Source organism: Hypanus sabinus, unplaced genomic scaffold, assembly GCF_030144855.1.
Source record: "Hypanus sabinus isolate sHypSab1 unplaced genomic scaffold, sHypSab1.hap1 scaffold_62, whole genome shotgun sequence".
Classification (NCBI taxonomy): domain Eukaryota; kingdom Metazoa; phylum Chordata; class Chondrichthyes; order Myliobatiformes; family Dasyatidae; genus Hypanus; species Hypanus sabinus.
The window spans coordinates 148,925-200,247 of record NW_026781476.1 but is presented as its reverse complement, the minus strand read 5'-3'; the positions used below and the strand labels follow the sequence as shown (position 1 = coordinate 200,247).

The window sequence follows — 51,323 nt, the reverse complement described above, 5'->3', positions numbered from 1 at the left end:
CAGTTAACTGTCGGCTAACTATTACTTGGATTGCACTACCTGTATGTATAATCTATATTTTCATTTATATTTATCATTATTATTGTTATGAGCAGAGAGGCAACATCTGCTGGAAGTAAATTCCTTGTATGTGTACAGGTACTTGGCGATTAAAGTCCGATTCTGATTCTGAGGTTGCCCTCACAGAAAAGATGAAGGATAATCCTCAGGGATTCTACTGATAGATTAAGAGCAAAAGTATTGCAAGGGAGAAAGTTGGTCCTCTGGAAGACCAACGTGGCAATCCATGTTTGGAAACAAAGCAGAGAGGGAGATCCTCATTTTCTTTCATCTCTGTTTCCTCAGCAAATGGGATACAAAGTCAATGGAAGTGTGGAAAAGCAGCATTAACATCGTGGACCCCGTACACACTAAAGCAGAGGAGGTGGTTCCCATCCTGAGGCAGATTAGGGTGGATAAATCTCCAGGGTATGGCCAGGTGCTCCCTCAGACCCTGTGGGAGGCAAGAGCAGAAATTGTAGGGGCCCCAGCAGAGATAATTAAGTCATCTTTAGTGATGGGGGTGGTAATAGAGGATCGGCGAATAACCAAAGTTGCTTTGCTCCTTCACATAGGACAGAGATATCTAGAGCACATTACAGGCTCTTTGGCCCACAGTCCTGTGCCGACCATTTAACCTACACTAGAAACTGCCTAGAATTTCCCTAGTGCACAGCCCTCTATTTTTCTATGCTCCATGTACCTATCCAAGAGGTTGTTAAAAGACCCCATTGTATCTGCTTTGTCAACCACTGCTGGCTTACATTCCACGCACCGACCACTATCTGTGTAAAAAAAAAAACCTTACCCCTGACATTGCCTCGGTATCTATTTCCAAGCACCTTAAAACTATGCCCCCCTCGTGTTAACCATTTCAGCCCTGGGAAAAAAAACCTCTGGTTATCCACACGATCAATGCCCCTCATCATCATATGCACCTAAAAAAGGCTCCAAACATACACAAAGAAATTAAACATTGGACGGACGACTTGTTAGAAGTATAGAATACCATGAGAGTATAGATAGGGCAAATGCAAGCAAGAGCTGAGTGATCAATATATCCCAAAGAAGTGAAAACATTGAGGACACAACAGTGGCTGGAATGAGAAGCCAGAGCCAACATAAAAGTCAAACAGAGGGCAAACAAAAGAGCAAAAACTATTCAGAAGCTTTTAGAACCTAACAGAAGATGACAACAAAAAAGTCAGATGAGCTCAGTGTGTGGAATTGTGATTTGTAGTCATTAATGGATCTCAGTAGCACCCAACAGTCTGAGGCTTTTAGAGGAACAAAATATCCGGGGCTTCAATTTCTCTTGAAAATCAAGGTTCCCTGGACCAGTTACCTTTCAACTTTTACTTTGGCAGGCACATGCAAGCTCTATATCCTCAAAATTTCACTTCTGAAGGCCTCCCACTTGCAAATACTCCGTTGCCAGGAAACAGCCTGTCCCAAACCACACTTGTCAGATCCTTTCTGATACCATCAAAATTGACCGTTCTCCAATTTAGAATCTCAACCCGTGGTCCAGACCTCTCTTTTTCCATCTTTACTTTGAATCTCATGGTATGATGTTTACTAAATTCTGTCAGCAGCCCTGGATCATTTCCTAACAGCTTATTGCACACTTCTACGTCGGGAATTCTACGTACTAAGGGCACATTTGACAAACTTTACTTCATCTAGTCCTTTTACAGTATGGGAGTCCCAGTCAATATATGGAAAGTTAAAATCACTTACTGAATTATCCTTTGTTCCTTGGCATGGTCTGTGATCTCTCTACAAATTTGTTCCTCTAAATTCCTCAGACAGTTGGGTGTAAACAAGTCCCAATAATGGCTACAATATCACAATTCCCTGTCCTGAGCTCATCTGGCTTTCCTACGAGGCTTCTTGCATTGTGACATACACAGCTCAGCACATTCATCGCACCATGCTCAACCATTTGATTGCTGACTCTGCCAGCAATTATTCTGACTGGTGTCAAGAAAACAAACTCTCCCGCACTGTCACCAAAACAAAGGAGCTGATTGTGGACGACAGGAGGAATGGAGACAGGCTGATATCATTGGATCTGCGGTTGATACTGACTTCATTGGATCTGGGGTTGAGAAGGTGAACAGCTTTAATTTCGTCGGCATAAACGTCAGCAGGCATCTCAGATTGTCTGTACCTACCGGCTGTGTTGTGAAAAGAGCACAGCAGCACCTCTTCCACCTCAGATGGCTGAAGAAGTTCGGGATGGGGCGAAATCCTAGGAATTTTCTACAGGGAAACAATTGAGAGCACCCTGACTGGCTGCATCACTGCCTGGTATGGGAACTGTACTTCCCTTAATCACAGGAACCTGCAGAGAGTGGTGTGGACAGCCCAGCGCATCCGTAGTTCTGAACTTTCTGCCATTCAATACATTTACACAGACATGTGTGTAAAAAGGGCCCAAAGGATATTGGGAGCCAAATTCACCACAACCACAAACTGTTCATGCTGCTACCATCCAGGAAACGGTACCACAGCAAAAGGACCAACAGGCCCTGGGACGTCATCTTCCACCAGGTCATCAAACTGATTAATTCATGCAGATACAATTGCATTTCGATGTTATCTTGACTGTCCTATGTACAAACTATCTATTATAAATTACTATAAATTACACATTGCAGATTTAGAATGAGATGTAATGTAGTTTTCTCCCTCTCATGTTTATGAAGTATTTATGTAATAAAGTCAATTCAATTCGATTCACCCTCTCCACTATCTTTTCTGTCATTCTGGCTCTCATTCCCCCTACAACTTATTTTAATCATATCGCCCCCCCCCCACACCACGCTACATCTAGCAAGCCTAAGATATTAGTCGCCTTTTGTTCTGTCCCCCTAACTAACGAATCCCCTATCACCCCTTTGATTTTCCTCTGCCAGTTAATTCTCCCCACAACACTTTCTAAAGTGGTCTACCTGTTGTGGTGGGGGATGGCCACAAGATTATTCAATGATGACCATTTAACCGCATTCCCCTTCCTGACTCTCACACAGTTTCCTGTGCCCTGCACCTTAGGTGCAACTCACCTCACTTCATGTCACATCCATCACCACATCCAACTGCCGGATGATGTGGAATTCATCTACCTCAAGTTCCAACACCTTAAAGTGCAGGGTTACAAGCTGCAGCTGGATGCACATCTTGTCAGTGAAGGCATCAGGGACACTGGATGTCTCCCCTCCTTCCCTCTAATATCTCCTCTAATTTGGAATAACCAGTGTGCACATAAATCTTGTACTGTGCATTTTGTTGCCAGTGACAATATGTGCACAGTGAGTTTTATACAGAGAGGTGTTCATCTTATGAGCTAGCAAATCACTGTCAATAGGAACTTTGATCTCCTCTGGGTTCAGTCCAGTTCATCTGCACTCTCACACAACCTATGTAGCAGGCTTGTAACCGGAAATGAAGGATTTTCTCAACAAAGCTTTTGCATACTGTCCATATGTGGTTTGCTTGCTAAATTATGTTTGAAAAGTCAGATTTCCAAATATAACTCCACTTCTTCCAACTTGCAAATTCTGCAGCAATTTTTCATCACCAACAATGCACACAGGTATCACCAGTTTCTGTATTCTACATAAATATTTTCCCTGAAGTCTCCCCCAATTGACTTACAGTGATGGTAAAGCCAATGAATATGAAGGGAAGGGCAGTAGTCTGTCTCATTGGAGTCCGGCACATTTGTGATGTGAAAGTTACTTGTTGCCCAGGACAAAGTTGTTTGATATCATTATGTACCCAAAGAGAATGGGACAAAACATATTCTCACCGGTAGAAAAGTCCAGAACAAGAACACACACAAAATGCTGGAGGAACTCAGCAGGCCGGGCAGCATCTATGTTAAAGTGTACTAAAGCTGAGTTCATCCAGCAATTTATGTTGCCAGCAATCCAGATGCAATCCAGCATCTGCAGATGTTCCCTTGTTTGTGATTGAGGAAAGAACAAAGGTGATTTTCTCAACTGGTGATGTAAAAGATTTTGTTCCCTTTCTCCGAGATCCTGATCCTTGCATTTAGATAGCTGGAGCTCAGCTCTGTCTGAGAGATCCATCGGTTCCCATTCCCTCATCAGCCGGTAGCTCCCCGGGGCCCGTGTACGGATCGTGGTGCTGAGAGAGAGGGGAGAGAGCAGGACAGTCCCGGGATTGCGGGTAACGGTGTCCGGATTTCACAGGAATCGTCCCTCAGTCGCTGTTTAAGATAAAAACGTAGAGGATCGCTCTTACCTGCACCTGGTATTTGCAAGGCCTTCTGTGCACTGTGCGCATGCGTGATACTTGGGGACGTCATCAACCCTGACGCTTGCGCATTTGTTCGGTGCTTCAGAGTAAGCGAAATATTAAATGCACTGCCATGTGGGTAATCACACTGCCATTAACGATTTCTGCAGGGACTGTTTCAATATACATACCTCATTTTTTTCGTGTGTGTATAGAAAATTCTGCAGCTGTTTTAACGCAGAAAGCGGCTCCCATAAACAATATACTCAATATCAACGTGTATCATATGCCAAAGTAAAATGCAGTTATAAAACACAGGAGATTCTGCAGTTGCTGGGAATACAGCGACGCACACACACACAATGCTGGAGGAATTCTGTAGTTCAAGCAGCAACTAAGCAGCGGAGTACACAGCCTAAGCGTGCAGAAGCGGCGCGGCCTAAACGTTGTCCATTTATTCCTCTCCACATTTGCTTCCGGATCTGTTGATTTCCACCAGAGTTTTGCAGAAATTAACCACATTTCTTTAGGTCAACCAGTTTCCAAATGTTTCTGATCTTTCTTTTGTAACCACATCCTGCTGGTTTGATTCCTCCTCCTCTTAAACTCTAGACCCCATCTCTCTCTGGAGCCCCAAAGCCCTGACTCAGGCTGGCAACACTTTGGTTTCTGACTCGAAGTTTCACTCGCTAGTCTGCTGTCAGAATTTAGTGGAGCATTGTGTTGCGAGACCGCAGATTTGTTCACTGTGAATGTCGCTTTAAGTGCCTGAGTGAGGCGGGACTGTGACGTCAGTCACACAATGCGGCAGCGAGAGAGAGAGAGAGAGAGAGAGAGAGAGAGAGAGAGAGAGAGAGAGAGAGAGAGAGAGAGAGAGAGAGAGAGAGAGAGAGAGAGAGAGAGAGAGAGAGAGAGAGAGAGAGAGAGAGAGAGAGAGAGAGAGAGAGAGAGAGAGAGAGAGAGAGAAAGAGAGAGAGAGAGAGCGAGAGAGAGAGAGGAGAGACAGACACACACACAGGCACAAGCTGTTGGACCTTCAGCTTGCCACTTCTAAGGTTGGAGCTCTTCCACGCCCAGAAGATTGGGTTGATTATCGGCACGCAGTGCACAACGGATGTGTGACTGTCACTTCGTATTATCCGTATGTGTGGATTTGCTGGAGTATCCTGTGGTATCACTTTTGTTGGCCCCTACCTGGAATCCGAGTGTTCTGTGGTAACCACTTGGAAACGATATTCCTGTCACTGTCACCTGGTGATATTTCTAAGTGGAATTCGGAACTAATCGACGGATAAGATCATCGGCGACTGTTATTTCGTTTACCCAGCGTGGAATGTGTGTGGAATTCTTCGTAATTGCTTTCTCTCTACATGATCGTGTGGATTTACAAATCTCTCATTTCACTCACTTATTCCGTGGATTACTAAACTTTTCCACGTTACCATCTGGAGACATTAAGCATTGTTTCCCAAGCTTGATAGTTTGGGAGCTATACATACGCATTACACTGTTAACTTCTGTTCATTTCGTTTAATCTTTTATATTTGGAGTAGATACTAATAAAGATAGTGGTTTTCACATCGAAACCAGACTCCGTTAGTGATCTATTGCTGCTGGTACGTAACAATTGCAACAACCAAGCTGTCTGAGGCACAGTCCTTTAAAATTGGTGAAAATGACCCAAAACGTTGAAAAGAGCAGGGAAGAAGGAGTTTAACCAACTTCGTCCGGAGCCCTGAACAACGTCACAACCACAGTGAGCTCATCGTCTTGTTCAGCCCGGAGAAAATCATGCAGGAAATTCATGCAGGTGTATAAGATGATGAGAGGCATTGGTCGTGTGGATAGTCAGAGGCTTTTTTCCCAGTCTGAAACAGCTAAAACGAGGGGGCATAGATTTAAGCTGCTTGGAAGTAGGTACAGAGGAGATGTCAGAGCTAATTTTTTCTAAGCAGAGTGTTGTGTGTGTGGAATGCACTGCCAGCGACGGTGGTAGAGGCGAATACAATAGGGTCTTTTAAGAGACTCTTAGATAGGTACATGGAGCTTAGGAAAATAGGTGGCTATGCGGTAGGGTAATTCTAGGCTGTTTCTGGAGTAAATTACATGGTCGGCACAACATTCTGGGCCAAAGCATCGGTAATATGTTATAGATTTCTGTGATTTTATGAAATTCAAGGGAAATCTCCTATCCCACAGAGTGGTGACTAGTTGCAACCTGTAATCTCAGGGAGAGTGAAAGGGGAACGGCATATACTGATATGGAAATGAAACTTGGGCAGGGACCAGATGGTCCGAGTGGCCTTCCTAGTATACAGTGTGAGTGTGGTGGAGACAGTAAGTACCTGAGACGCGGGATTTGATACAGAACTGATTTACCTTTCACAGATCCACAATATTAAACACCAGTCTAGTTTAAGGCTAACATCAGCAGAACAGACTCCTCCAATGCTCAGTGACCAGGATTCAGTCCTGGGTGCGATGAGCAGCCGCCAGAACTGCAGAATCTGACAGTAACTGTCCCTCATGAACCTGCAGCTGCCTTCAGTCACCGTGATGGTTAAACATTTAACACGGAGCTGATTTGAACTTCCTCCCTGATGTGAAGTTGCTGGTGTTGCAGCAGCTGGGATGATTGAGTAAAACTCTTTGCTCACTCCGGACAGAAATGTGGCCTCTATTTATTGTAAACACACCGGAGCGTCACAAGGTGGGTTAACTGAATGAGTCTCTTCGCACACACGGAGCAGGTGAACGGCCGCTTCCCAGAGCGAAGCTGTTGGTATATCTGCGATGCCCGACTGAATCCCTTCCAAAATGAGAGCCAGTGAATGACGTCACAGTGCTCGGAACGTCATGGCGATGTATCCAATCAGATCACGGACATGGACACGTGTTCGGGCTCTCCTTGTCGCGAGTGGGGCGCTGTCTTCTCCAGCATCTCCGCCTCCACATTCAAGGATCGGCGGCATTCAAGCGCTGGTGAACTGACAGATACAGCGGAACTATCGTGCTGTTGTGTTTGTGATTCCCATACACAAATCCTTTGCCTTTTCTACATTGTTAAAAGTTTACAAAGCACGTCAGTGGGTGAAGGACAACATTTCAACTCAAATAACTTTAGCGTCCATGGTGCCTTCATATAAATAAAACATTTTCACAGTTCAAAACAAGTTGGAGGAACAAGACTTCTAACTGGCCACAGTTCCGGCATCAGGCACAACATCAAATTCTCTGCTTCCCTGTCTGTATCAAAATGGATCATTCCTCCCCTTCATCAGTCTGTGACTTGGCTCAGTTTGTCTGTCTCCTTCGCATTCTGAGCATGCGCCACACACCCACTGAGATCACATTTTATTTACACGGCTGTGACTAGAGACTTTCAGATTATTATGTCCCTCCCGGCATTTGACGGTGGTAAACTCAGAGACAGCTATGGTATTGAACATTGGGAATAGGTGATTAGGCTTTTTCGTTGGAGATGATAAACTGCCGGTAGTGTGTGTCTGGATGACTGGGTCGGTTTCAGACTGGAAGGAGGTAGCGTTTGGAGTACCCCAGAGATCAGTCCCTGACCACAGTTGTTCACAGTTTAATATCCTGGCGGAGGCAGCGAGATGTGAGATGTCCCAGTCTGCTGGTGACGCAGAAAGAGTGGAGTTGGGGGAGGGGAGGCGATTCACATGCAATTTCGCAGCTTTGCAATCAGCACATAGTGCACTGTGGGGCTGCAGTGGCGGGTTCCAATCTGCTAATTAGATTTGCTGACCACAGTACATTGATCGGCCGAATCCCAAATAATAACGAGGCAGCCGACAGAGAAGAAGTCATCACCCCGACACAGTGGTGTCAAGAAAACAACCTCTCCCTCATTGTGACAAAAACAAAGGAGCTGGTTGTGGATTACAGGAGGAATGGAGACAGGGACCAAGTTCAACATCTCCAAGTCTGTTATTGACACAAAATGCACATTTTAATAGTGATCATGACGCAATGTATTTTAAATATCGTTAATAACTTAAAACATATTTATAGATTGTTACTGACAGAGAATCGTATCATTTGTGTTCCGTGTGTTATCTGAATGTACTTGCCTGTGATGCTGCCACAAGTCAGTGTTTCTCGGTACCTGTACCTTCCCGTTCTTGTGCACTTGGCAATAAATTCAACAGGACCTGAGAAATCTCAATGAGATTTGATTAGTGATGATCACCTTGGCAGCTCGGTAGGTCGAATGTATGCGACAGTACACTGTTAAATGCAAAACCCTGAACAGTGTTGATGATCAGAGGGATCTTAGACTCCAAGTTCATCGCTCCCTGAAAGAGACTGCACAGATTGATCGGGTGGATAAGAAGGCAAATGACATGGTTGTCTTTCTTAGTTGAAGCACTGAGTTCAAAAGTCGGGAAGTTGCGTTGCGGCTGTTACGAGCCTGCGGTCGTACTGTGACTGTTTCTTTAAGAGCGCCGGCGTGAGGAGGCGGGACTATGACGTCAGTCACAGGCTGACAGCGCTGACTGTGGACTGAACCATAAGAGAGAGAGAGCGATCTGCAGACAGGCAGTCGGGGGGGGGGGGGGAAGAGGGAGGAGAAGCGAGAGAGAAGGGGAGGAGAGAGAGACTGACAGAGAGAGGGAGAGGAGAGAGGGGAGAGACTGAGAAAGAGAGTCAGAGAGAGAGGAAAGAGAGACAGAGACAGAGAGAGAGAGAGAGAGAGAGAGAGAGAGATCGCTTCAGTTAGTCGCAGCTGAGGGTTGAAATTCTCCTCGGCCCACAAGAGTGGGTTGATCATCGGTACACGGAACCACAACGAATGTGTGTGGCTGTCACTTCGTATAATCCATAGGAGTGGGTTGTGGAATATCTTGTGTTAACCCTTGCCTGGGTCCGTTGTGTGGTAACCCCTGGAAGACGGTATTCCTGTGACAGGTCACTTTCGCTGATAACTCGTATGTGGACGGATTCAACGGATAAGAACTTCGTCGACGGTTATTTTGATGTAACGGCCTTTTCTCTACGTTTCACCCTGGATTACAAATATCTCTCTCCCGTCATTTATTCCGTGGATTACTGAACTTTCCTACTTAACCATCTCAAGACTCTGAGCTTTGTTCCCTCAGGCTCGATAGTCTGGGAATTATATTTACACATATATACAGATACCACTGTTAACTGTCCTTTATTTCATTAAGTTACTATATTGTAAGTAGATGCTAATAAAGAGAATGGTTTTAACATCAAAACCAGACTCCATTGTGAACTCTATTGCTGCTGGTTCGTTTCTAAAACGTTGCAGTTCGTAACACAGTTTTTTAAAACTAGTTAGAACACATCTGGAGTGTTTCATACAGTTCTGGTCGCCCCCATTCTCGGAAGGATGTCGGGGCTTTGGAGAGGGCGCAGAAGAGGTTTACCAGGACACTTTTGTAAATGGTTCTATTACCGGTATCTATAACTTGTTGATTGATTCTAGACAAGACTTCTTTGATAAAATAAAAAGAGCTTGGGAGGATGACCTAAATTGTCAGATTTCTGATGATAGATGGAATAAAATTCTTAAACGGGTTAATAAATCATCTTTCTGTGCTCATCATTCTCTTCTACAATTTAACGTGGTTCATAGAGCTTACATTTCTAAACAGAAGCTCTCCAGTTTTTACCCGAATGTTTCTCCACTTTGTAATAAATGCAGCTCTGCTGATGCCTCTTTAATTCATATGTTTTGGTTTGGCCCTACAATTGAAAAGTTTTGGCGGGAAGTATTCCATACCTTTTCACAACTTTTTAGGGTCCAATTTGACCCAAATCCCCTTACTGCCTTGGTTGATATAGCTATCTTTTTAACTAAAAAAATTTTCGATCAAATTGAGTCTCTTATTTCTTCCTTTATTTGGAATAATAAGAGACAAAGAATTAATAAGTACAATTTACAAAAATCTAAAATAGATGGTGGACTAGCACTTCCTAATTTAAGACTGTATTATTGGGCTGTGAATATTAGATAATTATGTTTTTGGTTATATTGGCTTAATAAGAAACAAAAACCATTATGGGTTGATTTGGAATTAAAAGCTGTTAAACAATTTCAGTTAACTTCAATATTAGGAGCTCCATTAGCTTTACAGCTCTCTAAAATTCCAAATTTAAATCTTTACCCGGTTCTTAAACTATTCCAACGGATTTGGGTTCAGTTACGTAATTTTTTAAATTTGAAACAATTCAGTTGTCTAGATTTTTATATCGAAACTTTTCATATAAACCTTCAGCAACTGACCCCATTTTTCTCCTATGGAAAAAATAAAGGGATCCGTTCTTTTACAGATTCATTTTGTGATGGTCAATTGATGACCTTTGAAGAGTTAATTAACAAATTTTCTCTTGCTCATACATATTTTTTGGAATATGTTCAGTTTCGACATTTTTGACAACAACGCTTACTTAAGTTTCCACATTTACAAGAATCTGATTTGTTAGATACCATTTTGAAATTGAATCCCTTAGAGAAAGTTTCCATTGGCAGAATGTATAACTTATTTTTGTTACAAAAAGAGAACATATCACTAAAGATTAAACAAGATTGGGAGAGAGAACTTACTATGACCTTTGTTAATGAAGATTGGCTTCGAGTTTTGAAAAACGGAAATTCTTCTTCTATATGTGCCAACCATTGTTTAATTCAATTTAAAACTGTGCACTGTTATTATTTAACAAAGGAGAGACTATCTAAAATATTTCGTAGTATAGACAAATGCTGTGATAGATGTAAAACTGAAGTAGCTGCTTTGTCACATAAGTTCCGGCATGTTCATCATTAAAGTCGTTTTGGAAATCTTTATTTCCAACAAGTTCTAAAGCTCTGAAAATGAATTTACAACCTAATAGGTTGACTGTTCTATTTGGTATAGTTCCACATCATATTCAGGTTATTTCATCTTCAGATCTAGTTGTAATTGCATTTGTTACACTATTGACAAGAAGGGCCATTTTATTAAAATACAAAGAGACTTCTTCCCTTGAATTAATTGATTGGTTTTCTCAAGGAATCTTATGTCTTATTTTGAAAAAAAATTGGGAGAACTTTTGATCCTCGATTCGATTTTGAGAGAAGATGGGGTTCTTTGTCAAATATTATCATTTAATTTGAATTATGCTATATGGTTTCCTTCCACTTTTATATTTTTTATAAATATGAAATGGCGGTTGATGATTCTATTTTTATATTTAGATGATGGTTAAACGTATTGCTCCGGGGGGTTGATTCCTAATGGGTTTTTTCCATTTTTTGTTGTTCGTGGGTTCCCCCCTAGTTAGATGGGGTTCTTTATTTCCTTCTTTTTCCTATATATATTTTCCATTTTTATATTTTACGATTAGTTTTTTTTCCTCAGCTTTATTAATTTTATACATATTAATCCATTGAAGTCTTGTTTCATTCTATAGCTGTAGAAGATTATGTACTGGTAAAAAAGATTATAAAAATGAAAAATGAAAATGACAAAACAACGATGTAACAAAGCATTATAGCTGCAGAGATAGTGCAGTGCAGATAGACGTATGGTGCAGGGTCACGTCGAGTTACATTGTGAGGCCGAGTCCATTTCATCATTCTTTTGGATTATGACCACAGACAGGAAGCCGTCCTTGAGCCGGGTGGTTCGCTCTTTAAGGCTTTTGTATCTCGCCCCGATGGGGGAGCGGGTTTGCAGCGAGAATGTCCAGGTTGTGAGGACCTTTGAGTACATGGCCTGCTTTTCCGAGGGAGGGGAAGTGTAGGAAGAGTCCATGGAGTGGAGGCTTGTTTCTCTGATGTTCTCTGCAGTTCCTTGCAGTCATGGGCAGAGCAGTAGCCATACAAAGCCGTGAAGTATCGACAAGAAGCTCAGAGACCTCGGTCTTCACCCTGCCTTGTGTAGCTGGATCCTGGACTTCCTGTCAGATCGCCGGCAGGTGTTAAGAGTGGGCTCCCTCACCTCGGTCTCGCTGACCCTCAGCACACATATCCCACAGGATTGTCTCTTTGCCCCCTCCTTTAATCTCTGTATTCCCATGACGTGTCGCCACCTACAGCTCCAATCTGCAAATTAAATTTACTGACGACACTACTCTGACTGGCCTAATCTCAAATAATAACGATGCAGCCGACAGAGAAGAAGTCATCACCCCGACACAGTGGTGTCAAGAAAACAACCTCTCCCTCATTGTGATAAAAACAAAGGAGCTGGTTGTGGATTACAGGAGGAATGCAGACAGGGACCAAATTTAACATTTCCTTGTCTGTTATTGACACAAAATGTACCTTTTAATATTGATCATGACACAGTGTATTTTATATAACGTTAATGATATGAAACATATTTACAAATCGTTACTGACAGAGAACCGTATAAGTTGTGTTCTGTGTGTTATATGAATGTACTTGCCTGTGATGCTGCCACAAGTCAGTTTTTCTCTGTACCTGTACCTTCCCGTACTTGTGCAGTTGGCAATAAATTCAACAGGACCTGAGAAATCTCAGTGAGATTTGATTAGTGATGATCATCTTGGCAGCTCGGTAGGTCGAATGTATGCGACAGTACACTGTTAAATGCAAAACCCTGAACAGTGTCGATGATCAGAGGGATCTTAGACTCCAAGTGCATCGCTCCCTGAAAGAGACTGCACAGATTGATCGGGTGGTTAAGAAGGCAAATGACATGGTTGTCTTTATTAGTTGAAGCATTGAGTTCAAAAGTCGGCAAGTTGTTTTTCGGCTGTTACGAGCCTGTTACTATATACTAATAAAGGTAATGGTTTTAACATCAAAACCAGACTCCAGTGTGAATTCTATTGCGGCTGGTTCGTTTCTAAAACTTTACAGTTCGCAACAAGGCTTTATAAAACAGGTTATACCACATCTGGAGTGTTTCATACAGTTCTGGTCGCCCCCATTCTCGGAAGGATGTCGGGGCTTTGGACAGGGCACAGAAGAGGTTTACCAGGACACTGCCTGGATTAGAGGGCATGAGCTATAACGAGAGGCTGGACAAACTTGTGTTGTTTTCTCCAGAGCGGAGCAAGCTGGGGTGAGACAGGATGGACGATTATAAGATTACGAGAGGAATAGATAGAGTGGACAGACGATGTATTTTTCCTGGGGGTTGAAATGTCTAACACATTTAAGGTGAGAGGAGATATGAGCGGCAAGTTTGCTTCTTTCCACAGACGAATGAGTAGCTGGAGTCTCTGCCTGGGAGAGTGGGGGGGGAGGTGGCTCCAATCCTGCACGTGATCCCGTTTGCCCCTCCCATTTAACCGTAGATTGGCAGCACCTGCGCGTCAGTTTCCGAGGCCCCGCCTCCCGATGATGTAACAATCTCTTCGCGCATGTTCACAGTCTCCGGGTGGACGGTGTTATCCTCTCCGCTCAGTGGGTCGGCTGTATTACCGGGAAAGACTTTCGTCTCTTCCGTCGGGATCACTGTCTGCGGGCCGAAGATATCACTTCCCCATCGGTGAGTATTGAGACCGATCCCGAGCGGGGAGATCCGATGTTGGCCGTGAGCCCCGAACTGAGGGCCAGGAATTCAATTGTTTCCCAACTATCTGGGCTCGTCAGAAATGTGTCGACTTCACTTAATCTGCATTGAACGATCCAAACCAGGAGCCCAGGTTGTCTGTTTCCGCAGAATTGAAATGGAAGTCCCGCCGACAGGTCTCGTGAGGCTGTGTGCCGCAGATTCGCCCCGCCCTCCGCGTTATGACGCCAGATCACGTGGTGCGATTTTGGCCAACGAGTCCCATTAACTTGCCCGAACTCGTCTCGCTTCCTGAAGCTCCTCACATTTGTCCTGGAGGTTTATGGCTGTTGTGTGTTCTCCCGGACTGGGGTGGGTGAGAAAGGAGAACGTCCCAGGTTGTGGGGATCTTTGATTTCACTGCCTGCTTTACCGAGGGACTGGGAAGTCTCGGGGGGAGAATGGTTTCAGCCTCAGCTCCACGCAGTAGAGCTGAGCCCCACATAACTCCTGCAAGTTTATCGTCCAGCGACTGCGGTCGGTCAAGTACAGACAAGACAGGATCTGTAATACAAATTTCCTGCAATGGTCCAGTTTTAACCTGGAAATGGAGTGATAGTATAACAGTAAAGGAAGCACAACTTGACCTTGTAAATGATCCTGGAACCGATTTGACTGTTATTCCCGGAAATGTGTCCGGTGCAGTTGTTGCTAACAAGGCTTACAAGAATAATCTCAGGAACGATCGGATTTATGTTTGAGGAGCATTTGATGGTTCTTGACCTGTGCTCGGTGGAGTTCAGAGGGACGGTGGGGGTGGTGGAGGGATGTATGGTTAATAAACCTACCGAATGCTGAAAAGCCTGGATACAGTGGACATGGAGTGGATGTTTCCATTAGACAGAGCATCTGTGATCTGACAGCACAGTCTCAGTATAAACTTGCTTCCCTTTAAAACTGAGATGAGGAAATTATTTTGGCCAAAAGATGTCTGATATTTGGAATTTGTGATTTTGTTTGAGGATGCCGTTTGGGTATATTTGTGACAGATTAATATACTGATGATTGCTGAGTAGCTTCAGGGTTACAGGAGGAAGACAGGAATACGTTGTTGGAATAAAAATCAGCCCTGGTTGAATGGTGGACAGACCAGATGGATCGAATCACCTAATTCTGTTCCTGTGTCGTATGTCTTACCATGACTGAATGATGGCTCTTTCTTATCCCATATCGTCTGTGTCATGTGAGGGACAATAAAAGATTGTTCACTGAGATCATTATATTTGCCTTCAATGGTTAAATTTCAGTGAGTTTTATTCCTAGTAACATTAAGCAGAAAAGTTTGGTCCTCTTTTGTATTGTTAACGTGCTTCATTATCTTTCATGTTAAAGTTAGACCTGCAGTGACAGATTTATTGGAAGAAAAACCACAACTGAAGACGAGGGAACAGCAACAAGTGAACCAGCCCGAGGACTGAGAGCACCAACTGGAGAGGACCCATCTGACTTGGAGATTCCAGTGATTCAGTCAGGAGAAAGTTTGGTGAGTCTCATTTACTCAAACACTGGTCCTTTAGACATTACATACCTGCACAAAGGAAGGTAGGAAATAGTTGGGAGTGAGACTGAATATGCCCAGAAGGACCAGTTAAGCCTCTGTCAGACCCAGTTGTGAAGAAGCCCCCCCTTATATTCCCTTTAAACTTTTCCCCTTTCACACTTAACCCATGTCCTCTGTTTTTTTTCTCCCCTCGCCTCAGTGGATAAACCCTGCTTGCATTCACTCTATCTATACCCATCCTAATTTTATATACCTCTATCAAGTCTCCCCTCATTCTTCTACACTCCTAAGAATGAAATCCTTACCTATTCAACCTTTCTCTGTAAAACAGTTTCTCAAGTCCTGGCAGCATCCTTGTCAACCTTCTCTGCACTCTTCCAACCTTACTAATATCCTTCCTGTAATTCGGTGACCAAAACTGCACACAATACTCCAATTTCAGCCTCACTAATACCTTATACGACCTCACCATAACATTCCAACTCTTATACTCAATACTTGGATTTATAAAGGCCAAAGGATTCAACAGATGGGAGATGCCAGAGAGTAGTGGTGGATAATTGTTTATCGGGATGGAGGCCAGTGACTAGCGGGGTGCCTCAGGGATCAGTTTTGGGCCCAATGTTGTTTGTAATATACATAAATGATCTGGATGATGGGGTGGTAAATTGGATTAGTAAGTATGCCGATGATACTAAGGTAGGAGGTGTTGTGGATAATGAGGTGGGTTTTCAAAGCTTGCAGGGAGACGTATGCCGGTTAGAAGAATGGGCTGAACGTTGGCAAATAGAGTTTAATGCTGAGAAGTGTGAGGTTCTACATTTTGGCAGGAATAATCCAAATAGAACATACAGGAATTGAGGAATGCAGAGGAACAGAGAGATCTAGGAATAACAGTGCATAGTTCCCTGAAGGTGGAGTCTCATGTAGATAGGGAGGTGAAGAAGGCTTTTGGAACGCTGGCCTTTATAAATCAAAGCACTGAGTACAGAAGTTGGGATGTAATGTTAAAAGTGTACAAGGCATTGTTAAGGCCAAATTTAGAATATTGTGTGCAGTTCTGGTCACCGAATTATAGGAAAGATATCAATAAATTAGAGAGAGTGCAGAGACAATTTACTAGGATGTTACCTGGGTTTCAGCACTTAAGTTACAGAGAAAGGTTGAACAAGTTAGGTCTCTATTCATTGGAGCGTAGAAGGTTGAGGGGGATTTGATCAAGGTATTTAAAATTTTGAGAGGGATAGATAGAGTTGACGTGAATAGGCTGTTTCCATTGAGAGTAGGGGAGATTCAAACGAGAGGACATGATTTGAGAGTTAGGGGGCAGAAGTTTAAGGGAAACATGAGGGGGTATTTCTTTACTCAGAGAGTGATAGCTGTGTGGAATGAGCTTCCTGTAGAAGTATTAGAGGCCAGTTCAGTTGTGTCATTTCAGGTAAAATTGGATAGGTATATGGATAGGAAAGGAGTGGAGGGTTATGGGCTGAGTGCGGGTAGGTCGGACTAGGTGAGATTAAGAGTTCGGCACGGACTAGGAGGGCTGAGATGGCCTGTTTCCGTGCTGTGATTGTTATATGGTTATATGGTACTAAAAGCTCTCTTTACTGCCCTATCTACATGTGATGCCACTTCTGGGAATTTTATATCAGTATTCCTAGATCCCTCTGTTCTAGTGCACTCCTCAGTGCCCTGCCATTTACCTCGTATGTTCTACCTCGGTTTGACCTTCTAAAGTGCGATACCTCACACTTGTCTGTATTAAACTCCATCTGCCATTTTTCCAGCTGGTCCTGATCTCTCTGCAAGCTTTGAAAACCATCTTCACTGTGCATACACCTCCAATCTTTGTATCATCAACAAATTTGCTGACCCTATTTACCAAATTATTATCCAGATCATTGATATAGATGACAAATAACAATGGACCCAGCACTGATCCCTGTGGCACATCATCAGTCACAGGCCTCCACTCAGAGTAGCAATCCTCCACTACCACTCTCTGACTTCTCCCTTTCTCAGTTCCCATTCAAATTTACTACCTCACCATGTATACATAGTGACTGAATCTTCCTAACTAACCTCCCAAGTGGCACCTTGTCAAAGGCCTTACTGAAGTCCATGTAGACAACATCCACTGCCTTGCCTTCATCCACTTTCCTTGTAACCGCCTCGAAAATCTCTAATATATTTGTTAAACATGACCTACCATGCACAAAGCCGTGTTGACTCTCCCTAATAAGTCCCTGTCTATCTAAACAATTGTCAATCCTATCTCTTAGTACTCCTTCCAATAGTTTACCCATGACTGACATTAAACTTACCAGCCTATAATTTCCTGGATTACTGTTAGAGCCTGCTTTAAACAACGGAACAACATGAGCTATCCTCCAAATCTCTGGCACCTAACGCGTAGATAATGACATTTAAATTGATCTGCCAGGGTCCCTGCAATTTCAACATTAGTCTCCTTCAGGGACCGAGTGAATACCCTGTCAGGTCCTGGAGATTTATCTACTCGCCTCAAGGTAGCAAGCACCTCCTCCTCTTCTATCTGTATAGGTTCCATGACCTCAATACTTGTTTGCCTTATTTCCATTGACTCCAAGCCAGTTTTCTTAGTAAATTCAGACACAAAAAAACCATTTAACATCTCCCCAATTTCTTTTGGTTCCATGCATAGTCGACCACTCTGATCCTCAAGAGGACCAATTTTATCCCTTCACTATCCTTTTGCTATTAATATACCTGTGGAAGCTCTTACTGTCCTTCACCTTGACTGCCAACACCACCTCATGTCTTCTTTCAGCCCTTCCTGATTTCTTCCGTATTCTTTTGCACTTTTTATACTCCTCAAGTACCTTCTTTGCTCCCTGTTTCTTATACATGTCATACATCTCTCCCTTCTTTATCAGAGTTCCAATATCCATCGAGAACCAAGGTTCCTTATTCTTATTCACCTTGCCTTTAATCCTGAGACTTTGTTCCTAGTGTGTCCTGATGGGCCATCTGGAAATGATTTAAGCTGGTGACAACCCTGTTTTCCCCAGTGGGATAACTCTCATGTGGAATCGGGCTAATGGTCGGACCTTCAACCAAGTGAGTCCAGTCTCCGCTGTTAGTATGGCCAGTTTACTCTTCAGAGTGCTATTGGCTCTCTCCACTCTGCCAGTGTCCCGTGGGTGGTGTACACAGTGGAATTGTTGCTTGATAGCTAGTTTGTTACATACTCCTTCATTTACTTTCACCATAAAGTGTGGGCCATTGTTGAACTCAGGGAATTATTTCCCTTAATAATACCTTCACAACAGTCAGCAGTATTAATGGTAGTTGGAACAGCTTCAATCCATCTACTAAACACATCTATAATACCTACGCAGTATCTATAGCAATGTACTGTAGGCAATTCAATAAAATCAACTTGTAGACATGAAGAAGATCCACATGGCAAGGGAGTCGTACCCGGTGTGCAGGGTACAGGATACCAACCATTCCCTCCTTTCCCAGGTGTGATTAATTATGTATATAATCAACCAATATTGGTAAAAACTGTGTAGGAACCCAGACCTCTCCCACTGGGTGATCCAAAAACCTAGGTTAGGGTCTTTCTGGCACCCCACCTGGGACCACAGTTTTCACTCCTCCTCAGAGACGTCCCCCTGAGAAAAACAAAACTCACGGTAGCTGCAGAGCGGTGAGTAACTTGTTTACAAAGGTGGCGTTATTAATGGGGTGGCCAGAGGAAGTCAGGAATCTCCACATTCCCAGAGAGCCCCGTAGTCATGTACAATCCCAAATGCATAACGGGAGTCTGTGTAAACGTTCCCACTTTAGTCTGTTGCTGGGATACAGGCACGAGTCAGAGCAAACAGCTCAGCCTTCTGGGCGGAGACAGCTGCTTCAAAAGAGGCCTGTTCAATTACTTCACTGTCCGTCACTATCGCATCGTTTCCCTGCTGTATCCACAAAAAAACTTCCATCGTCATGAAACGGCGTCTCAGGCTATATAAGGCAGAATGGATGGGAGAGTCTGTCCTTCTTTCACTGTGATCCGGACAGGAGGGCTGACTTCATGGACTGCAATTGCCTAGAGATGTGGTACAACGTATTGGGTTTGGTCAGTATTAAAAGAATGTCTTACCAGATGTCCCGTCTTCACCTCAGACTCCTTCCCGTATCAGAGTTGGCCCACGGCCAAGTCTTGCCAGTCTCCCTCGGTGCTGGAGGCTTGTTTCGTTAGGGTGTGGGCCAGGAGCCCTCGGCTCTTTACCTTGAACCCAGAGCAAACCCTGAAGGTAGTATGGGTTACCTCCAGTCCTGTCTGTCACCAAAAGAAATCTGGAACTTCGGCCAGAAATGCAGTGCCGTCTCTTCCTTTAACCTCTCCAATCACCGTGACTGGGAACTTCTGTCCCTTGAGGGGTTTCCTCAGGTGAGCACCACGTAGGGTCATAGCACAGAGTCACATGAGAGCTGGCTGCTGGCAGAAGGGGTTCAAATGTACTGGAGTCCAGATAAAGTGCCCACCACTAGGTGGTCACGGGAAGCTATCAGTTGTTCGCAGTTCCAGCATGATATCCTTGTCCATGTATAGAATCTCGACTTCCAACAGACAGAGCAAGTCTCTCCCTACAAGATTACACCCCCGTCTGGTGGTGACTGTAAATGAAACCTCACGCTGGTTCCCCTGAAATTCCACCTGCAGTGGCTGGGTACATGAATACATACGTTCTGTTCCTTCGAACCCAGACAGAGTGATTGTAGCGTCTGATAGATGGAATCCCTTTGCTGATACTATTTTCTGATCAAGAGTGGTTGTGGTCGCCCTCATATCAATCATAAACGGAATTGAAATTCCAGCACCTGTCAATATTACATTGGGCCCTTACTGAGGGATGATACTCACAGTAGGAGGCATCCTTGCTTGTCAATTTCTAAATGGGTTGTTGTCCCCACCTGCCCCTTTGTAGGTTTTTGTTCCCATTTCTGATCCCCAGATGTAGCCCGCTTGCGTCCTTCTTCCTGCTGAACATGTACACTTTAAATATTAGTTCCTTTCGGGGTTGATCAGGAATTGAAAATCAGGTTCCAATAATATGTCAAAGCTCGTCACATTCGATTTCGGTCATTGTCAGGCCAATCCATATTATCTGTTTTAATCATGTTGGCTTAGTTGGTAAGTTTTGGAGCAGTAGGGCATTAAACTGGGAGTACAGATTCCCATTATTAAAAGGTTTGGTCTCCTGTGAAAGTGCCGAAATAGGCCACAAATCGCTCCCAATAGTCTGGTCCTGATTCCCCAGGGTTCGGATTGCATTCAAGTACTTTAGTGATGTTTACAGGTTGCTGGCGAGCCCTTTCCAGGGCTTGAATGATCTGGTCTGTCTGTTCATTCGCAGTATGGTTTCCCGCCTGTAACTCCTGATGGGTTTGGTATCTCAATTCTGCCTTCCATTTCCCCCCTCATCAGCTGAAAGAATCATGCAGGAGAGACTGAATAAATCTTGTGGAGTCGCATTCAACATTTGTGTAGTACTGCGGACACACTGAGCAAACGGTGCTGGTTTTTCTTTTCTATCTGGGGACTGATTCATGATCATTATCATTTCTTAAGTCTTCCAGGGTGTAGACACAGGAATCACTGAGGGCCGAACCCCCTCTTGCTCGTGGATTAGGCAGCATTTGGCTGGGCAGTTGTCTTTGTGGAGCCACTAACACTGGGGTTTTATTGGATTCTTCCCTCCTTGTCTCGGAATAATCCTCGGTATTCCCTTTTGGGATCTCAGGGTGTAGAGATCCCCTTCCCTGTGCCGCTGTTTTACCTGAGCGGCCACCGTATCTGGGTACTGGGAGGATTGGGGTTCGGGGGCACTGGGTGAACTTGGCCGCTGGTAAGGTAGGAGAGGTACGGTGGGTGCCCACTCCTCAGCATGGCCACTGTCCTCAAACAGGGTCGGTATGACAGACATGGGTTTGTGATCCCTTCTTTCCCTGTAAGTTTGAACTTTAGACTGATATTCCTGCCCTTCTCTCCTATCTGGACCAACCTCGGTTTGCTTACGTTTTTCCTGTTCTTGTTTTTGGTGCCCATCCACCCATTCACGCTCCACTTTTAGCGACTCCCAACCTTTGGCGTTCCTTCTGCAGTAAATACCTCTATCCCTTTCTCACATGTATTATTCCTCCCACTTGCTGATAATATACTGTTCCACTTTACATCTTCATTCAGCCCATCTGCTCAGCACTCCCTGTATTGGGATCATGTTTGTGACTCCAAATGTTGAAGTTGAATAAAACTCGGCAGACCAGCTTCTTATCGTCACCACAGTTCATTTTCCAGCAGGAGTTTGAGACCCTGTTGATAAAGGGAAGGCATGTAAGCACTGCCACCTTCTGACAAGTGGACTGACTTAGTGAGGTTACAGCCATATATTTATACATAGTAAGCCCCATACATTCCTATTGCAAGATGTTATTTGAACTGGTACGCCCACCAAGTCTGTTGGCTCCAAACTTAATTAGATAAGAGAGTTTGCTAACTGAAGGTTTTAATTACAGATGGATATACTGTCCAGTCCTTATCAGTTACTCCCTTTGCAAGGCCCTGACTTAATTACAAACAGATGTTTATTCCTGTCCCCATCAGTGAGTCCTCCTCCCTTTACTCAAAAGAGGGTACAATGTATAATGTTATCAACTAATGAGGGTACAGTGTATAATGTTATCAACTAATGAGGGTGCAATGTATAATGTTATCAACTAATGAGGGTGCAGTGTATAATGTTATCATCTCTCAGTGTATGTCTCTGCAAGCCATAGAGAACTGGTAATGAGCCTGTCTTAGCTAACCACTGAAGACAGTGTTTACTTTGGTTCAAATATTCCTATTCAGTCCCAACTGTTCTTTTAGCCAGAGGTTACATAGGTTCAAAATGATTTTTTTTTATATATCCTTAATTCATCAGGAGGGTTCAGGGGAAATGTTTATGTCCCATAAAGAAACTGTTGTTACCTGTGTGTATTGTGGCGATGCAAAAGTTGCTGGAGAATTTACAAGTGGGAAGAAGTGGAGTGATATTTGGAAATCTGACTTTTTCAACATAATTTAGCAAGCAAACCACTTATGGACAATGTGCAAAAGCTCTGGTAAGAAAGTCCTTCATTAGCTGTTGCAGTCCCGCTACATAGGTTGAGTGAGAGAGCAGATGAACTCGATCAAACCCAGAGGAGATCATAGTTCTTATTGACAGTGTTAAAATGAATACCTCACTATATAAAAATCACTGTGCACATGTTGTCACTTGGTAAAAATAAGCACAGTACATGATTTATGTGCACACTGGTCATTAGAAATTAGAGGGGGTATTGGATGGAAGGTGCAGAGACTGCCAGTGTCCTTGATGCCCTCACCTACAAGATGTGCATCCAGCTGCAGCTTGTAGCCCTGAACTTGAAGGAGCTGGGACTTGAAATTGATGAATTCTTGATCAGCTGGGAGTCAGAGGGGGTGATGCATGTGACATGAAGAGAGGTGAGTTACACCCAAGGTGCAGGACGCAGGAAACTGGGTGAGAGTCAGGCAGGTGAATGAGGTTAAATAGCCACCGAAGAGTACTCTTGTGGACACCCCACACAACAGCATTTGGACCACTTTAGAAACTGTTGGGGATATTACCTGGCAGTGGAAAGTCAAATAATTGATAGGGGATTCATTAGTTATGGGAATGGAAAAAGAAGGGGACTAATATCCTAGTATTGAGGCTTGCTGGAGCTAGTGTGGTCAGAGGGTGAAGTGGATAAAATAAGTTGTAGGGGGAATGGGAGCCAGAGTGACAGAACAAATAGTGGAGAGGATGCATTGAGTGGAATTGAATTGACTTTATTACATACATACTTCATACACGTGAGGAGTAAATATCTTTACATTACTCTCCATCTAAATGTGCAATGTGTAATTTATAGTAACTTATAATATATTGTTTATACATAGAAGAGTCAGTATAAAATCAACATGCAATTGTATCGGCATGAATTAATCATTCTGATGCCCTGGTAGATGTCCTGGTGATGCCCTGCCCTGGTAGATGTCCCAAAGCCTATTAATCCTTTTGCTGTGGTACCTTTTCCTGGATGGTGGCAGTAGGAACAGTTTGTGGTTGTGGTGAATTGAGTCTCCAATATCCTTTTGGCACTCTTTACACACCTGTCTCTGTAAATCTCCGGAATAGTGGGAAGTTCACATCTGCAGATGCACTGGGCTGTCTGCACCACTCTCTGCAGGGTCTTGCGATTAAGGGAAGTACAGATCCCATACCAGGCAGTGCTGGACCCAGTCAGGATGCTCTCTATTGCCTCTCTGTAGAAAGTTCTTAGGATTTGGGGCCCATACCAAGCAACTTCAACCATCTGAGGAGAAAGGGGTGCTGCTGTGCTCTTTTCAAAACACAGCCGGTATGTACAGAGCATTTGAGATCCCTGGTGATGTTTATGCTGAGGGTCTTAAAGCTGTTCACCCTCTCAACTCCAGATCCTTTGATGGCCTGTCTCCATTCCTCCTGTAGTACACAATCAGCTCCTTTGTTTTTGTGACAATGAGGGAGAGTTTGTTTTCTTGACACCAGTCAGATGTTGTTCAGACCTCAGATATTGAACACTCAGCTCCTGAATTGCTCCCAGAAACTCCAGCCATTGCTGCCCTGTTGTCACTCCTACCTTTTCCCTTCCAAACAAGTTTGGCCAGCTTCTCTGTCACAGAAACATGGGGGAGTTCAGTACGGAAACAGGCTATTTGGCCCATCTAGTCAATGCTTAAAAAACCATTTAAGGTATCTATTGCAACTACCTGACTGGGACCATCGCCTTCCATACACGTACCATCCAGGCTCCCATCCAAACTTCTTTCAAATGGTAAAACTGAGCTCACATGTACCCCTTGTGCTGACATCTCATGCTCTCATGACCAATTCAGTGAAGAGCTTTTCAATGTGCTCCCATTAAATGTCCACCTTCCCCGTTTACCCATGCCCTCTAGTTGTCATCCCACCCAACCTCAGTGGAAAAAGCTGCTTGCATTTACCCTATCTATACTCTCATAATTCTGTATACTTCCAACAAATCCTCATGCAGTGTTTAATTACCTTGTCTATGTTTAGAGCATGTTTTAGGTGTATCTGATGATGAGGGGCATTGATCGTGTGGATAGCCAGAGGTTTTATTCCCAGGACTGAAATGGCTAACACGAGGGGGCATTGTTTTAAGGTGCTTGGAAATAGATACTGAGGGGATACCAGGGGTAAGTTTTTTACACAGGTAGTGGTGGGTTCATGCAATACACTGCCAGCTATTTGTGTGAGAGTGTTTCAGTTACTGCGGGGCCAGGAACCCATACAGCTCAGTGGGAACAGGGAACAATACCAGTGGAGAGAGTCAAACTGAGCCAGGTCACGGATTGGAGATGGCAGAAATGCCCCATTCATATAGAGACAGGAAGAGCATCAGAGAGTTTGATGGACATTCCAGATACCACCACTCTGCCCAGTCAGGAGATGATTTCTCTCTCCAACTTGGGTTGAACTTCACTGTAACAGTGTGATGCCAGATCACACCTTGACAACTTATGTGAACTCATCTGAAATGTTGTCCTTTACTCATTGACAGATATTGTAAATCTTTTTACAGGTCAAAAATGACAAGGAATTTGTGTACGGGAATCTAGAGCTCAACACACCAGTTTTGCTGTCTCTGTCCAGATATTTAAGAAGTGGAGCGAGGGATTCAATCGACCATCCTTCCTGCTCAGACTGTGGGGAGGGATTCACTCGGTCATCCTTCCTGCTCAGACTGTGGGGAGGGATTCACTCGATCATCCTTCCTGCTCAGACTGCGGGGAGGGATTCACTCATCATCCTTCCTGCTCAGACTGCGGGAAGGGATTCACTCGATCATCCTTCCTGCTCAGACTGTGGGCAAGGATTCACTGAATCGTCTGACCGACTGGCACACCCGTCATTTTGCACAGGGTGGAACGATTCATCTGCTCAGACAGTGGAAATGGAATCACTCGGCCTTCTCAACTGAAGGTACATCAGCTAGTTCACACTGGACAAGGCCATTCACCTGTTCTGTGGGTGAGAAGGGATTCAGTCGGTCATCGCACCTGCGGACACACCAGTCAGTTCACATTGGGCAGAGGCTGGTCATCTGTTGAATTTTGGGGAAGCATTCACTCGGTCATCTGACCTAATGGCTCACCAGCGAGGTCACACCGGGGAGAGGCCATTCACCTGCTCGGAATGTGGGAAAGGATTCACTTGCTCATCTAAACTGAAATTACATCAGCGTGTTCACAGTGGGAAGAGGCCATTCACCTGCTCAGACTGTGGGAAGGGATTCAGCTGGTCCTCTCACCTGAAGGTACATCAGCGAGTTCACACTGGAGAGAGGCCATTCACCTGCTCAGAGTGTGGGAAGGGATTCACTATGTCATCTAATCTGAAGATACATCAGAGAGTTCATACTGGAGAGAGGCCGTTCACCTGCTCAGACTGTGGGAGGGGATTTACTTGCTCATCCAAACTGAAAGTACACCAGCGAGTTCACACTGGGGAGCAGCTGTTCACCTGCCCGGACTGTGGGAAGGGATTCACTTGCTCATCCGAACTGAAAGTACACCAGCGAGTTCACACGAGAGAAAGGCCATTCATCTGCTTAGACTGTGGGAAGGGCTTCACTCAGTCATCCCATCTGAAGGTGCACCAGCGAATTCACACTGGAGAGAGGCCGTTCATCTGCTCGGACTGTGGGAAGGGATTCGCTTGCTCATCCGAACTGAAGGTACATCAGCGAGTTCACACTGGGGAGTGGCCGTTCACCTGTTCATACTGTGGGAAGGGATTCAGCTGGTCTTCTCAACTGAAATCACATCAGAGATTTCACACTGGAGAGAGGCCATTCACCTGCTCAGACTGTGGGAAGGGATTCACTGCGTCATTCCACCTGAAGGTACATCAGAGAGTTCATACTGGAGAGAGGCCGTTCACTTGCTCAGTCTGCGGGAGGGGATTTACTTGCTCATCCAACCTAATGGCTCACCAGCGAGTTCACACTGGGGAGAGGCCATTCACCTGCTTAGACTGTGGGAAGGGATTCACTTGCTCATCCGAACTGAAGTTACATCAGCGAGTTCACACTGGGGAGCGGCCGTTTGCCTGCTCAGACTGTGGGAAGGGATTCTCTGTTTCATCCCAGCTACTGAGTCACCAGTCAGTTCACACTGGGGAGAGGCCATTCATCTGCTCGGACTGTGGGAAGGGATTCACTCAGTCAGCTCAACTGAAGGTACATCAGCGAGTTCACACCGGGGAGAGGCCATTCGCCTGCTCAGTCTGTGGGAAGGGATTCAATTGGTCATCTCACCTGCAGAGACACCAGTCAGCCCACACGGGGAAATGGCCATTCACCTGCTCAGTCTGTGGGAAGGGATTCACTTGGTCATCTAAGCTGAATAGACATCTGCAAATTCACACTGGAGAGAGGCCGTTCACTTGCTCTGTCTGTGGGAAGGGATTCACTGAGTCATCTGAACTGAAGATACATCAGCGAGTTCACACTGGAGAGAGGCCGTTCACCTGCTCAGTCTGTGGGAAGGGATTCATTCGGTCATCTACCCTGAAGGTACATCAGCGAGATCACACTGGGGAGAGGCCGTTCACCTGCTCAGAATGCGGGAAGGGATTCACTCGGTCATCCGCCCTACAAGCACACCGTTCAGTTCACACTAGGGAGAGGCCGTTCACCTGCTCAGACTGTGGGAAGGGATTCACTTCATCATCTGAACTGGAGAGACACCAGCAAGTTCACACTGGGTAGAGGCCGATCTCCTGCTCAGAGTTTGGCATAAGATTCTCTCAGCCAAATCAACTGAATGTGCATCATTGAGTTCACACTGGGGAGAGGCTTTTCACCTGCTGTGAATGTGGGAAGCGATTCACTCAGTCATCTAACCATATGCAACTCTCACTTCGGCTAGCAGCTTAACTTTTGGAGTGATAGCTCCCCAACCCAGCCAACTTAAGAAATCTCATTTGGGTGGATGCTTCATGATGTGTCCCGTTCCAAATCAGTACACTGAAATAATAAACTGTACACAATATGTGATTAAACAATTGAGATTTATAACTCTTACTTTGCCTATAGGGTTAGTAAAGAAAACAGAAAGAAAAAGGGCTCACTCTCTCCATTCACATCTTCTCATCTCTCCCAAGCAAAAGGTGGTGAAATTCTCTCTTCCAGACTCACAGGAAAGAACAACATTACTGCCATTGGATAGCCCCGCACTCCAAAATCCTGTTATCACTAGTCATAACCAAAATATTGCTGCTACAGAGAAACCATTACCTCTGCAGTGAAACATGACAGAGAGGCCGTTACATTAGCAGTGAAACCTTACAGAATGTTATACTTGTGACACACTACCCGGTTTACACTGGGGAGGAAGTTTCAATGAGCTGCACGCTGGATATTTCTCCATCACCATTGCTGAATGCTACTTCAAGACTGACTGTTGGTGCTGAACTCTGCAATTTTTGCTGCTGCTGCTCACCACACCCAGTTCTGCACCCTGGTCACTGGGCATGGGAGGAGTTTCTTCTGCTGCACATTCACCTTTAATGGGACTGGAGTTTAATATTCTGCAGCTGAGACAAATAAATCAGTTCTATTTTAAATTTTGTCTTTGGAACTCTGTGAGTTTATAACACAACTAGTGTACTCAGTCCGGCTGGACCCTGCCAATGATTCTATTCCTTGACAGTCCTTTTAAATCCTCCCCTATTGTTCATCTCCTGCTTCCCTGTGCTGATGGGTTCCAAGCCAGTGGTGAAGAGGTTTCCCTTAAATTTTCTACTGACTGATGAAGTCACATAGATTGCAGTTCTGTCTCAGATGTTCTTCACCCCTCAAATCTCTGGGCTGACGAAGAATGACACTGGGAGTTAACCTCCTTATTCTGGGCACATTTCCATATTTTGGGCCGTTTTCCCTGCTTCTAAAGGGTTGTTAGAAAACACCACTCTCCTCTAAAGACTAAAAGCCAAATGGGAAACCATCCATTGGATGTTCAACGAAGCAGGGTCCACACATTGCAGAGTTTGGGGGTCTGGACAATGGTCGGGATAAGAATGTATGCCGGTACATCGTTGGGATGTCTCCCATGGAGGGTCATACTCATTCCACTGGTTAATGTTTTCTTCCAGAGTGATGATTCATTTTTCTGAGTTGGCCTCTCATTTAAGTTTTCTGGTCTTCTTAGCACAATTGCACATACACTCTTGGAGTGCTGAATCCTGTTTACTTTTGAAGAAAGTATACACCTAAAAGTTTTATCTGACTGTTGTGTGATTTTTTTTTTTTCATTTGTGTTATTCCTCTTCCTCCTGTCTAAGGTACTGTTTGAGTGTAAGTAGTCTTTTTTGAAGTTTTCTAAAGTTCTTATTTATCTTTGTAAATTTTACTGATTGAAGTGGGACTAAGGTATTTTTATTTAGAAAAAGTCAGTGTCTGTACTGATGAAAGTGTTTATTGCCTTCGTTGTATTTGTTAATTATTGAGCTCTGTTTGGGTTAGGGTTAGGGTGTTCCTTCACTACACCCCCTCTCGCAGTTTCACCTATCACCTGCCACTTCTTCCACCCCTCTCACCCCAACACATTTTCCTCTGACGTCTCATCTTTTTTTTCCCCAGTCCTGATGAAGTGTCTCACCCCGAAATGTCAACTGTTTACTATTTCCCATATTTTCTTCTGGCCTCCTAGGTTCCTCCAGAATTTTGTGTATGTGTTGCTTGGATTTCCAGCAGCCACAGATTTTCTCCTGTTTTTGATTAAAAACAAAAGCAGGGTCAGCGGCAAGGAAACAGTGGAAAGATCGGAAAGCTTTTACATAACTAACAGGAGACAACTGAAAAATAGAACACAGGAGAGACAAGATGAAAAATTAAGGTGTGAGCCAATAATATCAAGTATCAATAGCTGCTCATATGTAGAAATATTAAAAAAGAGGCGAGTTGATATTGTACCACTGGAAGATGATGCTGGCGATAGAGTAAAGAAATAGCCACCGAACGTAACAAGTACTTTGTGTCATTCTTCACTGTATAAGACAATAAGACATAGGAGCAGAATTAGTCCATTCAGCCCATCAAGTCTGCCTCATCGTTCTATCATGGATGATCCCAGTTCTCACTCAACCCCATGCACCTGCCTCCTCGGCATATCCTGTAATTCCCTGACTGATCACAAACTTTTAGATTCTGCCTTAAATGCAGTTACTGGCGTGGCCCTCACCGCTGTCTGTGCTAGAGAATTCCACAGATTCACTACTCTCTGACTAAATAAAATTCTCTTTAACTACTCTAAAAGGTCGCTCCTTTTGAGGTTGTGCCCTCTGTTATGGCTACCCCCACCATACGAAACGTCCTCTCTTCATCCACACTATCTGGACTTTTCCACATTCGGTGAGATTTGACACCCCACCACCCGCAGTCATTAAACTTAGGTCAGTGCAGGAGTACAGACACAAGGCTGGGAAATGCTCCTCATATCTTAACCCCTTCATTCCTGGAATCATTTTCTTGAACATCTTCTGGACTCTCCAAAGACAGCACACGTTTACCGAGATATGGGTCCCAAATGCTCTAATTGCGGCCTGATAGGGCCTAACAGCATTATTTCCTTGCTTATATCTATATAGTGACCAGTAAGCTGCTCACGAATCGGCGGTTTAATCAGCTGGACAAGGATTCCTCCGTACCCTGGAGTGTATTTAAAGTTGAAGGGCTAAACCCTCGGGGCTCTGTCGGCCTGGTCCTTGCGCAATGAAATTACGGCCGAGTTATTTCAAATTGTACAGGAATGTGTAATTTCTACTGCTTTTGGTGCTTTTTTTTCAGTTTGATTAATAAAATTTCTAGTTTTGTTGAATCTTCCTGCGTGCAGCGTGACAATACAATTCACAAATTCCAAAACTCGAGCAGTTCGCAGTTAAGCTCCTCTGTTATGATATGAAACAGCTTCATACGTTTAAGCCGCCAGAAAAGCCGCAGACAGTATTTTATATTTTGTTTCATGACCCTGGAATCTTATGCAAGTCATGCTTCCCTGATGTTGATGCCGGACCTTTAATTAGTGATTTATCAAATACCCAACATTGATCGCTGCGACGCATCACTGGTCCCAGTCCTGTACTCCTAAATAAGGACATCCCCCATCCCTCTAGCACATTGTGCCCCCTATCACGATGTCAATATCAATGCTCCGGTAGTGAGTGCCTAGCACTGCGCATTCTTTTAACTTTTGTTGACATGCTCATAAACTCAGTTCAATTCGCGAAACATTATCGCCCAATCCGGCTCTTCAGAATCCCTTCTCTGCATCTCTTACCAATAATATGAGGCTCAGTTCCCCAGCTCCTCCTTATAGCCCTTCGGATGTAACGGCAATGCTAGAAGTCTCCGGGTATTGATATTGTTTTTAGAGTATAAATTAATATATTTCGACCAAGATTACACACCCCGCGGTCCTCCAGAAACGCAAAGAATACTCCGAAGTAAAACGAGCATTAAAAAAAAATAAGATTAGATTTCAAACTCCGTACGCTGGTAAACTTCGAGTGTTTTATGACAATGGGATGCAGTTGTACCAGACAGTGGAAGAGGCGACTACAGACATGAAGGCCAGTGGGTTGCCCGTCAGCATGACCAAAACGAAAGAAAGCCTGGTTGAGGAATTGTCCCGCTCGGCTTGGGATATAGTGCGAGAAACGAGAAGGCAGGAGGCGGGAGGAAGCCGAGGGAAACATATCAGGAAGAGACCGGGAGTTTCCCAAAGACAGTCCTCACCCCCTTCAGAAGAGCCATAAGATTTGGCTAACTTTAAAAATGTTGAGAAGCTAAACAGAAGCAAAAGTACACGGTTATATACCTATCTCGAGAAATACATTATAATGTGGATTTTATATTTCTTAGCTAACACGAGGAAATCTACAGATGTCGGAAATTCAAACAACAACACATACAAAATGCTAGTGGAACACAGCAGGCCAGAAACGTCGATAGCGCTTCTCCCGACAGATGCTGCCTGGCCTGCTGTGTTCTACCAGCATTTTGTGTGTATTGTTGTTTATATTACTTAGTTGTTATTCTCTATTTGCTCACTTACTCCTTTTTTCCCCAGCAAAATGAATATATATATATATATATATATACATATACATATGTGTGTGTGTGTGTGTTCATGTCTATCTATCTATCTATATATAGATAGATAGGACTACACAGGGAAATCTTTTCTGTGTAATGGATTTGTTCACTGATATTTAAGAATACTGCAATGGGGGCCCTCAACTCACAAGTAGGAGGGGTGATCCCCACAGCTAGACATTTCCTCTAGCTCAACGCAGAGTCATCTCCTCGAGACCTCAGCCTTGGAGTCACACGTTTGTTGCCATTTTTGTTATTATTTGCGTTTGTTGGTTCTTATTTGTTCAGGGAGTAGATCGACTAAGTTTTATTGTAATTTCAATGATACATTGACAGATAAATACAGATGGATAAGGACAAGGTAAAATTAATTTCTTTTAATGCAAATGGGCTATTAAATCCAATCAGACTTAAGAGAATTTTATCCAAAATGAAAAAAATGGACAAGCACATGTGGTATTTTTACTGGAAACTCATTTAAGTGATAATGTTGATTTTGACCTACAAACAAAGAATACTATATGGAAACTAAATTCAAGTCTACTAAATGATCCGTACTTTCAGGAACAAATTAAAAAAGAAATTGGTCTCTACTTAGAATTTAATGATAATGGAGAGTTTTCACCTCCCATTTTATGGGATACTCTGAAGCGGTCTTAAGAGGGAACATTATAGCGATATCTTCAAATAAGAAGAAAAAAAAATAAGGAATAAAACATAAGGGGATTTACAAAATAAGCTGAAGGAACTAGAGAAAAAACACAAATTGAATTTAGTACAGGATACTTTAGGGGAAATTACAAGAATTAGGAATAAAATAAATAATTTGGCAACGAAAGAAATCAGGAAAAACTAAAAGTTTCTGAAACAGAGACATTATGAAAGTGGATCGAAATCTATGAAAATAATAGCGTAGAAAATGAAAAAAAAACAGAACATACAATTCATAGAATTAGGGACCCAAGAACGAAAATGATAAAAGATAAGCTAAGTTAAATTCAAGAAGCTTTTGAAGTGTTTTACAAAACACTATATTCCAAAGCTTCAGGGGGAAGCATAACCCAAATTGACACCTTCTTGAATTCTCTAGAGATACCCACTTTGAGCGAAGAACAAAATAAAAGGATGACTGATGACACAACTGAAGTTGATTAAAAAGCTGCAATTGGCAGGTTTAAATTAAGCAAGTCACCAGGATCAGATGGGTTTACGGCAGTGGTACAAAGAACTTAAAAATGAGCTAATTCCTGTTTTACTCCCCACACTGAACTGGGCTCTAAAAAAGGCACAAATGCCACCCAGTTGGAAGGAAGCGATAATCTCAGCCATACCGAAAGAAAGCCAGGATAAAATGAAATGCGGGTCATTTAGGACAATATCCGTTCTTAATGTAGATTATAGGTTATTTACCTCCATCGTGGCCAAATGATGAGAGGAGTTTCTACCCATACTGATAGGTAATGATCAGACTGGTTTTATATGACAACGCCAGACACAAGACAGTATACAAAAATACTTCACATTATGGATCATATACAAAAAAAATCGAAGCAATAGTGGTAAGCATGGACGCTGAAAAGGCATTTGATTCGTTTAATTGGAATTTTCTCTGCAGAGCTTTACATAGATTTGATTTCCAAGACAATTATTAGAACTATACAGACACTATATGACAATCCTACTGCTCAGATTAAAGTCAATGGATGTTTATTAAATAGTCTTACCCTAGAAAGGGGTACGAGACAGCGATGTGCATGGCCACCACCACTCTTCGCACTATCTGGAACCATTAGCTCAATACATCAGACAAAATGAAGATATCAGGGGAATTACTATTAAAGGGACAGAGCATAAATTGGCTTGAATTGTGGATGACATTTTGATCTATCTAGGGCAACCAACACACTCTTTACCTGAATTGATGCAATTCTTTGAACAATATGGTCCATTATCAGGATACAAGATCAACATAGATAGAACCCAATTACTTTCATATTACTATAGCCCACCAAGAGAAATTGGAAGTCGATACTCCTGGGCGTGGTACACAGTCGTTCAAATATTTGGGCATCATTATGCTAAAAGATTTGGCAAAATTATCACAATGTAGTTATCAGCCGTTATATAAACAAATTAAGCAAGGTGTGACATGATGGAGTCTGATTACTTTTTCCAGTCTCAGTGCAAGGATTGAGTCCATTAAAATTAATATTAGGCCCAGAATGTTATATCTCTTTCAGACCTTACCAATAGGGATGAATCAAAATCAATTCAATCAATGGAACAAGATGCTATCAAGGTATATTCGGCAGGGTAAAAGGCCTAGAGTTCGTCTCAAAACTTTGCAATTAGTAAAGGAAAAGGGGGGATGGGGCTTGCCTTCTCTTAGAGATTATTATTTTGCAGCACAGTTGAGAGCTGTGGTACGTTGGTGCAACCCCTCATCTGACGCTCAATGGAAAAAACATTGAGGAGCGGGTACTTCCCATCTCCATACAAGCAATTTTGGCTGATAACAACCTGCAAAGTTACATAAATACTATTGATAACCATGGGTGAAATTGACCCTTAAAATATGGAAAACTACTATAAAAAAATATAATCTAGAGGGAGATATTGCAATTCTTAGATGGAGTGCATATGACTGATTTTACATCAAATAAATTGGATGCTAGATTTAAGGACTGGACAGCTAAAGGAATAACAGTTATTTGCAACATAATGAAAGAAGGAACACTGTTCAGTTTTGAAATGCTTAAAGAGAAACATTTATTAGAAAAACAAGATTTTATTCGGTATTTACAGATGCGACAATATGTTAATAAGATGCTAAAAAATGTAACCAAGGCAATTACATGCTTGATTGAACTCTTTAGAAAAGCATATAATTCAGATAATGGTAGTAGAATCATTTCAAGCATGTATAAAGGAGTGTCAAATCTAAAACACATTCGACTTCATACATTAAATCAAAATGGGAGAAGGAAGGAGAGTAATTATATCTGAGGAAGAACGGACAGCAATATGGAGGTATCAATGGAAGTGTACCAATTCACAGAAATCGAGGGAGTTCGGATGGAAAAACTTAAAAAGATATTTCATTACACCTTCTCAGAAATCCCATTATGATGGTAACCTCCCTGTTTGCTGGAGAAATTGTGGAAATCAAAATGCAAATCATTATCATATTTTTTGGGACTGCCCTGTTATCAAAAACTATTGGAGGGGGATACATAATGCCCGAAGTAAACATCTTTAAATGTGAAATACCCTTGGAGAGTAAGACCATATATTTTGGATATATACCTAAAGAATGGGTGAAAAGAGTTAAATATTTAATGAATATACTATTGGTGGCATGTAAAAAGACACTTACTTGGAAATGGTTATCACAGGAGAGCCCAACTTTAAATACATGATGGAAATTACAATGGACATTTGAAAAATGGAGAAGATAACAGCATCTGTTAACCATAAGCTGGGACAATTTGATTCATACTGGGCAAAATGGTTTAACTACATAATGCCTCATAGGCCTGATTTTAATCTCACAAATCAATGAATCTTTAAAAAAAATCACTCCCTACTTGTAAATTGTTCTTTCCTTTTGCTTGTTTTTTTCTTTCCACTGTTTTCTATAAGTGTATATCCCAGATAAATACTTTATGATTTTGTGATATATATGATTATAGGTGTACAACGTCTGAAATACATCTTATGGAGCTGTTTGTTTGATGAACTTGTTACATATCCCGTAACTGGGTATCTGATCAGCAGAGAAAGAAGAATCCGTTGGAGTCTGGTGGTACCAAACTAAAGGTGTTTATTAGTACACTACACAATACAATATCAAAAATGCAAATATACATATAAAACAAGATAGCAGTAATAAACCTAAAAGTGTAGGAATAATAATAATCAATAATAAACAAGCTCTATCAATATCTAGGGTAAATGAATTGTCATAGTAAAGTATAGAGTTCAGTTCATAAATGCTAAGGTGTATTGAAATCGTTGGAGAGAGAGAGAGAGAGATAGAGAGCGAGCGAGATGTAACAGCAACAGCTGAGGCAGGAAAACCTTTTGTGTTTTTCTTAATCCGGCGTGTCGTTGTGGTCATTCAGTTATGACCCCTCTGTTCTTCAGCTAGACTATTCTTCTGTGGTGGACTTGTCACTCTGGCATGAGTGGACTCACATACACAAGTCCCCGCCGGCCCTGCTGTAACACTGTGAGCTTTGCTGACCGATCTCCTGGTTCGGTCTCCGAAGCCCCCACCTTTCTGTGGGTTCACAACACTCAGTCAGTGTCCACAGGTGTGTCTGAAGGATATCTCTCCAGACCTGTCTTTTATCCCCACTCACAGGGTCTCAGCTATCCATCAACTCTGAATGACCATGTCCACCAAATCAGGCCACTCCTGTTATCTCCTGAGGAATGTTAACGAGCAAAGTGAAGTCCTTGTAGTGGATGGTAAATAATCCAGGAAGAGTCAAAATACAGTAAATCAACAGTCTCTCTCCTCCTCTTATCTGTAGCAGATGTCGTTGCCTGGGCTTTATCTCTCTCTCTCATGAGCAGCATCGCAACATTAATAGTTCGTAGTTCTCAGCAGGAGGGGTTGGGAATGCTTAACTCTGCACCCCGCTGACCAGCAGGACTGTTCATCACTCATAACAAACTTCAATTAAAAAAAAATACAAAATAAATAAAATACAGTTGATGGTTTCCCACTCTGCTTTCAGACTTTAGAGGACAGTGGGTTCTCTAACAACACCTTAGAAACGGGGAAAGTGACCCATTATGTGGACATGAGTCGTGATTAAGGAGTTTAACTACCAATGTCATTCTTCCTCAGCCCAGAGACTAGAGGGGCGAAGAACATCTCAGACAGATGTGCAGTCAGCACGACTTCTTCAGTCTGCAGGAAATTCAAGGGAAACCTCTTCGACCAGAGTGGTGACTATTTGGGCTTCATTCACAGGGAGAGCGAGAGGAGAACAACAGGTGAGGATTTGAAAGATCTGTTGTGGAAGAGAATCACTGGCAGTGTTCAACCAGCCAGAGGTGACTCTCTACTGTACTCTAGGTGTGTTATAAATTCACTAAGTACCGGAGACAGTGTTTAAGATAGAACTGATTCGTTTGTCACAGATCTATTCCCATTAAAGGTGAATATACAGCAGGAGAAACTCCCCCCGTGCCTGGGGAGCAGCAGCAATTACTGCAGAGTTCAACACATACAATCACTCTCGAAATTGCATTCAGCAACGGTGATGGACAAATATCCAGCATGCAGCTCATTGAAACTTTCTTCCCAGTGTGAACCCGGTAGTGTGTCACAAGTGAAACGTGCTGTAAGGTTTCACTGCTGATGTAATGGTTTCTCTGTAGCAGAAATGTCTAGTTTACAACTAGAGATAACAGGGTTTTGGAATGTTGTGCTATCCAATGACAGAAATGTTCTTTCTTACGAGTCTGGATGAGAAAATTTCATGGGCTTTTGCTGGGGAGAGATGAGAAGCCACAAATGGACAGAGTGGGCCCTGTTTTTTTTTACTTTACAAACCTATAGTCAAAGCAAGAATTATTAAGCACATATTGTGTACTGTTTGATATTTCGGGGTACTGATTTGTAACAGGGGACACAGCACAGCATGCACCCAAATTTGGCCGAGCTAGGGGGCTATCACCCCCTATATTAAGCTGCTAGCCGGAGTGAGAGTTACATAAGGTTAGATGACTGAGTGAATACATTCCAACATTAACAGGAGGTTAACGGCCTCTCCCCAGTGTGAACTGACTGGTGTGTCAGTAGGCGAGATGACCGAGTGAATCCCTTCCCACTGTCTGTGCAGGTGAATGGCCACTCTCCAGTGTGAACACGCTCATGTACCTTCAAATGAGATGATTGAGTGAATCCCTTCCCACAGTCTGAGCAGCTGAATGGCCTCTCCCCAGTGTGAGCTCGCTCATGTACCTTCAGATGAGATGATTGAGTGAATCCCTTCCCACAGTCTGAGCAGGTGAACGGCCTCTCCCCAGTGTGAACAGACTGGTGTGTCAGTAGGCGAGATGACCGAGTGAATCCCTTCCCACTGTCTGTGCAGGTGAATGGCCACTCTCCAGTGTGAACACGCTCATGTACCTTCAAATGAGATGATTGAGTGAATCCCTTCCCACAGTCTGAGCAGCTGAATGGCCTCTCCCCAGTGTGAGCTCGCTCATGTACCTTCAGATGAGATGATTGAGTGAATCCCTTCCCACAGTCTGAGCAGGTGAACGGCCTCTCCCCAGTGTGAACAGACTGGTGTCTCAGTAAGCCTGCTAACTGTGTGAATCCCTTCCCACAGTCTGAGCAGGTGAATGGCCTCTCCCCCGTGTGAACTCGCTGATGTACCTTCAGTTCAGATGACCGAGTGAATCCCTTTCCACAGGCCGAGCAAATGAACGGCCTCTCCCCAGTGTGATCTAAATGGTGGGCTTGTAGGCTAGCTAACTGCCTGAATCCCTTCCCACAGACTGAGCAGGTGAAAGGCCTCTCCCCAGTGTGAACTCGCTGATGTACCTTCAGTTGAGATGACCGAGTGAATCCCTTCCCACAGTCCGAGCAGGTGAATGGCCTCTCTCCAGTGTGAACTCGCTGATGTACCTTCAGTTGAGATGACCGAGTGAAACCCTTCCCACAGTATGAGCAGGTGAATGGCCTCTCCCCCGTGTGAACTCGCTGATGTACCTTCAGTTGAGATGAAGTAGTGAATCCCTTCCCACAGTCAGAGCAGGTGAAAGGCCTCTCCCCAGTGTGAACTCGCTGATGTACCTTCAGTTGAGATGAAGTAGTGAAACCCTTCCCACAGTCCGAGCAGGTGAGAGGCCTCTCCCCAGTGTGAACAGACTGGTGTTTGCAGGCCAGCTAATTGTGTGAATCCCTTCCCACAGGCTGAGCAAGTGAACGGCCTCTCCCCAGTGTGAACTCACTGATGTGCCTTCAGTTGAGAAGACGAAATGTATCCCTTCCCACATTCCGAGGTGAACGGCCTCTCCCCAGTGTGAACATGCTGGTGAGCCATGAAGTCAGATGACCGAGTGAATCCTGCCTCACAACTTCAGTAGATGACCAGCCTCTGCCCAGTGTGAACTGACTGCTGTGTCCACAGGTGGGAAGACCGATTGAATCCATTCTCACACACAGAACAGGTGAATGGCCATGTCCAGTGTGAACTCGCTGATGTACCTTCAGTTGAGATGACGAAGTGAATCCACTCTCACAGTCTGAGCAGGTGAACGGCCTCTCCACTGTGTAAAATGACCGGTGTGCCAGTCAGTCAGATGACCAACTAAAACCCTCCCCACAGTCTGAGTAGGATCGAGTGTATCCCTTGCTCCACTTATTAAGTATCTGGACAGAGACAGCAAAATTGGCGTGTTGTGTTCGAGATTCCCGTCGATAAATTACTTGTTATTTTTAGCCTGTAAAGAGATTTACAAAATCCATCAATGGGAGTACAGCAACATTTCATTTTCATCACTTGAGTTGTCAAGGTGTGATCTGACATCACACTGTTACATTGAGGTTCAACACAATTTGGATGGAGAAATCATCTTCTAACTGGGCAAAGTGCTGGTATCTGGAATGACCATCAAACTCTCTGATGCTCTTCCTGTCTCTATAAGAATTGGACATTTCTGCCATCTCCAATCTGTGACCTGGCTCAGTTTGACTCTCTCCAGGTATTATTCCCTGTTCCCACTGAGATGCACGGGCTCCTGGCCCCACAGTAACTGAAATACTCTCACACAAATGGCCTGCAGTGCATTCTACGCACCCACCACACTCTGGGTAAAAAACGTACCCCTGACATCCCCTCGGTATCTATTTGCAAACAGCTTAAAACTATGACCCCTCTCGTTAGCCATTTCAGCTCTGGGAAAAAACCTCTGGCTACCACACGATCATCTCATACACCTAAAAATAGGCTCTAAACATAAACAAGGAAATTGTACATGGCTGTGGGAAATTGTTAGAAGTATACAAGATTATGAGGGTATAGATAGGATAAATGCAAGCAGCGTTTTGCACTGAGGTTGGGTGGGATGACAACCAGAGGTCATGGGTAAGTGAAAATTTAACGAGAACATTTGGAAAAGCTCTTTACTGAAATGATCGTGAGAGTGTGGAATGAGATGCCAGCACAAGTGGTGAAAATGAGCTCAGTTTCACCATTTAAAAGAAGTTTGGATGGGAGCCTGGATGGCAGGGGTATGGAGGGTGATGGTCCCGGTGGAGGTAGTTGCAATAGACAGCTGAAGTTTTTTTTTGGCATTGACTAGTTGGGCCAAACGGCATGTTTCCATACTGAACGTCTCCATAATTCTATGACAGAAAAGCTCGACTTCTTCAGTCTGCAGGAAATTCAAGGGAAACCTATTCGCCTACAGAGTGGTGACTATTTGGACCTCATCCCAGAGAGAGCGAGAGGTGAACAACAGGTGAGGATTTGGTAAATCTGTTGTGGAACTTCCACCAGCAGCCGACTCTCATGTGACTCTGTGTTATGACCCTACAGGGTGCGTCACTGAGGAAAGCTAATATTATGCACCCATGAGGGACAGAAGTTCCCAGTCACAGTGATTGGAGAGGATGAAGGAAGAGCGGGCAGAGCATTACTGGCTGAAGTTCCGGATATCATTTGGCGAAAGTCAGGACTGGTGGTTCCCCAAACCACTGTTAGGGTTTGCCCTGGGTTCATGCCAAAGTGCCTATGGTTCCTTGCCTACACCCTGAGGAAACAAGCCTCCAGCACTGAGGGAGACTGGCAAGACTTGGCCGCGGGCCAACTCCGATACTGGAAGGAGTCTGAGGTGAAGACAGGACATCTGGTAAGTCATTCTTTTAATATTGACCAAACCCAAGACGTTGTCCCCCCATCTCTGGGCAATTTCAGACCCTGAAGTCGGCCGCACCAACTGCCCCCTGTCCGGCTCACCATCAAAGAAGGACAGACTCTCCCATCCATTCTGCATTACCCCCTCAAGCCTGAGACACTGTTTTATGAGGATGGAAGCTCTTCTGTGGATCCAGCAGGAAAACGACATTCTGACTATGCGATAGTGATGGACTGTGAAGTAATTGAACAGGCCTCTTTTGAAGCAGCTGTCTCCGCCCAGAAGGCTGAGCTGTTTGCTCTGACTCGTGCCTGTATCCCAGCAACAGATTAAAGTGGGAACGTTTACACAGACTCCCGTTATGCATTTGGAATTGTACATGACTGCGGGGCTCTCTGGGAACATGGGGATTCCTGACTTCCTCTGGCCACCCCATTAGTAATGCCACCATTGTAAAGAGCTTACTCACCGCTCGACAGCTACCTCTTGTTTTGGTTGTTATTAAATGAGCAGCAGGCACCTGCATGTCCGACCGGGTCACTGAAGGCAATGCTTTAGTGGATGAGACAGCGAAAAGTGCAGCACAATCGTCAGTAGTTGTAGTCCCCTCAGGTTCCCATCAAACAACCCTCCGTGACTAAAGCAGAACGGGTTTGCTGGGCATGAGGGAGGTGCGTACTTTTCAGGGGGACGACTCTGAGGAGGAGCGCAAACTGTGGTCCCAGATGGGGTTCCAGAAAGACCCCGATCTAGGTATTTGGATTACCCCAGCGGGACAGCTTTGTTTTCCTACACAGTTTTTACCAATTTTGGTTGATAATATACATAATTGTACACACCTGGGAAAGGAGGGAATGGTTGGTAACCTGTACCCTGCACATCGGGTACGAGTCCCTTGCCAGGTGGACCTTTCTCATGTCTACAAGTTGATTTGATTGAATTGCCTAGAGTACATTGCTATAGATACTGCTTAGATATTATAGATGTGTTTAGTAGATGGGTTGAAGCTATTCCAACTACCAATAATACTGTTATGAAGGTATTATCATGGTAAATAATTCCCCAGTATGGCCTGCCAGAGATGCTGAGCTCTGACAATGGCACACACTTTGTGGAGAATGTAAACAGAGGTACATAACAAACTAGCTATCCAGCAACAATTCCATTGTGTACACCACCCATGGGCCGCTGGCACAGTGGAGAGAGCAAATGGCAGACTGAAGAGTAAATTGGCCAAACTAACAGCAGAGACTGGACTCACTTGGTTGAAGGTACTACCGTTAGACCTATTCCAACAGGGTTAGCCCCCATGGGAAATCATTTACGGATGACCCATGAGGACACCCTGGGGACCAAGACATTTGGATCATTTCTCCCAGAAAATCTACCAGCAGAATTGGAAATTCATACCCTAGGGGAAGAGCTGGGGAAATATATATGTCAACTAACCAAAATTTTCCAAGCATTACATTGACAGGTACGGTGGGCTTACAAGGAAGAGAACTACTCCACAGAGAAGAGTGACTACCCCACCATAGAACCTGGGAATTTTGTCCTGATCAAGAACTGGGATCGAGGGAAACTTGACCTCGGTGGAAAGGACCATATCAAGTGTTACTGACCACTCCGATGGCTGTGAAACTGAAGGGGCAATACATTGAACAGACTGCAAACGTGTTACTGAAGGAGCTGAGTAGAAGGACTCTCTCAGACTAAAGGAAAATGTTGATCGTAGAGTGATGAACCTCTAGGTCTCTTGCCGTGGACTGTCATTTTGAGAGAGGGTGCTTGAGCGACGTCAGCCGCCGGCTTTCTCAGCTCCTGTTTGACTCTTACTAAGAGAGAGAGGGGCAGAACTATTTGACCGTGCAGCTTGTTTACACTTGCTTGCTTGTGTAAACAAGCTTGTGCTGTCTCTTTCATCATTGATTCCGTGGATGAACTGAACTTTCATACTTTACCATCTCAAGACTTTGAGCTTGGTATTCCCTGAGCTCAATGGTTTGGGAGTTATATTTACACATATGTGTACTCATAACACTTTTAATTTTTGGTATTTTGCTTAATTTGCTATATTGTAAGCAGATACGAATAAAGACAGTGGTTTTAACATCAAAACCGGACTCCAGGTGTGGTCTATTGCTGCTGGTTCATTTAAACCGTTATTCGTGCGTAACAATGGTGTTCGCTTTTATGTCTTTAAGAAGGCTCACCCCAGCATCCAGGGGCCCCCAGGTTAACACCTTTCTGTCTCTCTGTCACACCTATGCCAAACAGGTAGAACCAGGGGACTGATGGACTTGTGCCGAAATTCCTCAGTATGGTAAAACAATGATTCAAATGTCAGTAATCACCATCAACCAGGTGTTTTGAGGGATGGTATCTCAAGCCCCCACCAACTGGAATTTCCTTTACTGGGGAACACGCTTCCTGGCCATAACTGCATGTGCCCAGCAGCCGAGAGAAATAACTGAGACTGAGCAATTTTGAATGATCGCTTTTCTCTCCTTTGGAGTAGCCAGGAATTCACGAGAGATAATCAATTTGGCTACAAGCACTTGAGGAGCTGGCCACAATAATGCAGGGGACCTGACAGAAACACAGGCCCAAGTTACAGAAATATCCACTGAAATGATTGCAATCCAGCAAACAGTTGTACAGAATCGTACGGCTTTAGATTTTATCCCAGCTGAGAAAGGGGGAACCTGTGCTGTTATTTACACAGAATGCTGCACCTATATCCCTGATGAGTCTACTAACGCTACATCCCTCTCCGAGCACATTCCCAAGGAGACTGACCGCATCAAGAGAGTAGGGCAGGATTTACACAGGTTCACCGAAGGGTCGAAATGGTGATCTTCGAAGGACTATTTCGTAATATGTGGGGCATCATATTGCATTATGTCCTAATAGTTGTACATACATTGTTAAAATTACTGTTGTATGCCGTTTTTACCCACTGAGAAGTCAAGGCTTTACTTGGTTGCTTTCTCTGTAAAAAGTTACTGCTTTGTTGATCATGTAATAATAACGTATGATAAAGTATGTAAAAGGGTTAACACTTCGTTAAACAATAGCAGCCAGTTTTTCTGAAAGAAACTGCTAATGATCAACAGATGTACTAAGCCATGCTGAGCCATATTTCTTCTTGAGGGTAGCTAGCTAGGGCTTCAGGATGAATATCTCCTTGGTCGCTCATGCGAAGAGATAGGACAGCTTCAGTCTGTTCTCTGTGTGTGAGCCATTATGACTATTTTGTAACTTGTCATTAGGGGCTGTCATAGTAAATAACTTTGGCTCCAGCCTGTCTTGTGTGGGGAGTATCTGTACAGATATATCTGTGGTGTAAGGGGAATTGTTAGTCAATTAGTGCATTGGGCGGGAACATTCACAGACTGTTCCTGTTTGAATAACTAACTGAGTAAGCATCGGGTGCTTGGAGTCAAGAGCTTGTACTTATACGGACTCTGAGTGACTTTATCCATATTCGACTTCCACAGAATGGAAGTGGTTTTAAAGGGCTGCACTGCTGGAAGCACATAACCAGACCTGGAGTGATTGCAACTCAGTCTGATAGAGGCATAAATGGTTGCTCTGGGCACATTCAGTCTCACTCCATCTATTTCCTACCTTCCCCTGTACAGGTATGTAATGTCTAAAGGACCAGTGTTTGGGTCAACGAGACTCAACAAACTTTCTCCTGACGGAATCACTGGGAACTCCAAGTCAGTTGATTCAGAGTTGTTCTCTCCAGTCGGTGCTCTCAATCCTCGGCTGGTTCATTTGTTGCTGTTCCCTCGTCTTCAGTCGTGGTTTGCTTCCAGTTGAGGTTTTTCATCAAATAAACCTCTCACCACAGGTCTAACTTTAATCACAGAGATAACAAAAACACATTAACAATGAAAAGGAGAACCAAACATTTCTGCTTAGTATTACTAGGAACAAAACTCACTTAAATTTAAACGTTGAAGGCAGATATAATGATCTCAGTAAACAATCTTTTATTGTCACTCACACATCACAGAATGATGTGGGATAAGGAGCCATCATTCAGTCAGGAACAGAATGAGGTGTTTTGATCCATCTGATTTGCCCCACCATTTAACCACCGCTGATTTTCAGTCCAACACCATATTCCTGCCTTCCTCCTGTAACCCTGAGTTACTCAGCAATCATGAATATATTCATCTCTGTCATAAATATACCCAAATGGCTGCCTCAACCAACTACTGCAGCAACAAATTCCACAGATCAGACATATTTTGGCCAAAAATATTTCTCATCTCAGTTTTAAAGGGAAGCATCTTCATTCTGAGACAGTGCTGTCAGATCACAGACTCTCTGTCTAATGGAAACATCCTCTCCATGTCCACTGTATCCAGGCTTTTCAGCATTCGGGAGGTTTACTTCACCATACATCCCTCCACCACCCCCACCGTCCCTCTGAACTCCATTGAGCACAGGTCCAGAACCATCAAATGCTCCTCATACGTAAAGCCGATCATTCCTGAGATTATTCATGTGAACCTCATTAGCAACAACTCTACTGAACACGTTTCCAGGAATAAGAGATAAATTGATACCAGGATAATTTACAGGGAAAAGTTGTGGTTTCTTTACTGTTCTACGAGCACAGAATGAGCCATTTCCATTTCCAGGTTAACTTCAGGAACTATAAACCATTCTTGGGTGAATTCAATAAAAAAAAAACTGGAATTACCAGAAATGCTCAGCGGGTAAGGAACAGTTGTGGGGACAGGAACAAACTATACAATTCAGCTTAATAACGTTTCATCAGAATGACTTCAAACATTTTCAGTTTTTAGTGCAGATCTCCAGCAACTCGAGACTCTGCTTGACTTCCACTGAGTGACAGACAGGTGAAAGTGTGGGGGTGTGTGATTTCCAAACACAGTTTGAACACCAAACACATGGGTCTATTTCTACTGTTGTAAACATGGAACTGCCGATTTACTCATAGCCTCTCCTTTGGCAGTCATTGCTTCCAAAGGAACTCCAGAAACAAACATCTGATCCCTGACCAGAAATACTCGATCAACACCTCACAAGCCCAAGCAGCTCGCTCCCCGGGTCCGTTTTACCTGTATCAAAACCTGTGATATACCAAGACCCATCCTCACAGAGTCACACAGCTGAATCTGCCACTCAACATCCCTGACAGCCTCACAGATTGTCCCTGAATCTCACATTAGGTAGTGCAATCTAGGATTTCCCCACAACTAATGTCCAGCTGCTCGAAATTTCTGCTTCATTGAAGAAGGACAACCATCCAGCCCCATCTGTGGAGGCACTAACCAAAGTCAAAGCCAAAACATCAGCATTTCCATTTGCCTGGAATAACAATCACAGAATTAAAGTCCAAGCACCATCTCTCCCAGTACTCTTTGCTGCCAGTAAAACGCAGCAGTGTGTCAGCCCATCACTGTTCATAAACTAGCACCTCCAAACCAATGCACAACAGAACTGGGACCTGATGACCCTCTAGCAATCCATCTGACAAAAACTGATATTGGAAATAACTCAGCGAGGCCAAAGGTGGAAAAAAATACTTCTCAATGAAGACAATGGTTAGAAGAAGGATTGCTGATACATATCATCGGAGAGGTGAGATACGGGGTGGACGAAGTTTGACCCAGATAGTTGAAGCATATCACTGAACCTGAGGGGAGGGAGACTGGACAAGGTTGAACAAGATGGGCAGGGAATGAGCAGATAGAACCAGGTGGACAGGAGATCAAGGACAATTAATGATAGTTCTCCATCAATACACCCATACTGAATTAATAGTACACACTACTGTATAAAGGATCTTAAAATGACAAAGTTAGAACAAACAGAAAGATCTTTGGCATTTCCACTTTGACCCTCACCAAATTTTTTTATCAACGCACCATAGGAAGTTTCCCATCCGGACACTTCACGCTTTGCATGGTAACTGCTCCGCCCGTGACTGCGAGGAACAGCAGAGACCTTTGGATCCAGCTCAGCACATCACAGAATCCATTCTCACCCTAGACTTCCCAGTCGCTTGGTAAAGCAAGCAGTGAAATCAAAGATCCCCACAACCTGGGACGTTCTCCTTCCTCACCCACCCCAGTCCGGGAGAACACACAACAGCCATAAAGCTCCAGGACAAATGTGAGGAGCTTCAGGAAGCGCGGCGAGTTCAGGGGAAGTTAACACGACTCAGTGGCCAACATCAGATTTCCCGAACACATCACCACCCATTCGGGGACTGTACCACACACCACGTGAACTTTCATCACAAAGCGGAGGGCGGAGCAGATCTGCGGTAAACACCCTCTCGTGACCTGTTGGCAGGACTTCCATTTCAATTCCGCCAAAATAGACAGCCTGGGCTCTTAGTTTGGATAATTCAATGAAATCGACACATTTTTGATGAGCCCAGATAACTGGATAACAAATGGGTAATTGGCCCTCACTGCAGGGCTCACGGCCAACATCGGATCTCCCCGCTCGGGATCAGTCTCAATACTCACAGATGGGAAAGTGATATCTTCGGCCCACAGACAGTGATCCTGTCCCACCCAGACTGCCCCATCCAGGAGGCGAGGACCCCTTCCCGATCCCGCAGACCATCCACTTCACCACAATGATGAAAGGGAAACACCGCCTATATAATTACCTCCTTCTCCCTCTCCCCTCTCCCCTCCTCCCTCCTCCGCAGATGCCTCACTCTCTGATTAGCAGCACAGTTCATAGGGAATATTCTGGACTCCTTTGCAAAGTAGGGGTACCCATAACCCCCCCCTTCCTTTTAAGAACTTTTTGCGAAGGAATAAGTTTAGGTTAACTTTATATTACAGAGTTTGAAACAATATACAGGTAACCATCCAGATAACAGAGTAACTTGAGTACAATTTTGATCTTACCATCTAGATAAACAATTGGCTATAATGTTGTCAGTACCTTTGACAAATCTAATCCCTAGGTCATATTCTTGCAATATCAGACTCCAGTTCAACAACTTTCTGCTCTTATTTTTCATATTAGTCATAAATACTAATGGATTATGATCTGTGTAAACTACCAGTGGCTTCTGGGCAGGACAAACATAAACTTTGAAATGTTGTAAAGCCAGAATAAGTGACAGTAACTGTTTTTCCACAGTGGAATAATATTTCTGATGCACATTAAACTTCTTGGAGAAATAAGCCACTGGGTGTTCAATGTCTTCCACACCCTTTTGTGCCTCATCAGCCTCATCACTAGCGTCTGTTGCTATAGAGTGGTTTTGAAAGATCAGGTGCATTGAGCACGGGATGATAACACAATATAGTTTTCAGTCATTCAACTGCCTCCTGGCAAAGTTCAGTCCATACAAATCTCTCACTGTTCCCCAGGAGTTTTGTAGGGAGAAGAATGATATCTGCAAAGTTGTTGCAGAACTTCCATTTATATCCTACCATTCCCAAAAACCTTCTCAAAGCCTGCTTGCTAGTTGGAACAGTAACCTCAGCAATAACCTGTACCTTGGCTTTTACAGGGGCGAGTTGCCCCTGACCTACAACATACCCCAGATACGTGACACTGGCGTGGTCAAATTCTCCTTTAGTGAGATTCACTGTAAGACTGGCCACAGACAGCCGTTCCAACAATTTTTCAACAGCCCCAGCATGCTAAATCATCGATTGTAAGCCCCTGTGTTTTCTAAACCTCTATTTACCAAATCAATCATTCTTTGAAATGTTCCAGGACCATTTTTCGTTCGGAAAGTTTACACGTCATATTCATACAGCCCTGGAGGTGTGACAAATGCTGAGATTTCTCCAGCCCTTTCAGTCAAAGGAACACACCAATATCCTTTCAGCAAGTCAATTTTTGTGATGTACTTAGCCTCCCCCACCTTATCAATACAATCATCTACTCCTGGGATGTCTTTGTGATGGCCATGATCTTCCAGTAGTCAGTACAGAATTGCATACCCACGTCAGACGTAGGGACGATCACGCGTGGTGACGCCCATCTGAAGTGCTTGGCCTAATGGTACCGGCTGTTAGCATGTTTTCAATTTCTTTTCCCACAGGCTTGCTTTTCTCCAAGTCCATTCTGTTTGGATACTGCTTAACAGGCTGGGCTGAAGTTACAATGACATCATGCACTGCAATTGTGCACAGTTTTAGAATATCAGGGAATTATCCTTTACATTTATGTTAAACTCTTCAATTGTTGCTGCTTGTTTGACTACAAATGTTGAAATTTTCCATCAATATTTTTCAGAACATCAGACTTTCTGAGTCTTGTAAAAACTACAGAGCATTCAGTAAAATGATCTGGCAGTTCAGTTCCAGACACTACAATCTCCTCCGTTGTCATAACAGTACTCACTGGTGCAGGGTCGGAGTCACGATAGCACTTGAGAATATTTACATTCTGATCCGACCATTGCTCTCTGAGTAAGGTCAAAGGTGACACAATATGTTTAGCTCTCAACTCTTTCACCATCCCCTGGAATGTTCTCAAAGTAAAGTTACTACCCTGATCAGATTGGATTTCTTTAGTTAGACCTACCAGTGTGGAGAATTTGATAAGTGCTTTTACCACAGTCTTGGCCTTCATGTTCCAGAGGAACCTAGACACAGCACACATGATGATTAACAGACATTCATAGCCAGCTGCAGCCATTGAAAATTGGCCCACACAATCCACTATGACCCTGGAAAATGGTTCACCAAAACCAGGTATCGGCCTAAGTGGTGCTGCACCCTGACAGGTATGGCAAGTCCTGTAAAAGCTCACAACATCCTTCCCTAAATTAGGCCAGTAGAATTCCTTCACAATTCTATTTGCTGTCATTTTCACTTCAATGTGTCCACCTAAAGACATACTATGAGCCACATTTAAAATCAGGACCACAACTTGATGTTCAATATCCCAATCCTCACTTACAAGCACAGTAGGTGGTGTCCACCTCCTCATTAACACCCCATCTTTTAGGTAATATTCTGCTGCCTTATTCTGAATTTCCTCTTCAGAGAGAGCTGTCTCATTTAAAGCCACAATATCTAAATCTTTATTCTGTTCCTCCATGAATTCCCTCCTCGATAATGACGTCCCTCTCATCCACCTTACTACCCAAATCCTGATGTAACCTGAAAAGTAGAAAAATCTCTGATAAATTCCCATAAATTAAACCTCCGTCTTTGCTAACTGTGTTAGTATCTGTGCGTGTGACGTCAGCCACGCTTGATTGTTAGCTGTACTGCTGAATTAACTTCACCCTGGATGGGTGCCAAATTAATGTTTACCAAACTCAACACCATTATTAAGCTTACGAAAACCTTGTTTACATTCTGAATGTTCCCAACTATCTACTCTATTCCTTTGACTTTTACTTCGATTCCTCTCCATAGTAACGCAGACAGGTGGCCTCTCAAAGCCAAAACAATTTTTTCTCTCTGCATTGTAATCTTGACCAACAGCTCTATGACCTTGGAGTGGTTTACTTCCAACTTCTAAAATAGAGTGTAACGAGCTGACAAGCAGGGTCAAAGGTCGCAAAACTAGTCCAAACTTCACAAGTTCTTTCTTTAAAAATCCGGACATAGCCCCCGTTCTCACTATTGTTCATAAAATTCACATCACCAGCTTTCAACTCATCACCAACTTTTAAAAACACTGTCTAACACAAATGACTGAGAATCCACAATTTCCACTGGCACCAAGGTTAACTTTTATTCACTGAATCAAGCCCATCTGACACAAAAAATCTGCATTCCTTTTTAACCGAGTCAAACAACTCAGACCTTAACTGAGTTTCAACACAAGATTCATTACCCTGTGAATCCACAGGTACCTCAACAACCTGAACACAGGTAAACAGGACAGCTGCCTCTTCTAGGCTTTCAATACCAGTCCCTGTTTCAAATTCAGGCTCATACTTTATGTTATCTGCCTGAAGCCACATCTCAGCCTCAGTAAGTACATTACCTTCACAAAACATCTCAACACTTCCTCTTCAAATTTCTCCTTGGCAACGTAATGCTGTGCTGTTAACAGCTGTACCTGAGCCTTCTTCAGGTGAGTGGTCACTTTCATCTTTAATTTACGAACAATTCCCAACAGCACATCACTCTTAGCATCATCCAACACCTCAGGGGTTGGTTCGGCCACAAACGTATTAACCTCAAGGTCTATTTTTGCTGTATTTCCACACAACCAAATCAAAGAAGGGATTTTCCCCAATTAATTCACACAAGCCCCCACTTACTTCGTTCAAATCTGGACGTAGTCCCCAATTTTGGACACATACTGGGTTAAGTAGAAAAAAAAATGGGGTCTGGTATTGCTATAAATTTATAGTGTTTATTAGTAACTAAGCAATACAGTAATATAAATGCAAATATATTGAACAGGTGAGCAATGATATGTGTGTGTGTGTGTGTGTGTGTGTGTGTGTGTGTAAATAGGAACAAAACTAGGCTCTTTCAAACTGGGGTAAATGGGTACAGTCTTATGATGATGTAGAGAGAGATCAGTTCAGTTCATGATATTACGTTGAGTAACATTGGGGAGAGAGAGAGAGGTGAGAGGTGAGCCGTTGCCGCTGATCTTCCCATCGTCTTCTGAAATCCAGTTGTTCTCTGAAATCCTGTAGAAGTCACCGACTGTGACTATAACAACATAGGACCATTCTTCAGTGGTGAAATTATCACCCAGGAAAGGATGGACACACAAATCATTCCCCACCAGTCGCACCTTATTACACTGCGAGCCACTGATCGATTTCCCTAAATCTATATTTCAGAAACCCTCCACCATGTGGGTGCACCAAAGCT

General features: G+C 43.6%; 2 protein-coding genes across 6 annotated transcripts; one reads left to right on the top strand and one right to left on the bottom strand.

Annotated features, from left to right (window-relative positions):
- Positions 1-12,987: 12,987 nt before the first annotated feature.
- LOC132389635 (zinc finger protein 227-like) lies at positions 12,988-29,855 on the top strand. Of its 5 annotated transcripts, none has more exons than XM_059962156.1 (3): positions 12,988-13,799; positions 15,199-15,345; positions 25,042-29,855. In XM_059962156.1, exon 3 carries the CDS (start codon positions 25,606-25,608, stop codon positions 27,229-27,231), a length of 1,626 nt encoding a protein of 541 aa, XP_059818139.1. In that variant the 5' UTR covers positions 12,988-13,799; positions 15,199-15,345; positions 25,042-25,605; the 3' UTR covers positions 27,232-29,855. The 5 variants fall into 5 exon arrangements, with proteins under 5 accessions (XP_059818139.1, XP_059818134.1, XP_059818137.1 ...); XM_059962151.1 differs by having other exon boundaries at positions 15,195-15,345; XM_059962154.1 differs by lacking the exon at positions 12,988-13,799 and adding an exon at positions 14,054-14,174.
- Positions 29,856-37,162: 7,307 nt separating this feature from the next.
- LOC132389658 (zinc finger protein 239-like) lies at positions 37,163-38,640 on the bottom strand. The gene is made up of 2 exons (XM_059962197.1): positions 38,596-38,640; positions 37,163-38,344 (listed from the first exon to the last, which is right to left on the bottom strand). Exons 1-2 carry the CDS (start codon positions 38,638-38,640, stop codon positions 37,382-37,384), a joined length of 1,008 nt encoding a protein of 335 aa, XP_059818180.1. The 3' UTR covers positions 37,163-37,381.
- Between the last annotated feature and the right edge of the window lie 12,683 nt (positions 38,641-51,323).

Excerpts from the sequence above, each read along its gene's own strand:
- LOC132389635 (XM_059962156.1), top strand. The coding sequence starts at position 25,606 with ATGGCTCACCAGCGAGGTCACACCGGGGAGAGGCCATTCACCTGCTCG.
- LOC132389658 (XM_059962197.1), bottom strand. The coding sequence starts at position 38,640 with ATGTGGGAAGGGATACATTTCGTCTTCTCAACTGAAGGCACATCA. Across the intron at positions 38,345-38,595 it reads TCTCAACTGAAGGCACATCA|CGAGTTCACACGGGGGAGAG; the intron begins GTGAGTTCACAC and ends AAGGTACATCAG.